General features: G+C 43.1%; 1 protein-coding gene across 5 annotated transcripts; it reads left to right on the top strand.

Moving 5' to 3' along the window:
- The first annotated feature begins 41,624 nt into the window (after positions 1-41,624).
- Positions 41,625-71,382, top strand: CDH5 (cadherin 5). 5 transcript variants are annotated; one of them, XM_051805781.1, is made up of 13 exons: positions 41,625-41,850; positions 55,200-55,269; positions 58,156-58,357; positions 60,551-60,839; positions 60,929-61,045; positions 61,797-61,961; positions 62,352-62,539; positions 64,273-64,526; positions 65,101-65,243; positions 65,676-65,800; positions 67,280-67,388; positions 67,667-67,912; positions 68,706-71,382. In XM_051805781.1, the coding sequence occupies exons 3-13, from the start codon at positions 58,169-58,171 to the stop codon at positions 69,209-69,211; spliced, it is 2,331 nt and encodes a 776-aa protein (XP_051661741.1). In that variant the 5' UTR covers positions 41,625-41,850; positions 55,200-55,269; positions 58,156-58,168; the 3' UTR covers positions 69,212-71,382. The 5 variants fall into 5 exon arrangements, with proteins under 5 accessions (XP_051661741.1, XP_051661739.1, XP_051661743.1 ...); XM_051805780.1 differs by lacking the exon at positions 41,625-41,850 and adding an exon at positions 53,839-53,910; XM_051805779.1 differs by lacking the exon at positions 55,200-55,269.
- The last annotated feature ends 707 nt before the right edge of the window (positions 71,383-72,089 follow it).

Here is a 72,089-nt window from a genome sequence, read left to right as displayed (position 1 = left end):
GAAATAAATTCATTTTCTTTTTTAGAAAATATTCATGAACTTTTAAAAAGGCATCTACTCCCTTGCTTCACCTCCAAAGGCAGAGAAGAGGCCCAGGTAGTTTTCCCTCTCCCCCACTGAGCATTAGTGAGCCGAGCTGATTGCCTGCACACATCATTTGACATCCTGAAAACAGACTGAGTGCTCCTCTGGCAGCCAAGGGAGATAGAAACCTTCCCAACATTTGTCACATTCCCTGATTGGTTCTCACTGAGCTGTTTGGCATGGAAATGTGAGGAGGGATGAAGCAGAACGTGGGGAAAAGCGCCTGCGCCAAAGCGTCATCTCTGTACAGTGACTGTGGAGTGAGGAACCTGAGACAGGGAAAGGCATCACCAGGACACCTCTGATGGTGCCTCTTACACAAATAAGGAGGAGTTAATTATTAAGTCCTAATTTGGAAGTGTTCACTGCTTTGCTAAAATCCATTTATATCCAAGAACATTTCCAAGCACACACAGCTTCAGAGCAGGGGCAGCCTCAGCACATACCTTGAGTTCAGCATCAACCAGAGCACTCTGCCAGACAGGGACAAACACAAAGAGCTGCTTCAACTTCCAGAAACTGCTTATCATAAACATGATAAGCACATAGGCAGGTAGCTTGCTGGCCAAGAATTTTCTATCCAAAAATGATTATGAAACACTTAAAATTCAAAGTAGCAAAGAATTCAAAAGAAAAGCAAATTGAATTACCCTGGGAAGCTCAAAAGAAGGCCATGCTTGACTGGACTCAGATTTGATTGAGATTAACCCTCATTCATTAGAGGGTTTGAAAATGTTCACACACCCAGAAGTTAACTCTCCAGTTGCAGACCAGGGCTCATAGGAGCCATTTCTCACAGGCTGGATTTCCTATACAGCTTTTCTCACAAACCTATCAACTGAACTCATACAGTTACACAGGCACTCAAAACTCACACATTAGAAAACCATGTTCGTTTTCAAAAAGTAATGACACCTAGTGATGTCTGCCCCAGTCAGGTGACATAAAACTGCAATATCTCATGTGTATGGACACGTGTCTCCAATTCTGCAGCCACTCATAAAACTGACACACATCTAACTGGGTTGAACTAACATACATGCAATTATTTAATTAAATAGATTATCAATTGGTTAAAATTAGTATAAAACCACACAGTTTAAGATTGTATGACTTCAGCAGGGCTGGCATTTGTGTTTAAATTAAGTCCTGCGTTTTGTGTCCTATCACTCATGTGAACTAGACAGAAATTATTATTTCTATGCACTTCAAAAATGGGAAACTGAGGCAAAAAACAAGTGACTTGTTCAAGGACACCTGCAAGGTTAGAAATGATGCTGTTATGAGTGATGAATAGGAGAGTGGCTGAATAACCCCTTATCTAAAGCCTATAAGTATGTATATTGAAACGGCTTGTTGGAATTCTTCAGTATTTTCTATTTCTTTTCTATTCCCCTTCACCAGCAGCAAAGTTCACACACATGAAAACAATTTTAACATTAAAACCTTTAAAAGTTATTCTAATGTCAGTGGTGTTGAACTAAATTTAAAGCAAATTCAAGACTAAGTTTTATTACATCATCTCCACATGCCCCCCATACCCTCATGCTCAGGCTCCCCCTTTGAGGGAGGTGGCACCTCCACCATGTGCAGAGTCAGCCCTAAAGAACATCAGCAACCTGCTCAGTCCAAGGAAAGCCCTACCCCCACCATTCCCATCTTCAACACGAGCAAGTCACAGGTGTAAAACTGCCTTTAAAGTTCAAAGGCCTTTGTTTGTACCGAGATGTTTCCTTAGCACATCAACCAAGTTTAAAGCATATACCCATGCAAATCATCCAAAGGCAGTCACATTTGGGCAGACTCAGGATATAGGATATAGGACTCTCTGGTATTGAAAAGACCAAATACATATGCAGCAGAAAAACTGTAATTAAAATTGAAGGCAAGAAACCTCCAGGCATCTCCTATTGTCCAGTATGCACAAAGGGAGTGACTCAAAGAATAACTTGCAGCTTCTTTTTGAGCACAAACAAGAGACACTGCTGAAGAGAAGGAAGCAGGGTCACAGGAGCTACATCACAGCTATAAATATTTCTGATTTTAAGGCTACAGTTAAATGAAAACAGAAAATACAACTGACAGCATCTATGCTTCTTGCCTTTCTCTATCTTCTCTTACAATTGACCTTGGGAATATTTAATATTAGCCTAAGGGTGGAAAGAAATGTTCTCCTTCACTACAATCATTTAATAATAGCTTGTCCTCCTGCTGCTCAATATGCAAGCAGACACTGCTTTTGTAATACCTTCAGAAGGTGCTTTGTTCCTGCTGGGAGCTGGTGCCTAAAGCCCAGGGACTGTTCCTGCCTGGCTGTGCCCCGGTGCTGGGCAGCAGGGACTCACACACAGTCAGTGATGCTGTCACAGCGCGGGGTGATCCCACGGAGCAGCTCATCTGTCACTCAACGGGACTGCTCGGAGAATGCTCCTGGGTGGGGGCTCCTGCCCCTCCACTGGAGGGGAAAACCAACCAAACGCACCATTAAATCGAGCTGCAAAGTGAATTTTGATTCAACAGGCGTTTTGTCAAGAAAAACCGTCTGCGAGCAGTTTGCAGACGGCGTGGAATCAGATTGTTAAACTGTATTTCGTTCCCGTGCCTGACACGCTCAGCCTGGCCGTGCCACGGGCTGGCTGATGGATGGAAGGAGGCCCAGCCTGGCTGATGGATGGAAGGAGGCCCAGCCTGGCTGATGGATGGAAGGAGGCCCAGCCTGGCCCCTCGCCTGGAGCCGCAGTGCCCCCTCCCGAGCCCCGGCAGGCCCGGCAGCCAGAGCAAACCTGCTTCTCGGGAGCGCAGCCCCAAAGCAGCAAAGCGCCTCCCGGGGCAGCTCAGGGGGTCGGCTCAGCGCTGCCGCTGGGCAGGAATCCCGCTCCAGCCCTGGTTCCCAGGGGAGAGGAAAGCACAGGGTGGGATCCTTCCGGAGGGACGGGACACGAGCAGTGATGCTGTCTCAGGTTACCTGTTTTTAAACACTATCAGCACCACCTGAAATGAGCAATCTGCAGGAAAACCCTCCCTCCCAGGAGCTTATCCAGCTACCAGAACAGGGGCTGTGAAGGGAACAGGGAACTCTGCTCTCCTACCCCACATCAAGCAGCACAGGAATTCTCCCACCAAGTCACCACAGGGGCAGTTTTGAAGAAACACTGATGGCAATGGAAAGCTGCTTCAGAATTCCAGGAGGGGGAACCGCATGTGCATTCCCATCTATAATCACTGGGATCTCTGGAACAGCCATAATGAGCACACAGCCCAGCTGCCAGGCAGGAGCCCACTTGTGACTGGAACTAATGCAGCCACACACATCATTCCACCAGCCAGCAGCTCCAATGGCAGGAATTTGGGTACAGTACACTATATCCAAATTGGACATAGTATACTTCCCTTAAAAGCCATTTCAGCCATTTAGTGGGCTAAATATAGGCTTAATTTTCAATAAAGACAGTTAAATACTGCTTATCTTCATCTTGCCTATTATAAAAAAGTCTCTTGAAATAATTTTTTCTTCATTTTCCCCATTCACACATTTTCCCAGCCCTCTCATTTGAGTTCCTTATTTCAGCTCCAGATCTGCTTTACAGGTTTATTCCCATTGAAATGGTTACAATTTCTTTCCCATCTTTCTTCAAGGGATTCATGAGGACACATGTCCACCATGCAGGTTCAGTTTTGGAGGACAGTAAGTTTCAGGGATGTTTAAAAACAGTTTCATTTATTTCTCTTCATGCTTAGCACTGCATTTTCCCTTTGCTGGTACACTGTAGTTGAGTGATACACACTATAGCTGTATTTAGACAGAAATCACCAGTCATGGAGAACAAGATGACAATAAACCAACTTTTGGCCAACAAGTCTTTGCTGAAGCTCTAGAGAACAAGTAGTTCAAGAGCTTTTGAATCACAGAAGGAAAAGACCTTCAAGATCATCCAGTCCAACCTGTGACCAATCCCCACCTTGTCAACCAGACCAGAGCACTGGGTCTGGTCCCTTGAACACCTCCAGGGATGGGGACTCCACCACCTCCTTGGGCAGCTCCTTCCAATGCAGAATTAAAAGGATTTCTGCATGTTTATGTCTCATGTTAGCAGACCACAACTCCTTGTTTATAGTAATTTAATACTTGCTGTTACCAAAGTAACATCTAAATATTTTAACCTCTATGCCCACAGTTGCTCCTTTCTTACAGTCACCCTTATCTGTGATGTTTTGCTCTCATCCAGTTATAAACATCAGTTCTTTCCTTACCTTTTAAACTGAGCTTAAATGAGTGCTGCTGTTCAGTTTAGCAGCAGCAAGATCCTCAACTACCAAAGCACCTTTTCATGCCAAAACATCTGTGTTTGTGCACCAGCAACAATGATTAATGTCAACAGGGCTCTGGGAATTGTGTTTGTTAATTAACTCCTGCTGTAGAGCTCGCAGGCAGAGTACAAAACATGACGTTCCTACGGGGTGTACACAAATACTTATTATTTTCCTTATGCAAAAAATCCCAATGGAAGACTTATTGTTTGGGATGGTTTCACTTAACAGGTGAAACAGTTACACTTTCTGTTGGGTATTTTGGGGTAAGTTCACTGGAGTGGGTGAACAGAAAAGAAGGCTGGGTTTCTGTATTTCCCAGCCCTCTGAGCTGGGTCACCCCTGGAGGAAGGCAGTGTCTGCTCTAAAATGAAGTATGAGAAATTTCTGAAGGGGATTAAATGATGTGGCTTTCTGTGATAGCAACAGACTGAATTCAATGACCCAGAAAGCCCTTTCCTGTCCTCTGTTGCTAAAATGCTTCTTCCCAGACACTTGTTATCACAGCTGTAAGACACTGGCTGTAAGAGAACAGTCTGGAACAACCTGTGCAGCAGGTGATGCTGACAGAAGACAGGCAGCACCCTTTGGGGATCCTCTTAAACCAGCTGCTCCTGACAGAGCTCTGGAGTCCACAGCCTGTTTGGGACATCCAGCTCATGGGAGAGCAGGAGCAGCTCCATGGAACTACAGTCTGTAGCCTTAAACCTTCTGGCTGAGGTCTGCACACCAAAGAAACTCAGTGGAATATTCCCAGCTAGGAACTGATCCCTAACAACCAGCTGTCCCTGTGCTCACTGCACAGCCCTGTTTCCACCCTGGATCCTGGGATGCTGCTGTAATTAACTCCATCCATTACCTTAAAACGCTTCCAGTCTATCCTGCCTTTATCACATCTAGCCATGGTAAAAATCTCTTCTGTTTTACATCTTCCCTGTGCTTTCAGCAATGCTATTATTCCTATAATAAGCTTAATGAGGACACTGAGTGGAAGAGTCTTCACATTAATCATCACCACTGAAAATGCTCTGGAGATACAAACAGCAATGTCACACTGCCCTCTGTTGAAAACTGAGACACTGAAGTCATTTTTAAACTTCTTATTTCTAAGGACTAAAGGTTAATTATTTAATATTTTTTAAATGAAACAGCTCTTTCCAGCCATTAGAGAAGATGATTATTTTTTTCCATGGATTGCAACATACCTATTTAACTGAGTTTAATTAGCTGTCAGAGAGAGAAATCCTTACATCTCTACAGTCAGGGGGGCAGCAGGGAGGGGCTGCAAATTCTGAACCCGAATGTTCCTTCCAAACCTGAAGAATTGCCCCGACACTAATCATAACAGACTGAGCCTTTTTAGCAGCTGGGTCATCAAACCTACCCATGAGACAAGCTCTTGGAAACTCCATCCAACCTCTGGCAGCCACAGCACAACATCCCCTTCACAAACATTACCCCTTCTTCCTCAGCAGTACGGGTTAAGCTGAATGCCACCCTGGGAGGATGTGCTGAGTTGTCTGAAGGTGTCACCAACATTTACCTTCTGCTCTGCAAAGGACTCACCTGCTGCACAGATTGTCCTGTCTCTGCAGAATATTGAAAGCATAAAATATAAGTCATTACTTTTCTGTCCTTATCGGATTGTGCCACATACCACGCTTTAAAAACCCCAGATGACATTCCATGATTACACCACAAAGTTTTTGAGACACACAGACCCATACTTTAATTAGTCACCTTTGCTTTGAACACATTAACCCAGACATGAGTCGGGAACAACGTTCAGCACCAGTGTCATACCCTGCATTCAGCAAGTCTGTTCTTAGGTACGGGAGGAAATTATATCGTGTGACAAACAAGTCAGTAGTTTGACCCTGTTCAGCCCGAAATCACCCTTAGGGGGGTGGAATTTGGGGTAAACCTCTTTTGAAATGCTTGTGCAGCTGCAGCTCCTGCCAGGAGCAGGGCAGGGCTGCAGAGGGCGGAGCTGCCCCGCACAGCCCCTCCCGCACAGCCCCTCCCGCACGGGCTGTCTGTCCTCCTGCACAGCCCCTCCCGCACAGCCCCTCCCGCACGGGCTGTCTGTCCTCCTGCGGCCGGGAGAAAGCTCAGCGAGTTCTGAGGCAATGGGAGCAGCTTTACGTGGGCATTCAGGTCAGGAAGAACTGGCCTCTGTAACTCAGTCCTGTGCTGTGACTGTGCCCTCCCAGAGACATGCAGCTGGCAGTGTGCAGCCTGGGGGCTCACCAGCACAGCCCCCTTATCCTCATGGCTTGAATACATATTTTTATCACATGTGTGACATTCACAGAGGCAAACAAGACTCTTCAAAATGTATTTCTAGGTGAGATAATGTTTTTTACCACAATGACAGCTACAATACCAAATCCAACTTATCAGCATTCTTCTCTGATCTAAAGAGTAATTCATCAGCTATATCATCCTATCTAATAAGAACATGCTGTATAGTCTCAACTTTGAAAATGAGAGTCAGAAGAATTTTTAAGAACCCTATGAAGCTTGTTTCCTTATCTATCATTTGCTGAAGACATGAGATCATTAGCTTTGCTTCATTTAAATTAAAGAATTTTTGGTGAATAAAGATTTTTTTTTTGTTTCAGTGCTAAAAAATTGTATTCTGGGCAGCATGGCCCAAGAGGATTGGACATGGGGCTGGGAGACAGGTAATCCTGACCTGAGTAAACTATTAGATATCTAAAATCAATCAGCTATTTTAATTTCACCACTGCTAAAGCAGGAGTATAAAGCCAGCTCTGATTACAAAACTCTTCCAGGCCTGTCAATGATGATCATTTTGGCTCCCCTGGCAAGCTGGGACAGGTATCCGAGGCCATGTGAGGATCACAGGAGGATGGAGTCTGAGCACACTCTAAGCAACATTAGCTTTAATTACATACACTCTTCCCCCTGGAACAAAGGTGCTCATAAAAAGCACATTGAGCTCCTCCCCTTCTGTTAGGAATTACACCACCAACAGTGATTTGCAGACCAATTACTGCTGTCACACAAGAATAAACTTTATATCAGAACTGAGGTAGAAATAATACTCCCCTGACATATATACAATTTTTTATTACCAGGACAATGCATTATAGAGAATAAAAAATCAGCATTCTGAAGGCTAAACATTCAGATACACTCTTAAATAAAGCACAACTAAAGCCTGTAGGTGATAGCATCAGTTGATAACAGATGGAGGGTCACAGACAGCCCTCCCCAAGAACTTCCAAATGTAGATCTAAAGAAGAAAGAATGCATCATTTTATGCTTGGAGTCCAGTTCTATTAAAACAAAACAAAGCAAAAAAAATCCCACACTGGTCTACCAAGAATTCTGTGTTAAAACTCACGGCCATGCCCACGTCAGTCTGCAGGAAAAAAGGATATTTTCAGTGCTTCAGTTGAATAACACTTCACTGCTGCTGAGTCTGCATGAACAAGTTTTACAACACTCTTTGAGTTAACTTTTTAATATCAGCCCTGAAATATTAAACTTGAATTTAATCTTTAAGATGGGAGATCATTCAAACCAGAGTGAAATTTGAGAGAGAATAAATGATTGGAAAGCAGGAGGAGGCAATTTGTTGTAACCAGACAATTCTATGTAGTCCTGGACTGGTTAATCTACAAAGAACAGAAGGGTGCCCTTTGTAGTGACAGTTCAGTTCCAAATAGTTGTATCCCAAGCTAAATGCAGGAAAAGCCTAAAAAAGAAGTTCACATACCTAGTTGTGCTTGTAATAACCAGTCAATGCTAAAACTCATGTAGGTTTATATCTGCAATATATATTAATATTCTTCGGTTTTTACACCAGAAAATACCTTCAGTATTTTCTGCTGTCTTCTGTTTTCACTTCTACAATCATAATTTTCTCAGGTTCTTTAAAATTTGATTATCCAGTACACCAATATTGCTCTAGAAGTCCAGAAAAACAATATATATTCAGTGTGCTAATTTTCCTTTGCATAAAATAACCCTATCTAATATAATTTGATCCCCATCTTTAGCTTTTGCAACAAAAGGCTGGACCAGATGATCCTTGAGGTCACTTCCAACCTGCTCTTCTGTGATGCTACAATACTTCAAAAAAGTCACGCCACTCTCTCCTTCTCTATTATATATAGTTTTTCAAAAGTTTATACAGCAGCTCTTCCATGAACAGCTCACACTTCCTGTAGTTTATTCCTCTCTTTGAAGATGGAGAGGGGAAGTTGATACCTCTTCAAGCAGCTTTAACTTCCAGAGTTACAGTTCCACCATCTCAGCAGTGCAGAGTCTCAGTAGCCTCGGGATGAGGTGAAATAACCTTTCATAGTGGCTTACATCACATTTTCTTTCATTCTGATTATCTCTGTTATCTTTAACTACATTATATTTTCATTCTCATTATTTTATTTTTCCTTCATGCTCCACGAGTTGCCGCCAGAATATTAAAAATAAATAACTAAATAAATAAAACCAGCAATAGGTGGTTTTCCATTTAGGTTCAAATGCTTTTGCCTCTTCATTAAAAGTGAAGCATAAAGTTCTATTGCACTTTTTGAGGGTCCCACCTATTTAGTTCTGAATAGAACCAAGTAAGACCACAAATTTACAATTAAACTCCTATTTTGAGGAAGAACTTGCTTATCTGTGTTCACTGGAGACAACAGGGGCAGCTCAAGCTGGTGGCCACTGAAGAGAGAGCCCAAAGCTGCTCCCAAAAGTGGAACAGCCAGATCCAAGTGCTCTGGTATGGCCACAGCAGGCTCAGCCCCAGTTTGTTCCCCAGAGATTTATCTCAGGCACCCACAGGACCCAAGAGAAGTGTTGCTGCCTGTCAGGGAGAGCAGAGGCATCGTGTGGTGTTCATGTTTCCCAAGCTATGAATATTTATAAGGTAGGTTTAACATCAATATGGTTTCAAGCAAACCCAAAGAGCACATCAGACAATCTGAGAAGGCACACATTAAATGCTGAGATACTGAGACCTCAAGAGAAATAAGCTGTGGAATTAATTTATAATGCTATTGTGTTTTTCTGAATAGTATGGCTGGGTATATATAAGGCACCTATTTAAGTATTTTCCTTTTTCTCCAGCCTCCAGAAAATAAAGTTTGAAAAGCATTCTTCGCCTTAAAAGCTTTCTTTGGTGTTTTATATTACACATGAAGTCTGAATTTCTTCTCCAATTATTCAGATAATTTATCTACCAAAAGTGTAAAATGGATAATTTCCCAGCTATGAAAATACCAGTATTCCACTTCAATATATGCTGTTATTTCCTTACCCACAAAAAAAAAAAAAAGAAGCTGAAGCCATTATCTACCTGTTACAAAGAGATTTCAACTTCTTAAAAAGCTGAGATAAGTAAAACTGCCATTCTCAAAGGTCTACTTTAAAGCAAGAAAGGTACATTTTCTATTTAAAGGTGAAGTTTCTTCTTTCACCCTAAGGGCTTTACATTCTCATCTTGATGTATTAATTAAAGAACATTTATGGTGAATTTTTAATTATCTCCCTAATAAATGGTATCACAAGGAATAAAATGGTCTCTTCACAAGTCTCTCTAGACTCCCCTGTGTCTTGGAAACAGCACTAATTCCACAGCAAACTAAGAATGCAAATTGCTGGGAGGGCTGTGAATGCTGATGGGCAGGGAGCAGATGGTTGTCTTGCACTGTCTTTGTGAAGCAGAGCTGCAAAATGCTGCAGCCACCATTGGCTACACGGAAAAGATGAGATTTTCCTATATTTCACAGACTCACAGGATGTGCTGAGTTGGAAGGGACCCACAAGGACCATCCAGTCCAACCCTGGCCCTGCACAGGCCCATCCCCAGGAGTCACCCCCCGTGCCCCAGAGGATCATCCAAACCCTCCTGCAGCTCTGGCAGCCTTGGGGCTGTGCCCACTGCCCTGGGGAGCCTGGGCAGTGCCCAACCAGCCTCTGGGGGAAGAACCTTTGGCTGAGATCCAACCTGAGCCTGCCCTGACACAGCTCCAGCCATTCCCTGGCTGCTGTCCCTGGTCCCCCCAGAGCAGAGCTCAGTCCCTGCCCCTCCTCTGCCCCTGCCCAGCAATTGGAACTGCACTGAGGTCTCCCCTCAGTCTCCTCTGCTCCAGCTGAACACACCAAGTGCCCTCAGTGTCCCCACACGGCTTCCAATCAAGTCCCTTCCCCATCTTCATTGCCCCCTTTGGACACTCTCTAATGCCTTCATGTCTTTTATATGTCATGTCACCCAAAACTGCCCCAATATTGCAGGTGAGGTTGCCCCAGGGCAGAGCAGAGTAGGACAGTCCCCTGTTTTGACAAGCTGGCAATGCTGTGGTCAATGCACCCCGAAACACAATTGGCCCTTTTGAAATACATATATTTCCTTCCACTGAAAATCAGAGAGAACTGAGAACGGGTTTTTTGTGAAGCTACTTCCTAATAGCCTGTTCCCTCGGTCAGCTCATGCTCCTCTCTACTCCTGGGCAGAGAGGGAAAGGACAAGCCCTTTGAGGTGTTTGCACCCACCAGTGCTGTCAGCATTTATTTAGAGTGCAAAGTAAGTCCTAGCCCAGTGCAGGAGCAGCTCAGGAGCACAGGACAGCAGCTGGCACAGCCAGTCCCACACTGGGGCAGCACCTCATGAGCCACAACGACTCCACACAGTCACACTGGGGTTGTCATCTACAGAAACAGTGGCTGATGGGGGAAATACCAGCACAGCACTGAGAGGTTCACTAAGCAGGTTCAAAGAAATGGAAGAATGACTATACAAAAACCAGAGAAAAAGAGCAGCTTGCTGTCCCACATAACCCAGGCATCACATGGGGAAGGTACCTGTACCTGTTCCTGTCAGGCAGTGGCAGCACAGAGCAGGGGGAAAGGGGACATGGACTGTTCAAATGGTAGACAGTGTTGCCTTTTTACCCATACTTATGTGCACACATGCACAAAATAAATATGTAGGTTGGCCTCTAATCCCATGGAAAGATTTGATTCTTGGGTTGTTTTCCAGGAGCTTCTTCACAGAAGACACTCCAGGCCCTGCCAGACAAAGTGTACAGACCTGTGTTTATCAAAGGGTAAACCAGGAGTATAAAAAGCCACAGTGAATGACAGTGTCCCCCTCTAAGAAGGGGCTAATAAACACCTCTGGGGGAAGTGACTGTTGCCCACTTTGCTTTTTATCCTCCACCTATCCCTCTTGCAGAATGCTCAGGATCAAATCAAGCCAGCACTTCAAAGCAGCTGGTAGGGTATTCAATGAGTAGAGGTAAGTGTTCCTAATTCCCTCATAGCTGGGGCTATAAATCCATTTCTTTGTAAATGCTGGAAGTCAATTGGTATCATGCAGTTAAAATCCTGTTTGCTATTTTCCAAACAGACTGCACCCCATAGCCTCAGTGCCTTTGGCCTGCTGCCAGTCACTTTAAATACAGAGAAAAATATCAGAATACATTACTGCTCTACAGAATACTTCATTGATTAACAGGGAACTTATGACTAGTTCTTTTAACCACAGTCTAGCTGTCCCAATCAATTTTCTCCACCTTTGGTTAACAAAGCTACTTCAGCTGTGCAGAACAGCAATCAGGAGTAGCAGTTTTTTAAATACATATACAATACCTTAAAGTCTCGTGGCAGAGCATTACACAGGAGAGCATCAGTGCTCCACAAGACCAAGACCACAGTGTTAATGGACAATTGCACGTTTAGTTATTTGTGAAATGGAGCTTCCTGTGTTTATTGTGCAATGTTTAAAGGTCTAACAAGGTGTGGATAATTGGGAAGAACTGGTGTCTCCTAACTTGTACTGAGAGGGTCTTATACACACATTGACCAAATCCATGAGTAGGCACATAAATAACACTTCTGGCATATTTAATGATTAGCATCCCTGTGGTATTTTCCTGTTCAGCTAAAAATTGTTATTAATTATGTTTTAGCAATTATATGTTTTCCAAACTGCTGTCACTCAGCTTCAAAGATGTCAGGAGTTCTACAAGACTTCTCCACTTACCAGTTCAAGCTGCTACTCATTCAAGATCCTAACTAGAAAAAAAATCAATAGGAATTGTATACATTATGTATTGTCATTACATGCTGGCATGATTCCCTTGCAGAACAGATTATGCTACATCTCCAACATGTTGATTTCCTAATAAAGCATATTAATTTGTCTGTGACAGTTATTGCCTTGAACCACCACAAATTAAAGAGGAAATAAAGTATTTTATTTTTAACATTTTCATTTATATGCTCATCTGTTGAAGTACAGACATTATTTTCATGCAAGTTATGATGTGCATGAATCAGATTCACTTGCTTGTAAAGTCTTAGTAGCTTGTAATTAAATATCTTATTTTTTATGCAATGCAGGGCAAAGATTTACTGTGTGTGCACTGCCCTGGCACATGTGCAACTTCCCTTGCAGACCTGCACAGCATAGGCACTACAAACTCTATTTTTATATTTGATTTTCCAAGTCATGCCTGATTAGCATTACCTTACAGAAGGAGAACAGACACAAACTCAGGAGATGAATGACCTGGGTCTGCTGAGGCCATCAGTTCTGAGCACCTCCAACTCACACACACACACAAGGAGGCCACATTCCTGGGTTTGGGTCCTGGCTGGCCCTGGTTAACTCCCAGCTGCTCCCAAAGGCACCAGGAACCACTCGGGGCATCAGTGCAGGGCAGCCACTGGCTGAGCAGTCACACCACAGTAAAACAGGCAGGACATTTCTCATGGCCTTAAACTGCAACCTTCCCACGGGGGAGGAAGGCAGAGCAGAGCCCTCCAGTTACAGCAGCCAGAATTTTCCTCAGCTTTAACATGTGCCTTATTCCCCACAGAGATGGGGACACATCCTCCAGGCTGAACCCTGGGCACAGCTCCTGCCTGCAGGGATTCAGTGTCAGAGCATGGCTCCTCACTGTCATAGTCCCATCTCCTTTGTGTCACAGGGCCAGCTGGAGCAGGGGCATTATTGCAGCAGGTGGAGGGAGGTCACAGATGCACCAACTAGAGCACTCACTGCAGGGGACAACCAGCCACGGAGCAACAACAGGGCACCACAGCCCCCCTGCCATGGGGGCACTGGGGGCTGGCTGGAAACAAAGGATGGATGACTTCATACAGATGAGCACTATGTATTAGTCAGGATACAGTTAAAATAAAATAAAAACCTATGGCACTTAAAGCAAAATGGCACAGACAGCTGGAGCCAAAGTCATAGAGCATCGTTTGGGAAGTTACTCAAGTATTCTGAAGAAAGGTCAATCCTGTCTAAATCATGCTAAGCAGGAATGTCTGTACCCTCTAAAGGCAGAGAAGCCATCAGATCACAGACCTTTCCCCTCCCAGCTACAGACCCCTGTGAGGTACCAGGGGAAGCTCCAGCTTTCCCACAGAACCGCCCCTTCTTCTCCAGAGAAATCCCACGCTGGGTGAGCCCATCTCTCCTTTGAGAGTAGAGCGGGCACATTATGAACCTATGGTCAAACCATGGCCCCTGCTTTCCTTCTGGTCCCTTAGCCAATCTCGGAGCAGCCAACATTCAGCTCTCAAGCAATTGATATTTCCACTCTGACATAAAACACAGCAGAAATTACACTATTAATAATCTCTTGCACTTGTCACCCACTGAAGTGTCAACCCTTTGACAGCTGAATTGTTGAGGTTGTGTCAATAAGTGACGTTAATAAGTTTTTCCATAATACTTAGTGCAGCCACTGGTTGCTAGGCAAGCTTTTTATTATAGAACTGTATTAGACGAAGAGGTGCAAAAAGACTCATTAAAGAATGGCAAAGCAGTTTAACAAAAAGCCATTTATAAAATCAAGATGAAAAAGTGTAGAAATTCCTGAGGAATTTGATGAGGGGGAAATGTGTTGGATTATGCATCGTTTGGCTGAGTTTTACACAGCAAAATATTTATCAGAAACTTTGAAACAGTAGCTTCTTCCTGAAAATTCAACAAAGCAAAACATGGATATCTGCCAGTTTCCATCTGAATTCTTCCAAATCAGTAAGTATCAGCACAGCTGCATTAACACCAGAGGGAATACTTGGGAAGTAAGGCACTATTGACAGGAATCTATCCTGTGGTTCCAACTAATATTTACTCTGGGAGAGGTACTTATTTTATAAACAATTCGCTTTCAGTAATGTCTTCGTTTTCTGCATAGACCTAAACTCACCTGAGTAGTTGCACCACACGAACGGTGCATTTGTCCCAGAATTCCCATTTTTACAGGATATGTGTGTAGCTACAGCTTTATGCCCTTAATGAGGCTCTGTCAAGCAGCAGAATATAAAACAAAGACCTGTAATTAAGCCTCGTTCACCTCAGCCATCCTCTGCTGCAGCAGTTCCAGAGAACAGCCCCTCTCCCTTTTTTGCCTGGCTTTAAGACAGGCCCAGAGCCTGCCCCAATCTCCCCCTTGTCCCTGCAGCACCTCAGGGCTGCTGATAAACCCCCTCAGATGCAGCAGAGAAAACTTATCTCCTTCCCCTCGAAAAGGAGATTAAAGGATCAAAAACCTCTTACCACCTCTCGCCAGGAGGTCTGGCTAACACCCTGAAATATTCCCTTTCTTGCAAGTGTATGGAACATTATTAATCCTTTCCCATTAAGCCTGTGCCACCCAGGAGCTTCCACAGCCCCATCCCCAGACACTGCACGACCAGCCCCACTGCACAGAATTGTCTACTCTCTGCTGTGAAAAGCTTCTGCTCTTCACTTCCAACATGCCTAAAATATTTAATGAATACTTGAAACAGGCACCAACATTTAGTTTGCCTCCTGAAAAACAAGGGGGGAAACATATGGGTAATATGCAGCCTGTTTTGCGAAACAACAACGAAGCATCTGGTAAGTTCTCCAGGAAAAGAAATGGAAGCTGAGGGGATATTTTACAGGACTTGGAAGCGTACATGGGATGGTGTGCTGTTATCCAGCATGTGTCTGAACACAGTCTCCTAGCACAGCTTGAGGAGAGATATTTGGTGTATTCCTTGTAAATCTCTGGCAAGCACAGCATACGGCCACTCTGCTCCCTCCAGCAGGCACAGGAGCCAAGCCTGCTCCTCACAGCCAGCCCAGGCAGGAATGTGCCCAAAAATGCAGAGAAAAAGGCTTGTGACAGAGCCATGGGCAGACTTACACCTTCATTGTGCCATCAGCCAGCAGAGCCAACCCCTCACGTGCCAATGCGTTACTTCCTGCTGGGGTAATACACCTATCCTAAAATTCAGGGTTCCCTAGCATTTAAAGTTTATCCTCAACTCTAATTCTATCCCCTGCTAGGATAAATAAGTCCTCTTGTATGATTGAAATCTGAGGCATTAAAAATATACCTTCCAGATATCACTTTTATTGTACTGCCATAGTACCTATAACCACACACAAAAATGCCAAATTTAACAAGCAGTACATATTATGCACTACATAATGCTCATACACATGTACTAAGCAGTGTATGTGGAGCCACACTATCAGCTGGTGTAACAGACCCAGGATTTGCCTTAGCAGTATAAGAAAAGAATACTAATTAGAGAGCTGTAAGAGAATTTAGACCCAAGTTGTTATAAAATACTATGAAAAGGATCAATGCTGAGAGAGGAAAGGGCATACAACTAGAATACACTCAGCAAGGGCATGATCAAAGGTAGGACAAATAGACTGCAAGCACTGTGTAATGTGCAAACACCTCTGAGGTGTGTAAGGGTCTCTGAGCATCCTCCCTCCCAGCAGGAGGCTGCAAGCACCTTCAGAGGCCTAATCCACCAACACATCACAGCCAACTCACAAAAGCATTTCTCAGACAGGCAAGTTCTGCTGGGCTGGCCCAGTGCCACACAGGCACATGGCAGAGCTGTTCCCCACGCCTGTCCCTGCTCCCCTTCCAGCAGTGCCGGGGACACGCCGGGGGAGGTGCTGGGCTGAGCACTGAGCACCAGGCGGGCCCTGCTCACAGGGATGGTCCAGCAGCACGGCCCAGTTCGGGTCCCTGCTGGCACCAGGCACAGGGCTCACTGCCCTGACCCCTCGGAGGGGACACTCCCCACACCCAGGTCCCTCTCCCAGCGTGGGGTACACAGCCTGCCAGGCCAGGACACTGAGTTCCCACGTCCCATGGATCCCAGCAACCACCTCAGATACCTGAGACAGCCTCCAGCTGAGCTGAGGAAATATTTTCCTTTTAGGTACAGCTTGTTTCCCAGAGCAATCCTCAGAAACACAGTGCCTTGGATGTTCCTCTTCAAAGCAACAACCCAGGCCCAGTTTCCCTTTGCTCAGGAAATTCCACGGGGGAATGGCACAAGAGAACAGCCAAGCACCTTGGAGTCAGGGTAAGCTCCAGCCACATGTGCCAGCCCCAGTGCCAGGCAGGAGCTGCTGCCACCTCAGCTGCTGTACCTGTCCCCTGCACGTCCCGTGTAAGACCAAAACAGCCCCCCCAGCTGAGGAGGGTCCACACCCATTCCCCAGCAATACCTCACCTTACACCCCATCCCTGAGTTTGTCTGAGCTCTCTGCACCCCTCACTGTACACAGACCCCAGGACTCCTGAGTACTTGTGTCCTTTGGGAGTTAGAAGGGGGAAGGTGGCAGTTTGGAAAATTCCAGCCTTAACCCAAACCACTCTACTACCAGTATGTGCAGTGCCTAAGTGTGCAGACTTCCAAGGAAAAATTAATTATTAATAACTCAATGCAGTGAGAGCTGCTGTCTTCATTCTCCTCACAGCTGTCAGGGCGGCACAGATGCAGCACCACCTTCTGTAATTGGAATCTTTATTTTGCAAACAGTGCAATAGACTGTGTTTTATCTCCTTTGATCCCTCTGTAATACAATCAAGGCTCACCAATCAAGGCTCCTTCCCCTTTGTTTGCCCTTCAGATGCTGCAGAGAGCCTCTTCCTGCAGGATATTGTTGCTCTGTGCACTGCATAGTGAGAGTGGTGCGATACAGCAGCTTTTCAGACAGCTTTTGTCCTGACTTTAAGGTATCCCCGTAGTGCCAACTGGCAGCACATTCCAGCCTGGCCAGGTGCTGTTCTTCAAAAGATACCATAGTGTACCAACAATTAACAAATCTATCAACGCATTTCCTCGGTGATTCTTGGTGCTACAGAATTTAAATACCTGCAGAAGAATAACAGTGCCTCGGTGGTGTACAAAGACATGTCTAGCTGGCAGACCTGAAGGATGAACAGAGCAAAGCAGCTCTGCTAAACTCCAGAGGGATGGGAGCACACAGAAATCATAACCCTGTGAAAAGCCTTCAGCCACAGGCAGGGCAGGGGCTGTAATGGGGCTGCCTGACACCTGGAACTGCAGAACAGCAGCTGCAGGTGCAAACTTTGTCAAATCTTTAACAGTTTGGGCATTTCAAAGGGAGACATTTTGTGTGAGTATTTCAACCACAACACTTTTGCCACTTCTGAGAATGCCCCTGAAGCAACAACAAGCTCATTTTGCCCAGGTTAACTACAGACTTTTTTACTTTAAGATCAGGAGTGTGCAAGTGCTTGGAGCAAGCAGACAAAATACAAACACCTTTAGTTTTCACGATAACCTGCCTGACTTTGAGATGACTTCATAAGTAAAGTTCATGCCCATATTTCCTTACAGAAGTTTCCTTGGGAAATTGCCAAGCAAAATGTTTTTCTGTTCCTTTTGCCTGTTTGTGGGTGGCATGAAAGGTAAGAGTTTAATATTAGGGAAGATAGGTGCCAGCTAATCAGGGACAGCAGGATAGATCAGGAGCTGGGACTGGTTAGGAAAAAAAAAAAAAAAAGAAGAAAAGAAAAGGAATGAAATACCAAACTAAAGGTTTTGGCTACAAGCAGTACAAAAATAAACACACAAGAAGAATTGATAGGAAGCAATATACTGGGGGAACAAGCACTCACTTGACAAAGAGCAGTGTCAATGGAAAGCCACAAAGACAGTAAAATAAAGACAGATTGGATGAAGAGCCAGGAAAATAGTGTAGATGATGAGATGAGTGTAGACTGCTAATGATCAGAGCTGGAGACTGTACCAGGCTTTGCAGGTGTGTAACTGCAACAGGAAAATCAGGACTAGTTGAGGAGTGCTTTGGCTTGAGGAAGGTGAGGAGCAAAGATCACCCATGTCCAAAGGGCACATCCTCTCCCTGGCCCTACCATCACCTTCTGGGCACAGAAACATCTTTATTTTAGGAATGATGGGGGGGAAAGCACAATAAGCACAATTAAAATGCTAATTAAAACAGTTGTCAAGTGATGAAGTTAATTTAGCTTGAGCAGCCCCCTGGTAACCCTGCAATCCAGGATCAGGGGGCTTTTGGTCTCTTTTCCCTGGGGGTGTCAGCTGCATCTCAGCAGTTGGGGCCCAAATGTTCATCTCTGCTGCCATGAGCTGTGGCCACTTCAGAACAAGCAGGATTTCTGTTTCCTTATGCCAGGAATCTGTAAAGGTGGGTGAAGCTTTCCTGCCTCCCAGCCCTGTTGCCCTGGGCTGACTGCTCTTCTCTGGGAGCCCACAGGGAAGGGTGAGACCCCTCCAGTGAGGGCAGTCAGGCCCCTCATCTGCCCCAGTCCTGGCTCGGTGCCCTGGAGTCACCTTCCTGACCATCTTTCCTCTCTCTTCTCCAAGAGGCAGAGAGAAATCCAGCAGCAAGGAGATGAGGAGGCTTTGGATCAGTCTGAATTCCCTACCTAAATCCCAAGAGCTCAAAAGCTTTCAGCTGCATCCTATTCACATCTTTTCCTTGTCAGATATCCCTTGATGTGAACAAGGTCTGACAGGAGGGAAGGAAGAAGAAAATTACATAAGCAAAACAAAAGTGTAATTAAATTCCCTCTGCAGATGAGCAGATCAGGTCTCTGCTGTTACTTTTCTTCTTTCTGGCACATTCTGGACTGTTCTTTAAGGAATTCTCTGCTAACTGGAACTCAGAGGGCAGCTAAAGTTTTCCTTTTTCCAAGGACTGCCATATGTTTGGTCTCTTTTTCCACTCCTGCTGTCTTAGGTCATTTATACCAACCTGAGCATTGACTGGGTGAAGCCCAAAGTGTTTATTTTCAAGGTTCTAAAATGAAAGCACCAAAGCCATGCTTGAATTATTCAGGGATAAAACTTCCACCAAGTGTCAGCCTCCCTGGGGTACAGTCCTGAGCTGATTCTGACTGCTCACAGCAGTAACAAAATGCCAGCTGACTGATACTCTTAGTGTTCCTAAGGCACCTCATCAATCACAGCCTCAGCCTTTCCCAGTGACTAACTTAGGAAAACAAGGCCATTCCTCCTGCTCACCCTGCTCTGACAATTTTCAGAGGCTCCATTATTCTGAGTTACTGACAGATGCTTTGTTTCTCCACCTGAACAACTTCTGGGTACAAACTACTTTTGATTGAGCACACAGATTCAGTCCTTACTTTTCTAATTGGAAAAAGGCCTGAGGCAAATTCAAGGAAAACTGTCCATGGTTCCTTCTTGCAACATAAAGTTGTGACATCTTTAAAAAGCACACCAAGGATGTTGGGGGTCAGGTGTCTGAAGAAGACACTGCCTGAAGAAGAAAGAACATGAGGTCCTGATGAGAACACCGGGTTGTGCCACACTGAACTGCTCTGCTCCTGCTCAAGGTTATTGTGCAGAACAACCTGAAGATATTCCTTAGAGTGGGGGAAGTAGATCAACTCCAGATATTTTACCTGCAGGCAGAAGATCATCTTGACATTCTTGGACTGCTTAAAGAGATCAGACAAACTCAAGAGACTAAATCCAACTAAACCAGATTAAATCTTTAAACAAATAAAATGCAAACTACTGAACTACAACAGGCCTCCACATCCCAAGTCCAATAAGAACATTTTTGCTCACTTCCTGACAACTTATTTGCAATACATGCAACTTGAGGCTACTTTGAAAGGTGCTGGAATATTTTGTTCAAATTTATAATCTAATCATTCACATGGAAATGTTACCTTCCCTTTCAGATACTTTTAGCAGCTGGCTATGAAATTCTGGCAATTTATCCAAAGACTCTTCGAGACTCAAACTTAATAAGCATGAGCACAATTTCTTACAAAAAATTCTGTCTCATTTTTTCTCAGTATTCCTTTACCAGCTGAAAACTATGCCTTATTTTGGGGAGGGAGGAAGGTATAAAAAAAGGAACAGCAAATTTTTTAAGTGGGGAACAGAAATTGTGAACTTTCTACAAAGTTGGAGAGAAAAGGAAGGAAGTGAATCTTTCAACTCAAAAGTGCAAAGTAGACAGCAAATTCTCAGCATTTGGATCAGCAAAATCTACATAATGGTGCAATCAAGTTTACTGCACTCACAGCTTTATTTCTCAATTTTTAACTTGATAGCATTTAGCAGGGGATTCAGAAAGTAATTATTTACATGAAGGTTTCACTCACTTTTAGGGTACTTTATTTTGTTGGTTTTGGGGTGGTTTTTTTTAGCTAATAGAGAACGACAGTGATGGTTAAGAAGAATAAATCTTTAGTTATAGCTACAGTAGAGGAAAACTGTCTCTCAATACCATTTCATTTCCATGAGAGAACTATTTCTGAAATCCAGACTCCAAAAACTATCAATTCGATGCACTAGATGGATTTGCATGCATTTAAATTCATGACTTAAAACACTATCAACTGCACACATATAAAATGAACACACACACACACACACACTTGCCTCCATTCATTCATTACAATTTAACTGACCCTTATTAAGGGCTACCAGTGTTTTCCCAGGAAGAGAAGTGACTTAAGTGATCCCTAAGAGGGGGAACTGGGGTCCAAGTTCTGCCTTCCTTGACCTGCTTTAACATCTCACCAGAACTTCTGGAGGCAGCAGTTCCTCGTCCTGGAGGAGCTGGAGCAGCCCCAGGGCTGTGGGGAACAGGGCCCTGCTCAGCCCCAGGAACAGCAGCTTTGGCTCAGCTTGACCCTCCCAGTGATTCCTCAGTGTGTGAGCACAGAGTGAACTGCTCTGATTTAGGAGGACACCGAGTGTGAGATGGGACAGCTCTGCAAATACTGCAGGTTTTGGGAGCTTTGCACCCTACCCCTGTCCATGCAACCAGACAGATGGATGTCTGCAGATCTAAGAAGTTTATTAACTCTGAGAGTTACTAATGATCATATTTCCAGCCACTTTTACCCTCAGCTTCTCACTTTTTTTGCTGAAAACTACACATGCAATTGCTTAATCCCTGCACTCAATGACTCAGCCCTGACCCTGGCACAGCCCAGATCCCTGCATTCCAACAGCATGGAGAAGCTGTTGGGATGGAGTTGGTTCTGGAGAAAACTGCTAAAAAACCCATTTATATCTCCCTCTAAAATCAAGATTACACTTGATCTTTTATGTAAAAAATCATGTTTTGTCTAAGAGTTAAACTAAAAGTAGTATATTTCTTTAAAAAAAAAAATCAGTGACAACCAAACCATGGTACTTTATCCCTCCCACGAAATCCTGACAACATTTTTACTGTAAGTAGGAGCAGTAAATGATTGCCCATCTCAGCTGCAGAGGACACACAGCTTATATGATCCAAACAATTGACGGTAACATGCACAAAAGTAAGGGAAATACATTATCCAAATTACCAAAGCAGAAACCTGATGTAATAGATTTATATACTATAACTTGCAGAAATATTCATTTATCTCTTTGCTTCATGCAATGTCTAGTACATGAAAATTATACTTTGCACCATCTTATTTACCACAGGGAAGAAGGTTAATGTAGGAGAACATATTAAAGGTCATTTTCATTCTTTGAAATAATTAAGTGTAGTACTTGCAGAATCCTTTTGAGGAGACTTGCAACAGAAAATGCTCTTAAATAGCTCCACAGGTAACTGCATTAAAATAAATCTTCAGACAGTGGAGACTGGACAGAGAACTTGGAGTAAAACAGCAGTCCCTGTTTGAGAGAGTCCCAAGGTTTTTTCAGTTTCCAAACCAGCAGTGCCCACAGAACATTGTTTTGTCTTATGGTTCTTGTAGGTCCAAGAGGAAAATTATCATCTACTTATAACTAGACTAACTGAAGATTTTCATATTGGAATAAACCTTTAATGGACTGGAAATATGATACAGTCTGCACTGTCATTTAACCAGATCTCTCGATGTTACCAAAAACACACTGGAAAAGCAGAAAGGGAAGCTCATTAAACAAGAGCAGAAATAAGCTGAAAACACTGTGTTCTTGTGGTGTTGGACCCAGAAACTCCTCTTGCCAGCCCACAGAAAAGGTTTCATTCATTTGGGGCACAAAGAACTGTCAAAGCTCCTAAGCCAGCACAGGGGAATCTGGGTCTGCAACCAGAGTGAGGAGGCAATCCCAGCACCACTGGCATGGATGGAAGAACAGCATTACCTGCCTCCCCTTGGGGCCTGACATTTTTGTTAGGGGAGGTACAAATTGTTTTTAATACCCTTCCTTCAGTGTTGTCTTCTCTTGAGGCAAAATAGCTCAAATATACAATGCTGATGATAAGGACACATATGAATAAAAAAGGGGAGAAGGAAAGGAAGCATCTTGCATTTTAACCAGCAGTTCTAACATACATGGCAGGAATCATTGAGGCCACACCACATGCAGGAAGCACAGGAGTGGCAAGCATATTTTCCCTAAATTAGGTCATACAAGAAGCAGTGGGATATGTCAAAATCATCAGACAGAAGCCCCAGCTCCATAAGGTTTTGGTGGCCTTTTTCAGGCTGACAGCTACAGGGACACTGCTGTGTTTGAATTACACCAGGTGACAGTGAATTACACCAGGTGACAGTGGCAAACTTATAAACACCACAAATCTGGTCCCCAGCTTCACTGAACACTTCAGCAGCCTCGAGCTGCCCACCAGGACAGAGTGAGCCCCAAGCCCTGGTTAGTGCTAACTGGGCACCAGCAAAGAGATGAACTACAAACCAGCCTGTCAAGAGCAGTCACGGACTTGGTTCAGCTTGGCAGATATTTTCATTTTGATACTTTATTGTTCAGACTGAACCATAACCACTTGTTTGTACAATAACAGTCAGGAAACCCTGAATGGAAAAGCCAAAGTGATTGAGTTTCACTGTGTCCTTTAAACACCCTTAAGCTGCTGGCAGTGGGGGGGCAGCAGATCCATGACTGCTGCCCACTCCTTGACCTTCACACCTACATTCCTACCTGGGAGGAGCAGGCAGTGCCTCTCCCAGTGCCCACAGTCCCTCTCAGGTCAGGGGAACCCCCCAGTGAGGGTGACAAGATGCCATAGAAAGGCTTCTCCTCCCAGCACAAACCGCTGGGGCACAACCATCAGAACTATTTTCCTGCTGAACTCTGCTGTCAGCTACAGCCCATAATTTGTACCCTTGGACACATTACAAGCATAATAGAGAATACATAAATGAATGCACAATGATTATAGATATTTATATGCATCCTGCTGCTGAGAGATCATGCCTATAATTCATATGTGGTAAAGCCACAAAATTATGAAGGTCTTCCTAGCACAGCCATTTGTAATCCAATGGGAATCCATTACATTTTTATTTCTCATGTTACAAGAGGCAATTTATGACTGTCTGTATATCACATTATGTTTTAGAGGTGATGATAATGTAAAAGCAGCCTGACCTCAAAATGGAATCACTGATTCAACCCAAAAGCAATTGCACAAAATGTTTACTTGGTTTCTTAGAGAAATAAGCGACCACAGCTTTTTAAACTTTTGTTATGGAATCCATTTTAGAAAACCCTTTCTGTCAGAATAATCTCTTTCTGGGGCCATTTAATTTAATTTTCCTTTTAGGAGCAGAGGTGTGGTTTTATTTAATTCTCTAATCACAACCAAACATACATATCAGAAGCCTTAAAAGAGCCCATTCTCTAGTCTTTCACTCTGGTCATTCCCAAGCCATTTTGTGATCAATACTGAGCTGTTCTCAGCCCAAATGGAAATTTCAAGACTGCTACTATTTATCTGCCTCCTAATTGAGTTTTAACAGGTGAGCTCTTGGTGCACGTACACACATTTAAGAGTTACTGGGGTGACATCACTACCAGAGGCCAGAATTAGTGTCAGCTGGTTGTCACATGTAAGACACACAATTTCATGGGTTTGATTTGTACCTATTGCTACTTAAAAATTAAATAACATTTGTGACAACAACTATCCTATGTCCTCTGCAAAAACTGCCACTCCTGAATGTGAGACACGACCTGAGTGTTCCTTTATCACTGCTGTTATTGTTGGCTTTGTTATCCTTTCTAAGGATAAGTGTTCTATTACATTCATTTGGTTTCTTAACAGCAATATAATTTTGTTCATACCTTTGCAAGCCTACCACGTTTTCATTCTCAGATTCTCAAGTTTCCAGTATTAAGGAGAGCATTGCCATATTCTAGTCGTGGTTTTTTTAAAGCTGTAAATTCTGCTCCACGTTGAAGGGCTCTCTCTCTGGGGGCATAAGTATTTCAGAACAGATACATAAAAATTGACAGCTAGCTAAACTTTATACATCCTGACCTCACTCAGAGTTCTGTTTCACCTGCAGTAGAGCCATTTATATTGGCATAATATGTTACACAAGTCTAGCTGAAATAAAATTACACTTAATAAGCCAGACTATATTTTAAAAGAAGATGAAATAATGACTATAATATTTAATGTGTCACTTAGCTCTCACATTAATAGTAAATCTATCAGTAAAGATGACAGAGCTACAATGATTTAGCAGTTACCAATCCAGACCATTAAAGCTTTATGAGTAACACCAGCAAACAGCATTGTGGGACCAATTCATATAATTTCTCACATGGAAAATTATTTTTTGAAATTCCTGAACAGCCTCAACTGGATGGGACTATTATGAGGCTGCCCAGAGTCAGTCTAATGTCAGACTGTGGCTCTAGCAAGTGTAAAACATGACACCATTTTCCATGTTTTACTGGAATACCTCCTGATGTGAATTCTGTGCCACATCTGAGCAACCTGCTGGCTGTGTCACCCTTAGAGGGCCTAAAGACAGACAACTCTTTCAGCATCAGACAGGAATTCCTTCTCAGATTCACCTGCAGAGGTGAATGCTCCTCAGCCAGAACCAACTCAGACAGTGCCCTGGAGGGATGAGAGATCAGAGAGGGGAGGTGGGAGCAGAGCAGCCCAGGGCTGTATCAGGTGACAGCCTGAGGCTGAATGCCCAGAGTGGACACAGCTGAGGACTGACTGCAGTCTCCACACAAGCCCCAGCAGCTGCAAGTACATCTCTGTAGAAAGGGAGAAAATGTTGCCTTTGTTGGATCTTCAGTGATGCATTTCAGGCCTTCTCCACCTATCTGGAGACTATTTTAATTTTCTTTTAAATATCACTCTGACTACACTTACTGAAACAGTGCTTTCTTCTTTTCATATTAAGTGAGCCTAATGTTAGACCAAGATGCAATTTTTTTCCCACAGTCTAATGCTTGAACTGCAACTGAGCTTCTAAATATTTCAGCAATGTCAACCCCAAGCTCTCTTCGCTCACCAAGGAAAACTGCAACTGCCCAAGTAGCCTTCTTTTTATAGAAAGGCAACAGCTCCAGTTCCACCATGCCCTGTTGTCCCTTAATTCATTGAAAAGGCCACTAATCCAGGTTTAGCAGATGCTACATGGCCCATGTACTGGAAACCCCACTTTTCTTGGGCACTGAACATTGTTCTCCAGCCATATGAGGGAACAAGTTAAAAGCTCCATGTCCCTTACAAGCATCCCAGGCTATTTGATCATTCAGATTAGAAAGACTCTAAAGATTATACAGAAAACACATGGGTTTACAGTTAGCTGCTCTGGGCTGTGTGCTTGGTGTGCTCTGTGAAAAGCTTTCTCAACAGAAGCTGAAGCCCTTGTTTTTATCTTTAGTACCCACCTCCCTCACTGGCACTGTGGTCTGCTCCAAAATTCAGTAGCCTCTGGCTACAGATAACCATCCACTAAGTAACCTTAAATGTTATCCTATCAAGGTTAAAAAAGTGTGTTTAAGATTACTTTGGCTTTCAGGTCACATTCTTGCATCCTTCCTGAACTCCTTCTTCCCAGGAGATTTTGCCCGGTGATGGATTCAGTGTGTTTTTCCTCTTGTTCTTTAAAGCCAATTCATTCATCACACTAGGTGGGGTACATTTTTTAAGCACTGGAATGAGAGCTGGTCAGCACAAAACAGCATGCAGGAAAGATAAAATTGTGGTGAAAACAGATCTGGGGTAGTGCTGAGGAAGAGTCCAGAGAAGTGCACAAAAACCTCTCCTACCGAGACCTTGTACCAAGCAGCTCACTGCACCTCCCTCTCAAAAACTCTGTAACCTCAAGTGATGTTTCAGGTATTATGCTGTATTAAGGTTTATTGATATTAACCTGGAATATAACTAAAAAAATTCAACATTTTCTCTCATCTTTGAAGTCTGCTGAGGGAAGGGACCCAAAAAGAAAACTGCTCAATAGCCAGCCTGGATTAGTATTGTCTATATAATGAACCCAACATCATAGACAGGACTTATGACAAGTATTTTTCAAATAATTTTTAATGAACAGTTACTTTTCTCAATATATATTCTCTGTCTCATGGTACCTACCCTTATCCTCTTAACCCTCCCATATAACTGCCAAAGAAGATCTGTTAGAAAATTCAGCTTTCTCTGTTCCTGAAGTCATTGTAAGATATCTCACCATTTACTTCTCATGTTACAACCAAGAGTAATTAGGATGTAATTAACACACATCAAACAAAAATCTACTCATCAGATTACTAAGATACACGTTCCTATTAGAAAGTCCTTGGTCACTGAAGATTTGGCTATTGGGACTGGGCACAAAATCCAGGACATGGAGTTTTCATCTCTAGGCTTAGTCACTGGTGCAAACTGACTGTTTAGAACTCAGGTTGCTTATACAAGATCACAGAATACATTTTGAATTCAGACCTAAAAGCATCATTGAACTATTGGCATAGAAAAAAATTAAACCCTAGAGATAAAATATTTCTGCTGCTGTTAGTTTTCACGTATCACTAATCTACATGATCTGTTATTTAATCTACTAGTGCTATCACTGATTTTAATGGCCCAATGGTAATGATTTTCTTTTAAGCTGTCATTAAATACAGAGAAAAAAATGTCACAGCCTTAGAAGAGACATGAACTGAGCAGGTGTCTGCCTGCTGAATCACACCAGCACACGAGGGGATTACCATATCTTGGGGTACAATAGCTCTTCCTGAGGGGGTTTCAGGTGAGGCAAGGTGAGACACAAACCTTATCTGTTGGAGGAACTGATATACATGGCAAAAGGTATCTTGGATCTCCTCCAAGATCTCCTACTTCTAAAATTTATTAGTATTAAAATACTACAGAAACACAGAAAAATAATTTTCTCCTTTTCCTTACATTTTGCTTTGTTTCCCCAGTAACCAGTTTCTGAAGTGTGGAAAAAAACCAAAACATTCCCAACAGAGAAAAGCTCACTTTAAAGGTACAGGTTTACCATTTTACAACAGTCTATAGCTTGTTTCAGCAAAAGCCCAAACACAATGTGCTTCCTGTCCCCAGCTTTGTTATACAACGGAAATCCTTTCCACAGGAGCATAGATGGGTCAAAACAAACCAGAACTACTGCATTCAGAAAGAAAAAACTTCCCATTCTCACCTATTATTCTATTCAAAGAGTATTTGAGAGCATTTACTGGCACCCAGATTGAATCTTCCCCTTCACCACGATATGTGATTTTTACTGAATGCCTTCAAAAAGCTGAGAAATCAGTTGGTTATTTTCTCTTCAATGAAAATCTCCTCTCATGACCAAGGAGAGGGGACACAAGTCATTCAGTAGGTAAGAACATGCAGCAAATGTCATGGGAAATCCAAGCCTGGGGTAATTGAGCTCCACAGCACCTCCTGCAATGGCAGCCCAGTGTCACCCTGCCTTGGATGGACAGACAGTGCCAGAGAGGACATGTCCCTACGACAGCCCTTAAACCAGAGAACAAAGCAGCACCTGACAGAGTCCAGCACTTAACACACCTCAGCAGCATCCTCAGCTTGGGCTTTTCCTGCTGATGAAGTGCTTTGTGAGTGTTTGTGTCATTTATAGAACCCAGAGCAGCTCACACTACATGGTGCACAAAACAAAATGCTACCAATCCAATTAAAACCAGAAGTCAGCTTCTGCTTTCCAGAAAATGAAGGTATCATTTGATTTTAAACAGTTATAAAGCCTTTAAAATCACCATTGTAGTTCTTACTACTTTCAAAAGATACACTTCCAAGCTGCATCATCCTCCAGTAGTAAAGCAGAAATTCAGATTACCTTACTTATTCCAGCAGTACTAGAAAAGGAAATGGGCCAATTCTTCCCACCATGGTTGTATTATCATAACATTGTGGGTCATAGATCAGAATCCAGAATGAAAAGATCTAAGCCATCCTTAAAGAGATGTGATAAACAAAAACTAGGAAATCGATAAGAAAATTAATAGGAAATAATATTTGAGCTATTCACAGGCAAATTTGTTTCATAGAATCATAGATTGTTTAGTTTGGAAAAGGTCTCTAAGATCATCAAGTCCAACCATCCCCCAGCACTGCCAAGGCAACCACTGATCCATGTCCACAAGTGTCACATTCACTTGGCTTTTAATCGCTCCGGGGACAGGGACTCCACCACTGCCCTGAGCAGTCTGTGCAGAATCCCAGAGTCACTGAGGTTGGAAAAGCCCTCCCAGCCCATGGATCCCCCCTGTGCCCCATCCCCACCTTGTCCCCCAGCCCAGAGCACTCAGTGCCACGGCCAGGCCTTCCTGGGACACCTCCAGGGATGGGCACTCCAAACCTCCCTGGGCACCCCCTGCCAAGGCCTCACCACCCTTTCCAGCAAGAAATTCCTCCTGACATTCAACCTGAATGTTGAATGCTGCAGTTTGAGGCCGTTTCCTCTTGTCCTGTCCCTTGTTCCCTGGGAGCAGAGCCCAACCCCCACCTTGCTAAAACCTCCTTTCAGGTAGTTGCAGAGAGTGAGAAGGTCTTCCCTGTGCATCCTCTTCTCCAGGCTAAAGTTCCAATTCTTCCTTTCCAGTGCTTAACAACCATTTCAGTGATGTTCAGTCACAGAATTTAACATAAAGTCACTTCTAAAGCTTAATTAAGCTACAGCTGGGTAAACAGATAAAAATGTTACCCTAATGCCTGCAACCCCTTGCAGGAGTGGAGAAAAGAGAGCTCTGTAGGCCAAGAACTGAAGATTTCAAACCAATTAGTCATTTGCACAATGTCCAGCACAACAGGGCCCTATTCCACCCTGGACATCCTCATAACCTTCATCAGCAATGGACCCAGCAGGTCTCACCTGCGTTTGTGGCACTGCATGTGTTTTGTAGATGAGGCACCAGTGAAGCTGGAAAGAGGTGTTTTAGCCCTGAAACACAGAGCCCCAGGACAAGCTTCTACATCACACTGTGGCAGGGTGGCTAATGGCACAATCCCTTTATCCCAGAGAGTATTTTTGGCACTATCTATTGTTGCTGGGAAAAATCAGAAAAGCAGGAAAGCTGGATTCAATCACTCAAGATTCCCTGGTCCCACGGGGGCAACTGCCCCCTTCTGCTCTGCACGGGTTTGAGGGCACAGCTCTGCAGCACAGAACGAGCTGGAGGCACTGCAGAGGGAACCAGGGCAAGAGGAAAAGCAGAGGAGCTGCAGGAAGGAGCAGGAGAAGGACGTTGAGTGTGTGTGGACTGGCAGGGAAAACAAAGGAAATGCCATGTGCTGGCTGAAAAAGGAGGGGGTGAGAAGGGAACCCCTCAAGTGCAACACAAAAAACAAATTCTCTACTTTGTGACAGGAATATGTGCAATCATCCAACCATCACCACCTGTTTGGCCCCAGCAATTCCCTTCAAACCAGCATGACACCTTTCCAGTGCAACTGTGCTGCTCTGCCTGACAGGCACAACGTCTCCTACAGAAGAAAGACAGTCTCTGACCCTCCAGCAATAAGTAGAAGGAAGCAAAAATTATTCTGCCACTAAATTCTTCTGGTTATGCAGCAAACCCTACTTGTGCATCTTTATGAACAAGGGAGACACAGCAGGTTCATTTTATCATATTCTAGTTGGTCTCTTGCTCTGGAAAGCCAAAACAAAACCTGGAATTTCTCATTTCCCTGATTGTGAGGCATTAAGCCCTTACTGAATAGTCCAACCCATGCCTACAATTGCTCTTTATTTCCTCTCTACTTCCAGGCTGCCAAATTAAAATAAAGCACAGCATTTTTTCCCATATAACCCAAGACACCTGAACTGATCAAGCACTGCTAAAGAAGTAAATTCACTCTTTCAACTATTATTATAATTGTAATAAGTTGTTTTAAAATGTAAGTTTTTGGACAACTGTTCTTTACAGCCTTGGTAGAAGCTCTTTATAATCACACTTGTGTAATTATCAGAGATCAAGTCTTCTCCAATAGTGTAAAGTGATTTATCATAAAAAACCTCACTTTGTTACAAGCTTTACTATAATATATTAAATATCTCAGCCTGCCCATAGATGCAGCCACTAGGGTACCCAGCATTTTAGTCTCAAGACTGTGAAAATAAACCTCTTTTTTGTAATTATAGCAATATATTTTTTTTTCCTCCAGGTAAGATGGGATGGAAACTCTTTACCATGACAGTCAGAAAGTGCTTGTGTGAAACAAATACAGACAATGTGCTCTTCTATTTTAGCACGAGGCAAGCTGTCCCCTGTTGGGCTGGGCGAGGCATCTTCCAGCACAGGGACATCCCACACAGTCAGGGCTCACTCCACTTGACTGAAACACTCTGAAGAGCCACACCATGTGCATTTTCTCCCCCCACCCAGTTGGACACCACCAAGGAGCATCTCCCCCAGCCAACAGCACATTCCAGGCTGTTGACTCACTGCAGTCACTGCCATTGGGTAGGTGCCTTTGCCTTTCCAACAGCCTCATTTTTAAAATGTGCTCGTATTTAATGCTCACACTTCAGAACACTTCTGCACTCGTTTGCTACGTGCAGCCCTAGTGTGCTAGGGATCCACAGGGATCCACAGGGATCCACAGGGATCACACAAGGGTCACAGAATCCCAGAATGTGCTGAGTTGGAAGGGACCCGCAAGGACCATCCAGTCCAACTCCTGGCCCTGCACAGGCCCATCCCCAGGAGTCACCCCCTGTGCCCCAGAGGATCATCCAAACCCTCCTGCAGCTCTGGCAGCCTTGGGGCTGTGCCCACTGCCCTGGGGAGCCTGGGCAGTGCCCAACCAGCCTCTGGGGGAAGAACCTTTGGCTGAGATCCAACCTGAGCCTGCCCTGACACAGCTCCAGCCATTCCCTGGCTGCTGTCCCTGGTCCCCCCAGAGCAGAGCTCAGTCCCTGCCCCTCCTCTGCCCCTGCCCAGGAAGGTGATGATTAGAAATGGCTCATGTTTCACCCCAGCTCCCTCAAACCAACCTCTCTGACGGTGGAAGGGCAGCACGTAGAAGGATTTCTCATTGTGCTGCCTCACACCTGCAGCTGCCGGCCAAGGTCAGGGAAGGAAACAACAAAATTCTTCACAAAAGCCAGCTCCTTTGTCATCTCAGTGCAACAGGAAACACTGGAAGTGTCTTAAGAAAGTTCTTCTAATGAGATCTGAGCCCAGCCTTTCAGAAGCCAAATACAGATGATCATTGCAGGTCCCTTCCAACTGAATTGGTCCATTTTACCCCACACAGCTTTGAGGAACAAACCCCCTGACATGTGGCTGTTTCAGACCAAGACCCAGGCAGGCCAGGTCCTCACGTTCACAGAGGTTTCTGTGGTGCTTTACAGCACAGGAACAGCCACAGAACTTGGGTTTAAGGGGAGGGAAGGGTCAAGGGTTGGGTCAGACCTGCTCTGGCTGAACTACTCCATCCACCAAAAAATGGCCTGATTCAGGTTCTGTTGCTCTGGTTTAACCTGAGGCAGATTTCAGAGGAGGCTGAGAGTTACTCTGCAACACAAATAATATCAATTACCAGCCATTTTATTTCATAGATACTCAAAGCCCACTTAAAAATACTGCACTCAGTGTGAAAAAAAGGCAAATCCAGTGTTGTAAAATTATGCTTTCTCTCCAAAACAGATTTTTAAAGTTAAATCAGCATAATTTTCTGCTGCATTAAACTGGTGACAAGCCAAAATGGTTGCAAGTCTACTTGAAGTAATTAATGAACATTTATCTTTCTTCTTGTTTATTGTAAATATATCTTTAGAGAATAAATTAATTTTGCAGCACACTTTTTCAGGAGCACTCAGGAAGACAGATCCTAATAGAAGTGTTCATGCACAACCCTTACTAACTAGCAAGATCAATCATTTTTCTATTTCTCTGAGTTTCCAAAATTAATGTAAATCCTGAAAAGTCAAAGCAAAGATTTAACTGTCTTAAATTTCCCATTGTGCTTTTAAATACACATATTCTCTCCTTTGAGATTCTGTTTGAATGTTAGGGAGCAACTCTTACTCTTTTTAATCTCTGTTAAAGTGCACAGGGATGGGCACAGCATAACAATTTGTACGTTCATGAGGAAATATCAGCGAAAGAAATCTGTCCAGCGTGAATTATGAATTCCTAAAGCCCGAGTTTCTTCATTATTCATTACCCATTTTTCATCGAGCAGTACTCCCTCAGTTAGCAGAGCTGCACTGAGATCCTCACAGCTCAGAAGTGTTAGTGTGGGAGACCAGCCCCACACCTCAGCACTGTCAAAGTGACCAATTCACAGGTAACCACAAGATTAAAATTATTTTTCCACTGCATTGCAAAGATCAGTCAGTGAAATATGGCACTTTGTAGACCAAGCCCTTCAGCCTCTGTGACTAGTTTCCCTGATTATTTGCAGGGTATTTCTTTATGCCAGAATTACAAATGGGAATATCCAAACCCAAATCTTCAGATTCCCATCTGATCTGCACCATCCCCATGCTTGAGAGCTAAGAAGCTGTGCAATTATAAACATATTTATTCCATTAAGAATTAAATTCTATTTTATCAGTTCTAGGGAAAGACTGAGACTTATATTCCACATTCCACTGCAATGGCTTAATTCAAACTAGTGCTAATCAGAGCAGCTTCACTGCAGAGGAGACAGCACAGCAGAGAACAGCCTCCAGTGTTTGAGTAAAGGCAAACACTGGCTGCTGTAGCCTCCACACAGATGTCTGAGTTTCAACAGGCTGGGGGGAAAAAATCCATACTGACTGATTTCCAAGCCATTAGGAGTTCTTACACATGCACTCATTGGCTAAGAGGCACAATGCCCACTGCAGCACGGGAGCAATACATGGGGATGGCAGGGATGCACTCAAACCATCTGCATTTGCACAGCACTTGGCAGCAACACCAGCAGTGAGGCAGCCCGGGTCTGGGGGTGCAATAAAGGGACTGGAGAGAAATGAGTAAAAGTCACTGAACCAATTTACGAGGCATTAGTGCTCTGGCTTTCACACTTCAGCCCCTCAGCAAGAATTCTTTGAGAGCAGCTCCCTCTACCCTGCTCTTGGCAAGCACTCAGGCAGGCTCAGCTCAAGCAGGCTCAGCTCAGGCAGGCTCAGCTCAAGCAGGCTCAGCTCAGGCAGGCTCAGCTCCAGCAGGCTCAGCTCAGGCAGGCTCAGCCCAGGCAGGCTCAGCCCAGCCATACGTCCACCAGAAGTTGTAGAGAAGGCACAGGCACCTCCTTCCCTTCTCCCATGTGCATTCTGACAACACAAACCAGCCTGGAGTGCCATGCCCCTGGGAGAAGGGTGGCAGTGAGTTGGCAGTGGGGTCCATCTGACACATGGGGTGGGAGCTGTGGAGTCTCACAGCCCATCTGTGGTGTTGCACAGCCTGGACCCCACGTCTGGCACTCCCCCAGCCCATCACAGCACTCACACACGGATGGCAAGGTGTCCCAGCCTCTCTCACATGGATGGCAGGGTGTCCCAGCCTCTCATATGGATGGCAGGGTGTCCCAGCCTCTCATATGGATGGCAGGGTGTCCCAGCCTCTCATATGGATGGCAGGGTGTCCCAGCCTCTCATATGGATGGCAGGGTGTCCCAGCTTCTCTCACATGGATGGCAGGGTGTCCCAGCCTCTCATATGGATGGCAGGGTGTCCCAGCCTCTCATATGGATGGCAGGGTGTCCCAGTCTCTCACATGGATGGCAGGGTGTCCCAGTCTCTCCCCACCATGGAACCATATTCCAGGGAGCTCTGGCCGGCCCTAAATGCAATGTGCCACCCAGCTGGGGTGACACTGCCTGCTCCAAGCAGGACCACAGCTGTGCAGCAGGAGACAGCACGTGTGTGTTTGTATGTGTGTATGTTCATGTGTGTGTGTGTCTGTGTTCATGTGCATGATCATGTGTGTCTGTGTTCATGTGTGTGTGCTGTGCATGTTGTATTTGTGTGTGTTTGTATGTGAGAGTATTTGTGTGTGTTTGGGGTGGAGTTTGTGTGTGTTTGTGTGTGTCCATGCATTTGTGTGTGTATGTGTGTCTGTGTGTGTATCTGTGTCTGTGTGTCTGTGTATGTGGTTTTGTCTGTGTATGTCTGTGTGTTTGTGTGTTTGTGTATCTGTGTGTGTGCTGTGTCTACCTGTGTGTATCCACGTGTGTGCATTTGTGTCTGTGTGTGTCTGTGTGTCTGTGTGTGTGTGTTTGTGTTTGTGTCCATGTGTGTCTGTGTCTGTGTTTGTGTGTATGTCCATGTGAGCATATCTGTGTGTGCGTGTCCATGTCTGTGTGTGTGTGTGTGTGTCTGTGTGTGTGTCTGTGTATGTGTGTGTGTGTTTGTGTGTGTGTCCATGTCTGTGTCTGTGTGTGTGTCTGTGTATGTGTGTGTGTTTGTGTGTGTGTCCATGTCTGTGTCTGTGTGTGTGTGTCTGTGTATGTGTGTTTGTGTGTGTCCATGTCTGTGTCTGTGTGTGTGTGTCTGTGTATGTGTGTTTGTGTGTGTCCCTGTGTGTCTATCTGTGTCTGTGTGTCTGTGTATCTATATGTCTGTGTGTCTGTGTCTGTGTGTCTGTGTGTGTGTATCTGTGTGTGGGGGTGTGTCTGTGTGTGTCTGTGTATGTGTGTGTATCTATGTGTCTGTGTGTGTGTGTTTCCATGTGTGTCTGTGTGTCTGTGTGTGTGTTTCCATGTGTGTCTGTGTGTCTGTGTGTGTGTTTCCACGTGTCTGTGTGTGTGTCTGCATGTGTGTCTGTGTGTTTTACCCTCTATGGTAAAGCCAGGAGAAGGGAGGGGTGACTGGTTTTGTGGGACACCCACGTCACTGGCATGACTTCACACACGGAGATTAAACCACTGTAGCACTGGCAGCTCAGTGGAACAGATGAAAGGAAAATCCAGACACTTCAAGGGGCATCAAGGAAAGCATTTGAGATATGGGTCATCTCATGTCCTGTAAACACCCAGTGCAGCTTCCCTTCAGGAACTTAAACGTTTATTTGCAGACTCTGCCAGGGAACAAAGCACGAGTGAGACACGTCCCTTCTCTCGCCAGTTTATGAGGGGATGTGGTGGGTGGGGAAAGACCCTGAGATGAACAAAACCCCAGCACAGCCCTGAGAGCAACCCAAAGTGACCTGCTCTTTGTAGCACCCTGCTCTTTTCACCCCAACACTGTAAAATCTTACTCTCGAGATAAAACTCCCTCTGTACTTGACTGGCCACATGAATCCCAGTACAGCAGAGGTATCTGTGTGCTGCAGCTTTTGGGATGATGGCTCTCCTGTGTCTAGAATGGTTATTTGGTATATAGGTTGCAGTTCAAGCAATAATCTGACTTTTCATCTCCCCTGAAGCTCTCACAGAACAGTAAGATGCATAAAAAATTAGATTTCAGCTTTTTTTGAAAGAAAAATCAACATTATTTTGACCTTTTTGAAAATCATCTTCTGTTTCAGAGCTTCCTGGCAGACATTTAACTGTCAACGAAGTCAAGCAGCCAGTGCTGCTGAGTGCAGGGACCGAGATCCACTGCCCTTGGTCATCCCACCACTGGAGTCAGGAGCTTGTAGGCTGAGGGGAAAATGGGGAGAAAGCCATATGAAAGCCAGGATCAGGATGGGCACACAGCTATGTAAACAGTGTAGGAAGGAAAGGGTTTGGGGAGCACAGGCAGGGCTCACACAGAGGGAAATCTCCACAGTCCCTCCTGCCTCAGCAGCCCCAGAGCATCACCTTTCCACTGCCTGCTGCATACTCTGCTTCTGGTTATTTTCTGAATTAACCCCACAGTCATAAAGAGTGTTTGCACTGCAGACTCTACCAAAAATTAAGATGGATATTATCCCTCTCATTTCATCTCTTCTACACCAAAACATGACCTTCCTATTTACACTACCAGTCAGAGGTGGAAGCTGGGCTGCTTCGACAAACAACCAGCAGAGTTACTGAATGAAAGGTGATGATTTTCATCATTTTTGTTTCAGTGGGAGAAGAGATTGTGTTGGTTTGGGGTTCTATTTTAAGAGACATGCCAATTAAAGCAGATATGTTCTTTGTGTGAAAAAGATTTCACTGAAATCAAGATTGTTTGTCAGAAACCTTTGTGGAAATTTTTCCTGCTCTTCAAACTGAAATCACAGATGAAGGTCAGGGTGCCTGAGTTAGCCTGCAGGCTTGCTTGTTGCAAATTCCTGTGGATTGTGTGTCTTCACTGCACAAATCAAAGGGATTCATGATTCCTTCCTTTCAGCTCACTGGTGACGCAGTTCCATTTTACAGCTCCTGCTCAGAGTGTCACTGAGCTTTTGTACAAAGCGGGTGCATTTTCTGCCATCTGTTTTTTCCTGTCATTTCCAAACAAGGAAACAAGATCATTTGGGATCATTCCCTGCTGAACATTTTAGAAAAAAACCCTGCAGTCGTTAGTCTTTATGCAGCCAGAGGTCTCATACTTGATGAGAGATTTACCTGATTAAGGAGTACAGAGTTGACCCTTCCACAAGAGATCTAATTTAATGAAATGCATATGGTACAGCCATAACAGTGCTCTGGAAACATCCCAGAAAATGCTATTGCATATCCCCAGCAAACATCCAGTTCCACCAGCTTTAACTAAAATTCCTCAGCAGTTTTTTAAGTACAACTTCTACTTAAAAAAAAAATAAAAAAAAAAAGTAGTCAGAGCTACATTCTTTTGTTTAACAAACCTGACAAAAGGAAGCTGAGTCAGACTCCCTCCAGGATACACACCTCAAGCTGTGACAAAAAGGAAACCAGTTACCAGGTGGAAATGACTAAGAGCACTGCACTGCCCTGATTAAAAGGCCCAGAAATAACAACACAACCTGCTGCAGAGATTATGCTTTCCACATGGAGCAGTAATTGTTATTTTTTAAACTTTAAGTAATATTTCTTCCAGAGAGCCTTCAGACAACAGTCAGATGCAGTTGCACATTTCAAATGGGAGGGATTTTACCACGATTGTCTGAGCTGTTCAAAATGAGCATTTGGGGTTTATTTTCATAACTGAAGGAAAGCTTATGCTCTCCTATAATTCCTGACTGGTCAGAAAAACACTGACACAGGGTTACTGCTGTGACTGAATTTCAAACCTTGGCAGACCTTCACTTGCACAGTGTCTGTAATGGTCTGAGTTTAACAAGACAGACTGCTAGGTCTAACCTTTATAAACTGTTACAAAAGCATTCCTGGGCTCTATTGCCAAGGGTAAAGCCCTTCCCCAGTGAGAGTCAGATAGTAGGACATTGCTTTTGAGAATCAAAATCCTTAGTTGCAGCTGTGTCAATAGCTGTCTTTGGTTTCAATGACTGTGCTTATTAAGAAGGGCTTATTTATCATGTGGAATTTCACCACAAATGGAATTACTTGCAAAAAGAGAAATCGCCATGGGCTGCTTTACCAACTTTACTGGGATTTGTGGTGGTTAGGGAAGCAATGAATGTGTTCCTGCAGCTGTGGTTTCCATGAATTCTTTGAGGAGACCTCCACAGGCCCTGATCAGAGGGGGCAGAGAACAAGCACTACAGTGAAAACCTGAAACCAGCTGTAACCAAGAGCTGTCACCACTGCAGTCAGCCTGCCTGGCTGCAAGGGAGGAACTGGAGCTTCAGCTCACCTGACCAGCCTCTTCAGCAGCAGACAAAATATAATTCTGAAGGAAGATGCAAGTTTTGATGTCACATTTATTCCGTGCAGGTACCAATCCTATTAACTTGCACTGACCCACTCACAGGTGTCTGTGCAAGGGAGAGCAGGCAGGTTCCACAGACAGCACAGTGCATGAGGGCTCTGTTTCTGCCCAATATAACACATTATTCCCCTCAGCAGGAGCAAGATGACAGTTATTACTTTAGATTCCCAGAAAAGTCAAATTTAAACTATGCACAAGCACCTTCAAAGCAGAGTTGAGTTTTATCCCCTTATTCAAAAAGGGAAGACTGTTTTAAAATTTACTAGCATAAGTAGTCTGGCAGATTGCTCAGACACCTGCATTTAAGTAGCACAGGCTAACATCATAAAGTTTCATAGAAAGAGATGCTGCTCTGAACCAGACAGAGCTAAGCCATGTGCCACAAAGTCCCAAAACAGCAGCTAATCAACATCTGTGGGAAAAGCTCATGGAAAGAAGCAAATGATCCAGTAGGGGCAGCTGGATATAACATGGAAAGCTCATACAGTAGCACTGAACTGACCAATGAAAAAGGCCTGGTTGCATTTGGGAAAGAGAGCAGGAGGAAAATACTGTGAAATTCCAAGGAGATAACTATCACTCCTTTTATTTGTGCCACCATCTCCATCTAGGAGTCACAAAGACAGTGGAAAGTTGTTAGATGTTATTGTTCCTATTCACTTTCACAAGTCAAGAGTTCATACACAAAATGAGGCACCTAAACAGTAAGTGTACCTGCCAATATTGTCTGATCATGCACAGGATTTTTCCCATTAGCAGACCTTGGTGTGAATTAATAATATGTTGTTTAAAACACTACCCCCATGCTTGCAAAAGGCACCAGTCATCAAGGAGTTTTTCCAAAGTCTATTGCTTTGGCCCTAATGATAAAGAGAAATAAATCTGGAAGTCTCAACCCTACAAGCAAACCTGCTTGCCAACATTTTCAGTCAGCAGCTCTGAAATGTGGTGACATTCACTGCCTAGGAGGGACAGCAGGGCAAATGCCAAAGGACACGGGGTGCTCTGAGCCATCAGGAGCTTTGCTGCCCGTTGGAATGGGCTGCAAGGATGGATTCTTCATTCCATAAAATCTCAGTGGACATTTGCTCACAGCCAGAAAGAGGACTTAAAGAATCAGTTCAGCAGAGATGTAATCTCTAAAGCATACTGGGGAAGGGTCTAGATCATAAATCAGGTTTCTAAAATTTCAGTGGAAGTGTCTTCCTCAAAGCTCATAAATGGTTTTCAGTTATTCTACTGAGCTCTGAAAAAGAGCATGTGAAAAGGCCTTTAGAAACTTTCTCATTTGTTTCCTTGAACTTTTCAGTAGAGATTAAACAAATCAGGTAATACAGAGCTCATGTAGCAGGTATAAAACAGACCTGGATAACCTTGGCCTATGAGATGAGCTCAGTGATTAGAGCAGGGTGCTAATGGCACCAGGATGTGGGTCCAACACCCTACAGGCCATTCCCTTAGGAGCTGGACTAATCCTTGTGGGTCCTTTCCAGTCAGAATATTCTGTGAAATACAATTCTGTGAAACACTGGGGTTTCCTTCTTTCCTTTCTGAGCAGTGGAGATGATGAGCTCCCTTCCCTTGCCCTTTGTTTAGAGCAGCTGAGCAGCTCCCAGGCCCACAGACAGGGACATCAAAGGCTTTGGGACGGTTGTGAATACATTTGCAAGGGTAAATCATCTCTGGGCCTGCTGTCTGCTGCAGGCACCAGATTATCAGGGAGCTGCATCCTGATCAGATAGCTGAGCTTCCCTGGAAAACTCCTATCAGCATCCTCCCTGCCCCTCGCTCAGCAGTGACACAGCAAGGGCTGGTTTTTGTGTGAGGAAACTGGACTCTGCTTGGGCTCCTTGCATAAGACTTTGAAAAATGTCATCTCATTATTTGCTTAATTTTTTTTTTTAATAATTAATGTAACTTTTTTTTTAAAGCCATTCACTTTTGCTGCTGTACATCCTAGAAATGTGAAAAAATCTGACCAACCTCAGCCTTCTGGCAAGCCAAGGGAAATCAATGCCAGCACCTGTGCTGGACTGTGATGACAAATAGGAGCAAGAGAATATATAACTGTGGAACATTATTAAAAATTTAATTTAATAATTAAAATTATTAAATCCCACTTAAGATACATTGAACATTTGCCTACATTTACTGTAAGTCGTTCAAAAAAGAAAGTTTTGAGTTAAGTCCCACACTTCTCAGTTTTCTTCTGCATTATTTAGTAAAAAAATTCCTCCTCCATTTGTACTGCACAATGCCAGAGCTACACCTTTGTGTTCAGTTCAACGGGCAGAGGGGATCAGGAACAGGCAGGGGGCTCTGAAGAATCCATCACAGTCCCACAGAAGGGTCTGGGCACTCAGCACAGGCTGGAGAAAAGCCCACTGGTCCATCAGGAGACCCCCACACCTGTATTTTAGTGAAATTCCCCCACTGCCACTGCCCCACGGTCACCCTCAGAAATGTAACCCAAACGCTGCAGCTTTCCCTTCTGTCTGCTCTGAGTGCTCTCCAGGCTTAAAACTCACCATAATCAAGATGTTACAAATATTTTCTCCTTCTAGAAGGCCCACCTACACTGTCTTGTTTCCAGGGTTTTCACTTTACATGTGAAAAATCCTGTTAAATTTCATTTTTACGTTCAGGGTTGATAGGGCTTTAGAGGAACTCAGTCTCATTCGTATGAGGGCTCTACCTTTTTGGCTTCCAGGTATAAAAATCCTCCAAACTTCTTTGAAAATCCTGTTTGTGCAAAACAGACATAATTTGTGCTGATCAAATATCAGACCCTGAAAGTACCATTCAGATTTGCAACTCCTAAAGCTCTTTCTGAAACAATACTAAATAACACACCAACTTTGGTCTTTCTCTCAGAGCCAGTTTCCTTTTATTCAGCTCCCTCATTAGAGTCACTCACAAATAAGTAGATATAGCAATAATAAGGCTAAGTTTATCTTGTTTCCTTTTCCTCCACTCCCTTTTCTCACTGTATTGCTAAAACTTGGAACAATAACAGGATGCCGGGATGCAGGGTGGGAAAAGGCTGACTCCCAGCTGGAAAACCTTGGAGACTGGAGAGCTGAACACTCCCAGTATTGCTTAACGAAAAGAGAAGTGGATTTTGCTATTTGATCTTCATTTTTTGTGTACTGCTTAACATTTTGGGATACTGTTGATTCGAGTTTGCCTGATCTGGGGACAAACCGAAGCTTCGCCAGCTCTGACTCAGGTAAGAGATAAATGTTATTTGCTGTCCTTCAGCTGTGAAGTTCATTGCAAAGGTTTTTTACCTCCACCAAAATTATTTTCTAATGTGTAAAATAGTTTAAGAAATACCAGCAAACAGGCTCTGAATTTTATATACAACCACAGATCCCTTTGGGCCTCACATCAAGGGCACTCACACCAAGTGCAGACAACAGTAGAGCTGTTTACAACTGACACTGTAAGAGGAAAATCTCTGACTAACTTGGGCTATAATACAATACTCCCAGGTTGTTTAAAAGAAGAGACATTTCATGATTTTTTGGAGGAACATTTAGATTATGTTGTTGATGCGCATTCATAATGGAAAAGGGACAGAAATGATCCTGCAAATTGCACCTGTAAACCCTTTAGGAAAGGATTTCCCTTGTGGTGTGGACAGTTACAGGTCCAGAACTGTTTGGAGGGAGCAGGTGTGTGTTGGGTTATGATTTGGTGTAACAGGTTTTATTATCAGGTGGCTGTTTGGGCACTGCCCAGGCTCCCCAGGGCAGTGGGCACAGCCCCAAGGCTGCCAGAGCTGCAGGAGGGTTTGGATGATCCTCTGGGGCACAGGGGGTGACTCTGGGGCTGGGCCTGTGCAGGGCCAGGAGCTGGACTGGATGATCCTTGGGGGTCCCTTCCAACTCAGCACATTCTGTGATCCTGTGATTAAAGTGGGGGTGTCTTGGTATCTGTCTTTGAGGTGCCACGGCTTTACTGTGCCCAGTGCCAAGAGGTGACAGCCACCATGTACCAGCTTTGGCACATCGCTCCTGCCAAGAGATTTATTTAAGGCTTAGAGGGGAGTTTACATAAACAGGTCAGTGATTTTGTCTCCTAAACTCAAGTTTAAAGTGGCCCAGGTGCTTTAGCACCCTAATCCTGGGCTGCCAGGTTTTACAGACCCTGTTCTAAAAGACCAGCAATTCTTATTTCAGAGGTTTCTTGATCTCAGTGGTCCAAAATGACCTACTTTTTCTGATGAGGTATTTTATGAGCAGTGGCTTGATACAAAAAGTTGGTTGAAAAGGCTTTTATCTTATCCTAAAGCTATTGTAACAGGTCCCTGAACTAACAAGCTCCCTGTACAGCCTGCAGAGATGAAGCATTTATGCATAAGAGATGAACTGATTGTGTTTTTTTCTGTAAGAACTCTATGCTGTAATAGTGTCAGTGTGCACAGTACCTCACTGTGCTGGTTGTCACACTGTAATAAAGATAAAAGTAGGAAAGAAATGCAAGGAAAAAAATGTGGAAGATGAATCTCTGCAAGAAAATCTCTTGCATTCTTAGCTACCAAAGACCTTCCAAGTTGGCTGCTACTGCAGTTAACAAAGGCATAGTTAATCAATGTGTCCCTGCCTCCACTGATTATAAATCAATAGATCAGCATTTGTAAAAGCACACAGTATTACAGATGTTCATGTAGGATAAAATATTAGACAAAAGCAAGGATGCTCCAGTGATTTACAAAAGCTTCTCATCTTAGGTTAATTTGTGCCTTGTAAGAACAGTTCACAGAAATGCTGACTTGCAATTTATCTGCAGTATCTCCAGGAGGTACTTTTTATCCTTAAATAAAGGGTGACCCACAAGAGAAAAGGACACTGGATTAATTTAGCATATGAAAGCCTTAGAATAGTAAAGTATACCATAGAGAAGAATGTGAAATTACAAACAATAAAACAAATTAATTTGAAAGCAAAATATAAACTCCATTAACAAATCATTCCTGCTTTGCCCACAAACCTGGCTTTGTTTTTCAGGCTGCTACAGCAGAAGTATTTCCCAAAGCTTTGCTTTAGCATAGGACCATAGAACTCTTTTTCAAACATTTTAAAACTAATGCTAATGCTGAAATTGTGCCATGAAAGGGATACCTGTCCCTCAGCAATGTGCAGCTTGCAGGGTGGGAGGTGTGAGGCAGCTGGGGCAGAGCAGAGTTAACAGGTCTGATGCCAGGTTTGCTTCACATCCTGCCTCTGCTGAGGGAAACTGCACTGAAAACAGGATACAGGCAAAAATCCTGGGGCATGGTTTAGAAGCTGCTCTGATTTACAGCACTTGTGGAACAAAGGCCTTCAGTGCACAGCTGTAAATCAATTACTTCAATTAATATTTCAAATGAAAAACTTTTTTTTAATTATTTTTTCTTATCAGGGTATGTGTCTACACACCTACAGGTTTAAATCAGGCCAGGCAATATTTTATATTTTCTAAAAGAACAGAGGTTCACAGAGTCCAGATAAAGGATTAATTCTAACACCTGAGCTTTCTATAAGGCAACTCATGATATTTCTGGGTTTTGCTTAGGTTCCAGAAGTTTAATTCAGAGTTTCAAATGTTAGTACCAAGAACAAAATAAGAAGTTCCTTGTTTTTGTGAGAAAATTTGTTGGACATGAAATTATTTTGGTGTAATTTTTTTTAAAATAAATGTCTTTCCCCCTGTTATCCTTGTGAGTTTACAAACCAAAAACCCCTCCAAGTCTAGCCCTGATGTGTCTGGTTTCCATTCTATCCAGGAACAGCAGACAGTGATTATTGTGTAAACTGGAGGTTTGCTAGGGCAGAGATGCCCAGCTCACAATGACTAGAACAATTCCCCACACGTGCTTGTGAAGAGCTGAGCAGAGTCTGAGCTTGGAGAAGAGACCTTGGCAAGCCCAGAGCTGGATCCTTGTTTGATCTGTGATAAGAGTTTGTTGATCCCCCCATGGATCCCAGTTCAGCCCCCACTCCATCCCAAGGGCCTGTGCAGGTGGATCAGCACTGCAGACACACAGAGCAGAGAACACTCTCCTGTCAGGTCATGGCCAGGAGCCCCCACTTTGGCTGCCAAGGAACTTGCAGGCATCCTTTTCCAGAGCCTGTCCAAGCACAGAGCCCACTGCAGACCCAGGGATCCCACCAACTGATGCAGGGAACAAGGATGGGCAAAATCAATGTACATCTGTCAAGGAAACTTGCCTGCCCACCACCCCGGAGCCACTCTGGCAGCCACACTGCCACCCCCAGACTGGCACTGCTGGGACAGGACCCCTTCACAGCAGGGGCTCCAGGGGCCAACAGGTCCTGCTGGACTCCCCACACCCCCCCCCCCACTGTCAGACCAGTTTCCTCACCAGTTCCACCCCAGTTTTCCCATGGCAGAGCCTCAGTTGTCTCATTCCATAAAGCTATTTGTGCCCAGTGCAGTACCACAGAAACAGCCCAAGCTGTCACCTCCCAAACAAAGCAATTCCTGGGCTGTTCTCCCCTCCCAGTCCAAGCACACCAGAGTCTGGAGCCCTCAGTTGGCTGGGGCACATGTACCTGTGCCCTTTGTTATGCACAGGCCTCTTGCCTGGGGCTCCACTCATCTCCCACCCCCAGAGCCCACCCTGAGCTGCCCCTGAGCCCCCTGCCCTGAGCCCCTTGACACACCCTCATTGCATGTGCTGCCCACCTCCCAAACTGAACCAGAATCCCTCAGAATCACATTCTGAGTTGGAAGGGAATGGCCCATACAGGGGTCAAACCCACGACCTAGGTGTCATTAGCACCCTGAGCTCGTCTCAGGGTCACTGCAGTGAGCCTGACCATGAAATATGGGAAAATTAATACAAAATTTGGAAGAACCTGTTTGCAATTCTTCAGTGCAGGAATACAAATTTGCCCTTCCATTTGATTTCCACACACCTTCATATGAATTTCAGATTTGCCAACAAGAATGGAACTAGCCATATATTGAATGGAAGGTTTTGCTGAATATTTTAAGTTTTCTCATACTTCTGAAGTGGATGTTGTTTGTGCCATGAGTCTGTTTAATACACATGCTGCTACACACATCTCTTGGGCAGGCAGTGAGATTTGGGGCCCAGCCCTTCTGGGTGCTAAATAAACCCCATGGAGGTTCACAGGGCCTGGAGCAGTTCAAGAGCTGTGATTTTCAGGGCTGGCAAAGACAGGAGAAGGGCACAGGGACAACTAATCCATCCATTGCACTGTCTACACTTCAGTTTTGCTACCCTGAGACTATGCCAGTAAATATTTACAACCAGTAAACCAGAGGCAAGCAGGTGCAGGGACACCAGTAAGTATTTTTGTGTCAGACAGACAGCAAAACTCTTAGAAAAGATTAGCAGCTGAAAGTGTTTTCAAGTATTTTCTATGAAGGCCCAGAACTTACAGTGAAAAATGACTGGTATTTTAGAGGTTACCTGGGACACACTGCAGAAATGGCACATGTACCTTCCCAAAGAGCAGCAGAGAGCAAAGAGTGTTCTTGTGTCCTGACACTGCTGTCTGAATGCGAGGGGGTACAGAGCACTGTCACAGGCAGAGGTAGAGCAAAACCAAAATTGTTTTAAATCTTCATTTTCAAAACCCAAAGAGGTCAGTTCTATTGTCCCAGTCTAGTTGTCATCAAGATCCTTCTGCTCCTGTCCAACTTCACCAGCCAAAACTTGAGGAGAAAGAGCCCCCATTTCTATTATACATTCCTTTAAAAAGCCTCCTGTCAGTCTCCACAAACTCACAGGAGCCCACCTGGCTTTGTCCCCACTAAAGTCACCATTTCTCTGCATCCTCTGCATCCTCCTCTCTCCCCAAACCCAACATCTGGAATGGTTCTCCTGACACCTGGCAAAGCTCAGGGGGCACAAGGTGGGTTATCTGCAGCACACAGGGGCCCTGGGCCTTATTGTTTATGACAGTGCAAAGGGAAATTCCACTTCCACACTGTGTCTGGAAGATACAGTTGAATTCCTTCTCCTGCCTTTGTCCACATTTTTAAGCAATCCTTTGGTAGGACCAGTCTTCCTTTTCCCCTTCCTTTTATGATGCTATCTGGTATGAATTTGTGCTCTGGAAATCCTCTAGGAGGCCCAAGTCTGCCTTACAGCACATTGCTTGAGCAGACCAAGGGCCTGCTCCTGCTCTCATGCAAATGAGAGGAAATCCTGCCATTGATGGGAATGGTTCCTGTGAGATGTTCAACTTCATTGGCAGAATCTCCACTGGCACAGTTTTAGGTCACCATCTCCATTCGTTTTGTGGAATACTCCCTCCCCCTACCTCCAGTCCTGGACCTGAATTCAGAAGAGATTTGCATTGTCTTAGTGGCTTTTACTGTCATTATCTTTCAGATATACATGATCTATCTGCAAGACAACCAGTTACTCATGACTTGATGATCTTAAAGGTCTTTTCCAGCCTCAAAGATTCTATGATTCTATGTTAGAATTAGGCCAAGCAATCAATACTACTAATAATCAGACTTTTCAGCACCTGATCTAGAAACCTACAATGAAATAGTATACATTATATATAATCTACTAGTAGTATAATTGATAGCATATATTGTCTATTTGCTCAGTACTGTTAATTTAGGTGTTTAGGCTCTCATTAAACATAAACAAATATTGCTACACCATGCACATTTTAATATTGTTCAGACCACCAATGCACTCTGCCAAAGACACTTACCCAGCACAGAAATTAAGAAGTGAGGGCAGAAAGCAGAGAGCACAAAGAGCTGAAATGCTTTTTGTAATGGGTTCGTTTTGCAAAGAAAATAATGTCAATGTGACAGTGAGAGAGCTCTCACAGATCTCTGTAGCACCATTTAACAAACACATCTGCTTTGTACCCTAGATCTGCCAGCAGCAGCCTTGGTAAAAGTTCAGGATTGGAATGGGTACTGAATTACTGAATAGTAATTGCACTTGGAGATGACTTCTGTTTCAAACAGGAAGAAAGGGGCACATTTCTCTGTGGAATATATTGTCTCATTTTCCTGCTGTGAAATCGTGAGCTGTATCACTTGCCTTGTATGGATTAATCTTGGGCTTCTTTACGTGATGAGAAAGGGTTCATTCACACAGGAAAGGGGTTTTCAGTGGCCTTGATTAAAATGTGAGCTGTGGGAGAAATAAATGTTCCACCTACACAGCCACTAAAGAGACAAAAAATCCCACCTCAGCCCAGAAAATATCTCCAGCTGTGTTTGGGGTTCGGGCAGCAAAGCCACACATGCAGCACTGCTGGGAACAAGAACTGCCCAAACATCAGGGGACTCAGAGCATCACTCCCAGGGCAGGCAGCAGCTCGAGCCTGGGGGGGACAGGTTCCTCCTGGCCTCTGCTCTGGGGGGGTAAAACTCATCAGCCTGATGATCTCCTTAAGGCAGAGCACAGGCAACAGAGCTAAACACAATTACTCCACATGGAAACAAATCCACACTGACAAAAAAAAGTCATACAACTTACAACAGCTTTCCTCATCTTTATAAGCTTCCCTGAATTTTCAAATTTTCAGGCTCTTAGCTTCCCTTTATCAGCACATCAAACTGGCAATTTGCTTCCCTAGTTTTAGTTTGATTTCCAGATGAGATTTTCCTGACAAGAGCTAAGCTGTAAGTAGAACTATTGAAAGGCTCATTGTAAATTCACTAGGGCAGTAATAATATCATTTGCATCATCTCACAACACATGGAGATTATAACAATGGAAATGTTCCAGGAAAGGACCGTAACTATAGAGGTGGGCTGAAAAGGTCTAAAGTTAATTAAGCCTGGTCTAGAAGTCTAGTTGAATAAGGGCAGGAAACAGAGAAGAATGAACTGACATTTGAATTAGACATTTTAAAAAGGGAGAAAAATACTGAACACTAAACAAAATCTATCCAGACACACCCTGTTTTTTTAGCCTCTTGCCCAGACAGAAAACAAGAGATTTATGTATATGTACATGCTTTCTTTATCTGCCAGAAAAATAATTTTCAGAGGAAATACTAATGCATTCAGTTCCCCAGGAGAATACCCTGGACAAAGGAATGAGCACACAGAGCCAGCTGAACATGGTTTCTCTGTTTCAGATTACTGTTAGTGCAGTAAATACCAATTACTGTGACCTGGGCATGATGCTTGTGTTCCAGACAGATACTTTTGCTCTTGAGCTTTTGTTAAAGGAAAATGTCAAAAAAATCTTATCTGCTGTAAACACAGCTACATTGCACCTTTAAAAAATCCTTTTTATTGCATGTGGTTCCTCAAAGGATTGGTACTTCTCCTTAATGAGAGTGACTCAGCTGGAGCTCTGTGCTAGGAGGCCTCTCTGATAGTAAGGTTTTATCTGGAAACAAAGGGGAAGTGGAGAAAGCTCTTCATTACATTATTCTTACAGTGTACCTTATTTTGTTTCAGCTTGTCCTAACTCTCAAACACCCAGTGACAGCTTCAGCTGATCTCTGTGCAGAGCAGAGCTAAGCAAGGGCAGTACCAAAACAGATCCATTCTGAAAGGTGCACACAGTTTATTGTAGGGAACAAAGCTCCTGGTCAGAGATGCTTGAGAAGTCTTTTAAATGACAACAAACAACTCCACTATGCCCAAACTATTCCACTTCTGCACTGGAAGGAGCAAATAATTTTTGAAGGATTCCCTTGTCCCCCCACTCCCCAAAAACCAAACATCACCTGGGTGTGGGGGGTGCTGGGGATGAGGGAAGCTCAGTGCTGAGACACCTGCACCTCTGTCTCTCCCACTGGAGCCACCACAGTTTGGGATAAAGAAAAGGAAATTGGCTCAGAGCAAGAGAGAAAAAAGCTGGATGTACAACCATGTAAATATGTCCCTGAGACTGATCATTGTCAAAGTCAGCGAGGCCCTTCTGAGCAGTGAGTGCCCCTGACTGCGGGATCATCCCTGAAAATGGCTTTAGGAATCCAGGGAGGGAACAAGCTCTTTGCCTGTTTGCAACACTGGCACTTCATCACTGTTTGCAGCATCTGTCTTTATCAATAATTAATCTGGACAGGAGATATTTTCCTCAGGGATCTTTAGTTTGGACAAAGAATTCATGGGGGAAATGTCTGCAGTTCCAGACTGTGATGCAGGGTTATCCCACCCACTTTATCAGCTCACTTCAGAACAGGGCTGTATCTAATGCAAAGTTAAGCCCCCAGAATAGCTCAGATTTCAACAGCATTTGGCAACTGTTATCAAAAGATGTGGCCAAGAACAAATTTTCTGTCACCTGACTGTGAGCTTCACCCCTGCAACATCTGCAAAGCAAATAAGCCATCCCAGTCACAGGGACTACGGGCTTCCTGATAGTGAAAAACACTCCAAACCAACAGAGCACAGAATCTTTACGATACATGGATGATGAGCTAATAATGTTCTGTACCAATACCTAAACTCTGCTTGTGGGTTTGAGCACATTCACTAAACACCAGAACACTCCTGCTCCTCAGGAGTCCTTCAGCCCTCGTAAACCTGCTCCCAGAGAGCAGAAGCTGTAAACAGCTATAGCAGAGTAGTTTGTGACCTTAAAACTCCATGCTGTCCATGCTGGCAACAACTCAGAGAATGCCAAAACCTTCTGTTTATGATAATATATTTATTTGTTATGAAACAGCATCAAAAATTAGTTTAATAATTTAATCACAATTGAGCTTCAACATATTTAACAGCTGGGTTCATCCTGGGCATTGTGCTTAGGCACATTTTATTCTTCCCTGTATTTTGTACTGACAGATTTGTATGTGAAGTAAAATGACACATATGTATGTGAAGTAAAAGGCTTTATGCATGGAAAGACTGGACAATGCCATTTGCTTCTTCTTTAAAGGACTCTAATCCACTTTGGGGACACTTCAGGGAAAGTGTTTATAGTAAAGCATTATATGACTGTAGTAGAAGAGTAAGAACCCTTCAGCAGCACTAGGACACACAGATTTTAGTGCTTCATATCCTGTATCTGCTCCATTTCAAATTGGTTTTCACCAGCACTCAAGCATCTCTACAGTCTCTGTGATGACAATTAACTTTATCATGAAAAATGAGCAAAGACAGGGATTCTGCACCTGCCACGAGACATGATCTGCATGTGAGAGTGGGAAATGAGGAACATTCTCGAGTCACCCAAGGATTGATAGACCTCTGGCTTATAGACCTTCATCCTTGTTTCTCTCCTGGGTACTTGCTAGACAAACCAGGACGCTCATAGGAAAGGAAAATAGCCATCCTTTAAAACAACAATTTTGCACAACCAATCTCATGAGAAGACCACAAAGTGTGTGCTCTCACCACTCATTTTGATGACTTCAAAGTATTGTTTTACCTCCATCGTGTGTCATCCTCACCACAGCAAACAACCACCACTTACACAGTGCAGTCATTTCAACAACAAAAGTCATTCAAGAATTAATTATTTAGCTAGTCCAAAACTAGTGCTTCCTTAAAGTCCATGGAAAGACCAACCCAATAACTAAAACATAAACATATATTTAATTTGTTTCTCAAATATTAGATTCACAAGGAAGAAACTCAGATAAAAACCAGGTTACTGTAGATTGACAGAAAAGTTATTTGATTAGAAATGAGAATAGGAATCAAAGCTTGTGCACATGAACCAGAGAAATAGTCCCTCCTGGCTGACTGACTTCACTGTGTAGGAGTTTTGACATGACATGAAAATTTGACATGAAAATTAGCCCTGGTTTCTCTTGACCTATGTGGAAGTTGTTTACTTTTGTACAGACCCTACAGGTACATAGAAGTAGAGCCACACGTTTTATTAGAGCAGGTATGGGATTAATTTCCACAAACAGAAATGTTTCAGACCCCAAACAGATTTAAACAAACACTATCCACAAAAAGCTACAGGTAAAGACCACAGAACAACCAGGCACAATCTATCAGCCCATCTCCTCCAAATTTTTTAAGGAAAAGATACTGTTTGAGGTTTTCTTGAATTCCAGCAGTAGTCCAATTGGGAGCTGATTCCGAGCTCTACAGGTGTTATGTACAGGTAAACCAAGATCTAAGCCAAATAAAGGGTTATTTGAGAACAAGAAATTGAACCTGAACCACCACCAGCAAGACACACTAAAAAAAAAAAAAATAGTTTTATAACTAATCCATTCCTTATCAGACACAAGTCATGTAGGAGCACAGACAGCACCCTCCAAACTGCAAATCTATTTTTGAAAGTTTTTGGAAAATGCACATTAAGAGGAGGTTAACTAGAAATTGAGAGAAATCAGTTAATCCTTCAAGCTCTGAGATTTTTGGCCTTGGTGCTTGACTGTCCAACAGACTTGCCTCAGAATTCCCTCAGCCAGCATTTCCCAGCAGAGGATTTTTGTGAGCCAGAGTGGGGCTGTGACCTGTCCTGCCCACACAGAGCTCTCCTGTGCACAGATGAGAATAAGCCAAGCCTGCTACAGGCTGGGCTTTCCCTGCTCATGCCAACAGCTTTGCCTCAGTGGATCTACCCAGCTAAAACATTATGAGGCACATCACTGGTGTAAAACCAACTGCAGCAAAGTCAGGAGAATTTACTGATGCCAAAGCTGATCCTGCACCTGACTCATCCCCCTTCTCTTCCAGACCCAGACCTTCCAGGTCTAGGTGCTCTCTAGCAAACAAACTGCCAGTCTATACATCCCTTTTCCATGAACGTGTCTTGCCAAGGAACAAACAGGATCTTTCTTCCTCACTCATTTCTCTAAAATCCTTCTGTTTACAAGAAATGTCTTCTCAGGCCATACATTTCTTATTTTCAGTCTGCACTCTGCCTTTTCATGTGCCCTTCTCTCAGGATTCACTGAAGCCCTTTGAACCTGGACCCAGAAGATCACTCACCAAATGCACGCAGGGGTGTCAGGAAGCTCTGGGAGGACCTTTGGGTGGATTCATTCTTGCTGCTCACCCATCTTCAGTGCACAAGCTGCCACTCACGAGCTTGGAGAGTGGCTTTGTTTCTTAAAAAAAAAAAAAAAAAAAAGAAAAAACTCAGGTCTTGCCTCCCCCATTTTTAGCAAGTTCTGTATCTGAGATAAGAGAAAGATTGGGAGCCCAGTTTGACTGCCTGCTTTCCACCAAGGTAATAAACCTTTAATGTACACACAGCAAGTATTTGTAGGCCTTTTATAGCCAAATGTCTTCATTTCCAAAAGAAGAATCTGTCCTTGCTGAGGACTCCATCCACCCATGAGCTGGAGTTGTATTTTGTATCATCTAGGAGGGGATTTTCTGGGGAGCTGAACAGACAGGGGAAAAAATCATTAATAATATTAAATATAATATATAATATTATACATAAATGTATATATTTATATAGTGTATAATATTATATGTTATATAAATCTATATACTTTTATATTATATATTATATAAATATATAATTAAAATAAGCATTTTCCCCAGACCTACCAGAAACCTGGAGCTGGAATCACAAAACAATTTCAGACTAGAATTAATTCTCTTTTTCCCTAGGAAAAAAAATATAAGGAGCCAAAACCAGAATGAAAATCAGAAGTGCTGAATTGTGTCCTCACCATCAACACTGAGGACTGAACAGCACCAAATGCAGCAAAAGAGCTCTCACAGCACTGAGTGATGTGTGGGGTTATTTTTAAAGTAGCAAGTTTGCTTAAGACATTGCTGAAGTGGCTATTCATTCAAAGGCACTATCACAAGATGTATAAAATGTCATTTTACAATGAGTTTTCAGGCAGGCATTTGCACTCTAGATTGTTTAGTTATCAAAGTGGCTATTTACCTAAAGGCACCATCATGCATATAAAATGTCGTTTTAGAATCAGTTTGCAGGTAGGCATTTGAACTCCAGACTCTTTAGTCATCAGTGGAAACCACTTCTCAGATGCATAAAATTGCCATAAAGGCAATCAAAAATATAACACCAGGTAGTCAGGCCCATTTAAATTAGCTCAATAAAGCAGAAAGGAAAAAGCAGCAGTGTTCTCAGGAAAGGCCTATTTTGGTCATTGTGTTGAGGACAAGTGACAAAACAGAGAAAACCACCAAGTGACCACCCTGAAAAAAATCATACCTGAAAATGCAAAAAAAAAAAAAAAATGATTGCTTCATATCAAAGGTTGCAGAATTTCCTCAGACAGCTTTTTTCAGTGGTGTCACTAGAGTGTGAAGCCCTGCCCTGCTTCCCATTGTCACTGTGAGCCCTCAGCTCCTCTCACTGAGCTCCAGGAGAGAAGGAGGGTCACGTAGATGCTGAGGAGAACCCGGAGTGAAGGTAACAAACATATCCATGTGGTCACTTGGGGGGTTTCTCTGGGGTGTTGGAAGTTGGTTGGAGCAATATTGTCTAATTATGGAACAAAGAGCAAAATCTGAGACTAATTATGAGGTGGAGAATACAATCTGAGACTCTTGGTACTCCTGACCCTGGTCCCCTGTCAGGAGATCACTGTGCTTCAAATGCATCTTTAAAAGGGATAATGCTTTTTAAGTGGCTCTAGGACTTTTCACAGACACGAGGAGCTTTATTGTGTGTTTGCACAGCCCTTTACAGCCCCTGAAAGGCAGATTAGGCACTGTGAGGGCTATTTTCTTTTTGTCTCCTTAGCAAAACTACAGGCACTGCAAAGAAAAAAAGATCATTTGTCCCCCTTCCATGTGTGGTGTTCTAACTTTCTGTTTCTTGAGGCTCATGGCCTTCACACATTTACTTTTGGTTTTATACATCATAGATATGAGAAATTAATGTTCAAATGGGTGTTGTATGACCAGGCTCCTCAGAGTCATTGTGTTACTGCTCTCTGTGTCCCTCATCCTCACTGAGCACAGCAATTTGGGAGTGTTTAGACAGTGTATCAATGTATATTTTTTACATCTGAAAAAAAAATTTGCAGTGTTGTCCACTCTGTGAAACCCTGGTTTTTTGTATGGTTTTTTTTTTTCATTTGCATCATTCAGATCCCAACCAAGATAGTGTAAGCAAAAATAATCTTTCATTGCCAGCCTTCCTCACAACCAGGTATGAAAATTATCTCAACAACAGGGACACAAAACTTTGACAATGTATTTCTTTTCTGGTGTATGATAGAAATTTGTTCAAAGTGGCTCAGGATGTTCATTATGACTCCTCTACCACTATTTGGGTTTTTTGGGTGCTGAAAAATTCTCAAAGATGAGCATGAGTTTTAGTCTGACCAACCAGAAAAATACATAATTTCAGATGTAACTGTCTCATTTCCCCAAGTCTCTGTACAGAAACCTGGTTTAACTTCTATTTAACGTGCAAGCATAGAACTAATTTCTTTGAAAACTAAACTAACCTTACATAAGCGTTAATATACACTTTTAGAGTGAGAAGTGAACCAAGTGAGAGGTAAATACCATAAAAAAACCCCATAAGAATATTTCTTCCAGTGTTTTCATTATATGGAGACCTTATTTATATTAGCTGTTCATCACCCTTGCAGCTGATTGCTTACCAAAACAACTCGTAAAAGGCAAACTTTTAATTAATACAGTATTTTCTGTATCTCCACCTGACTTTTTTTTAATAATTACTTCCAGTCTGCAAGAAGAAACTTCACTGTATGAGCCACATCTCCATTAAATCACTTTGAATACCAGAATTTCTCAGGTAACTGTCTATAGTACCCTGCAGACCAAGAGTTATTTGCTAAAATAATTCAACATATAAAATGAATAGTACGGATGGAAAAACCCATCATTTGCCAAAAGAAAATTTAAGAGCAATGCAAGAAACTCAGCTGCTTGAATAAACCATTCCTCTGCTAACTTTCAGGAGCATTTATGGTCCCTGCTTAAATTGGAAGGAGTTTGAATTATTGGGCTAATCGGTCAAGGGCAGAGGGATAACAGGGGACTGTACATTAGGGGAGAGCAGGGAAGGACCTCCTGGCAGCATCCAGGGAAGGACCTCCTGGCAGCATCCAGGGAAGGGACCTCCTGGCAGCATCCAGGGAAGGACCTCCTGGCAGCATCCAGGGAAGGGACCTCCTGGCAGCATCCAGGGAAGGACCTCCTCGCAGAATCCAGGGAAGGACCTCCTGGCAGCATCCAGGGAAGGACCTCCTGGCAGCATCCAGGGAAGGGACCTCCTGGCAGAACCAGGGAGAGCCACGTGGCAGAGACTGGGCAGAGCCCAGGCTGTGCTTGCCCTTCTCCAGAAGCCTGTGGCCACAGGGGTCATTATTTGCAGGGGTGCATGTGATTTCCTCTCCTCAGTCCTGGCTGCCACAGCAGGCATGGGAAGGGATGAAATGTCATTCCCTGGCACCCCCCAGGAACTTTCTCTCTTGTGACTCCATGGGAACTCGTTCTCCTGCCCAGGCATGGGAATGTCTGCCTTCTGCTACTGCCTCTGGCATTTCCAGTGAGATCTGCTGGGAAGGAAAACTATCAAGGCCAGAAAAGAGAGCATTTAGCACAACCTGTCAAGGGCTGCCATCCACAGAGCGTGGCCTTCACACCAGGACAGTGCCCTCGTCCCCTCACTGCTCCGGGAGTGCCCGTGTGTGCTGCCAACGAAGGGCACTCTGAGATGCTGGGGTGAATTCAGTGACAGACTCCACAGTGGCCAAATGCCAAACCTGCATGGTATCCCAGAAGAAGTGTCCTCAGAGCCAGCCTGTCCCATGGAGCAGAACACACACTGTGTGAGTGGGCACTGCCACTGCTGCCAACGGGAGCAGTTCTGAAAGGTGACAAAGGCCAGGCAGGAGCCATTTTTTGCAGGAGGTTCTGCTATCCCAGCCTGTGGGAACCAGAGGGCAGGCCAAGCTCCACCAAATTACCCACAAAGGAATATTAACTTACCAAGGAGCAAGTATTAACAAGGAAACCATTAATGAAGAGTTAAAGGAAGTGAAGCCACCTTAAAATCTAAGAACACAAATGGATCTGCTGAGTTAAAGGGCTTGCTTAAGTTTCAGCTGAAATGCAAACATATTTAAAAAGATTCAGTCAGCACTTTCTGTATTAGTGGGCAAGTTCCCAACAGCAGTACAGGAGAGCTCCACTTACCAGAGCAACAAGAGAAAGGGACTTTTTAAACACTACACTCCGGTTTTTGCAAAACCACAGCCTGTACTACTTGACATCAGCCAACTGGCTTCCTTTGGTTACCATGTTTTGTAATCAAATCACTGCCTTCCAGTTTCCAGTTGTAAAGTGTCCATATACACAAATAAAACATACAAAACCAACTAAATCTTACTAATTTTTCTAAAAATATTCAAAGTGCATAGAATACAAAAAACTAGCTAAATCAAAAGGTTTTGTTTGAATCCAGAAAACTGTATTAAGCACAGTTTAGCTATTCAAAAGCAACTTCAAAGCCACCTTATTCAGTCACTTCCTCCAGAGCCACAGAGGAGGAATGTTCCTCAACTTATGTATAACAATGCAGGAGAGAGAAAAGTACAGAAAAGCAAAATTTCATGGTAAATAAAATCTTTTTCCTGACAGTGATGCTGCACCACAGGATAACACTGATTGCCTGGTTACCAAAGAGTACTTTTGGAAATGTCTCAGCACCTTCCTGATGAAAATATTAATTTAATCTCACATCCAGCAACCTGTGTGATGTCAACTTCTCATCACAATTAACGGGTTTATTTTTGATGTGCACCTGACAGCTCCTAAAAGCTAATGGAAAGTCATTTATGTGCAATTTAAAATCTGATTACTTGAGTGTTAAAGTTCCCTGACAGTCCTTTATATTGGGAAAGGGAAATTTAGTAATTTACATTAAAATAATTCCTCAAATCTGATATGAAAGTCAGACCTGAAGTTTGCTAATATTAACACATGATGCAAAAATATGGTTTCAGCTGAGAATCATTTCACAAATTATCATTTTGTAGATGGTAAAGCCTGAGAAGAGGGCATAAGGAAACTTCATGTGTGTCTTCAAAAGTTTCAAAACACAATTAACTGAGTCAATAAATGAGCTCTTTGAGGAAGATCATTTGCTGTATTGTACTTGGAATTGATTGGAAATCTCACACCAATCACTTTTTCCACCAAAAAAAACCAGTTTTTATTTTAAGTCAATATTTTCCATATGAAGACATTGACTACAGCATATTTTGTGTCAGGGATTGTCAAAACATTGCACTGGGGTTTGTCAAGATGGAACATTTCATTTCAAGTGGAGTTAACACAAACTTTGACCTCTGCCATGGGCAGCACTGTCCATAGGGATCTTTCTGCTCAGTCTGCTCCTCAGACTAACAATGGTCACTCAAGTCACCTCTTCCCCAGCTTTCAAAACATATTTTTTTATTTCATTGAAATATTTTTTTTGTTTTTACAGTTAAAACTCTTTCATGGAAGGAAGAAGCCTGACATTTCAAATGTTGGTGCTAAGGCAAATGCAAAGAAATAAAGTAATTAAACTCCCCTACAGAAGGAATGTCCATTTGCACTTCTACATGTGCTCTCTCTGCTTAATCTCATTCTGTCGTTAGTTATATATTTTCATTTTTATATTACTTTCTAGGCTGCAGAAGAAGATGGACTACATCATTCTACTCCATTCATTGTTCTTTACTCTAGCATTTGCTGACAAAGAAAGTCAGAAAAAAACCCAAAACCTTTCTGCAAACAAGGCCAGTCACAAACGGCTGAAGAGAGACTGGATATGGAACCAAATGCACATCAAAGAGGAGATTGATGCACCATTGCCACACCATGTGGGCAAGGTAAGCAGCAATCTGTCAGCAAGAATGAGCAGAAAGCAGCAAATGAGGATCTTGGAAAGCATTGCTTGTTTGCAGTCTGGGCAGCAGAGAAAAAAAGAAATAGAATGGGATTTATTACTTAGGTATTAAAGTGTTAAAATCTTGGGCAAAGAGTAAATCAATAACAATGTCAAAGGGACTCTAATTCTTCTGGAGAATACAAATAAATTCTAGGGAATGGCAGGTATGGAGCATCCTCAGTGCAAGAACACTGTGTGCAGGGCACACTCAGGAAGGAGTCTGGTGCTTGATGTTTGTCAGTATTTTTCTGGTAGCACAAGATTCTTTCAGAAACCTCAGAGATCAGCAAATAAAAACATATGCATTAAAAAACACACAGTTCACATCTCAGCCTGGATACTAAACAGAGGTGTTATGTTTAGCAGTACAGTTACACAATCAAAAAAACTGTTTCACAAAGGGAAAGAAAACAATTTTTAAAAATAATAATGAGCATTGACCTGCTTGCAAACTCATTTTCTTCAGGGCAGTGCTCATAAAATCCTGTGGTTAACTGCGTATCACCCAGACAAAGTTCTTCCAATCTAGTCTTTCAAGCTGAGCCACTGTGACACTTTGCAGACAGATGCAGTTGTAGGTTTTCCTCCCAGGTGAACAATCCCATCAGTCAGGGCTGTGTCACAGGGGAACAGACTCCTCTGCATCACTGCTGTTCCCTGCACAAAGCACGAGGGACAAAGCAAAGGCCAGAGGGTCCTCTCAGCTCACACAGGGCATCTGGGGCCCATTTCAGCCCAGTTCAGCCCAGACTGAGGAGAACACTTCCACTGCTGAGCTGCTCTAAAGCAGAGGATTCCCTTTGTGCAGCAGCATCTGATTGCTCTGCCAGGGCTGTGTGGGCACATCTGCAGCTCTGAACACTTGATAAACCCTTTAGAGAAAGGCCACGGGAGCACAACTGAGTGACAGCTGCAGGAATATGCTGATACATCCTGATTTTATCTTTCCCAGCCTTGGGTGCTTTCCTTTGTGTGTTCATCCTCAGCATTAGAAAAGGCATTCTCAGAAGTCTCTACTTTTATACCGAATAAGAAGGCACAGACTTTGAGACAAGGGGGTGGTTATTTCTCCTGTTACATCTCCAGAGTTGTAACCTGTTCTCCAGCAGCCAGAAACCTGATGAAATATGTGGAATAAGGGAAGGAAATATTAGCGACACATTTCAAAATAGAAAACTGAAATTAAAAAAACATTCGACAGTAAATGACAATTACGGGATAAATCAAATCCTGAATGCTCAGCAGATGAAATTTATGATAACATCAGTAACAAAAGACCAGAAACTCTTGGCCAAACCCAGAAATCCCTGACAAATAGCTTGGTGAAATAAGAATGCTTACATAGTGCATGGAAAATTATGGTTTAAATGTTCTATCAGTGTCCTTATATGGGTGAAGGTATAGAAAGGGAAGAATCACCAGATTATCTGCAGATTAAATAATGCACAAAAGCATTTGGAATTGGATTAAATTACATTTTAAAACTGATTAATGTTCATTCCTTTCGCTCCATCCCTTTTTCATTGCATGTGATCTTCAATTTTCAAATCTATGGGGTGACATTTAACCTTACTGTCGTAGCATGAGCCTGAAGGCTGACCAGTAAAAAATTGCATGTGACTAAACACAAGCAAGTTGTCAGCTGTGGCAGGAATCCTGCTAAATACTAAGGAAAAGAGACTGATGCTAAACAATGTCAGCAGCTGTGAATGCAGATTTGCCCCTGTAACCCTGTGTAACCTGAGCAAAAGCCCCGGTAGGGTCAGAAAGGCACTTGCAAACCAGACTGGCTCAAACTGAACCTGATGGTGTGTGTTATTGCAGGCACTTAATGATTCGTATGTGTTAACAGCATGAACCATTTATATCTTCAAGAAATACAAGATATGTTTTTTAAAATGCTTCTTGATATATAACCAAGTTTCAGTCTGGAGGCAAGTTTCATCCTGTAACCCCACTGTAGCTGCTCTGGGGCTTTAGCTCAGTAACTCTCCAGCTGACAGCAGAAGTCCTGCTGGCCATTCTGGTTTCCAGCTGAACTGAAGGAATCCTGGTTGTGTATCTGCTGGGAGAAACTGCTGCATCCAGGTGCCAAAGCCCACTTTTATCTCTTTGAATTATCCTTTCCTTCCAGATCACATCCAGTGTGAGGAACAACAACGCCAAGTACATCATCGAAGGGGAATATGCCAACACTATCTTCAAAGTGGAAGAGACCAGTGGGGATGTCTATGCCTTCGAGAGGCTTGACAGGGAAAAGAAAGCAGAGTATGAGCTGACAGCTCTCATTATTGACAGAAGAAACAACCAGTCACTGGAACCCCCATCTAAATTCATCATCAAGGTTTATGATATCAATGACAATGTCCCTGTGTTTGTACAAAAGGTGTTCAATGGATCTGTCCCAGAAATGTCACCAGTGGGTATGTTCTTCTGTCAGTCATCTCCCTTCATGTCTCTGGTTAAAATGCAGAATTCATACTAAATATGCTGTTTGAAAATCCTTTTTTAGGAACATCAGTCACCAAAGTGACAGCTGTAGATGCTGATGACCCAACAGTGTCAGGTCATGCCACGGTGAGTTACCAAGTCATTAAAGGAGATGAATATTTCACCATTGATGACTCTGGTAAGTGAGATACATGAATATCCTTACACTTTGTCCTTACCCTACCCTGTGAAGAAAACACAGGGTTTTAAGCCTTCTTCATTCTGGAAAAAAAAGGAATAATAATAAAGCAATATAATTTTAACCATGATTTAGAAAGATTTTTTCATTCACACCCACGCAGTGTCACCACCTGCATCTGGAAATGAGCTAAAAAAGTCAAGATACCAGGTGCCATTAATGAACTGAGAAGATAAAAGGTCATGTTTTTCCCACTGATGAAAAGACTGACCAGGAGCTGAGTTCATGTTTTCAGTTCACCAGAGATATCATTCCTTTGACCAAATAGGAAAAGGAAATACATAAATTTTGAAGCAGCATTCAATAATCAATAATCATTCAATCTCCTAAACTTTCCTGCTTAAATTTTACCCAGTTTTAGAATTCCTGTCAGTATCTCTTGTAACCACACTAGTCTTATAGAGCAAATAATGCAGGTAAAGAGGTGCTCAGACAGTTTCTAGAGGCTGTAGTGACCAAGTTTAGACATTGTCAGACTGCTCTAAGCAGAAAAAATCAGTTTAAATATTACACAGAATCTCCTAATATTCCATCATGCAGAAAGATTTTTAACATTTCTAACCTCAGAAAAACACCCCTGTTAAAATTCTACTTAGAGCTGAATGTGTGGCATAAGATAAAAACTTGTTATCAAAGTTAAGAGATGATGGACATGCAAAATCTAAACATATTCAATGTTATTTTTTCACAGGTGTGATTTTTACAACAAGGCCTGATTTAGACAGAGAGACTCAATCAACATATGAAATTATTGTCAAAGCAAAAGATGCTCCAGGGACTTCAGGGGATTCCAGCACAGCCACAGTCGTCATCACTTTATCTGACATCAATGACAACTTCCCAGTGTTCAAACACTGTGAGTGGAATGCAAGTTCTGGAGCACTTGGAATCCAGGCGTTGACACAACTAAACCGAATTTAGGTCCTGGTTCAACACAGTGCAACTTATCTTAAAAATGGCCAAAAGAATCTTACATATTCTGAAGGTCTTCTGTATTTCGTCCCAACTTGCACCCCTAGAACAGAAAACAAAAATCTCTATTAATTTCATCACTTTGGACAAGATCTTGACAATTTGGGGTATTACTTATACTTTTAGAAAAAATATATCGAAGTACTGTCTTAGAGATATAAATGCTGAATTCTCAGTGAAATATTTTTCTGTACATTTATAAGCTAAGCACGAATTTAACTAAGTTTTCCATAAACACACTCTTCATGTCTTTCTTTTTTCTTTTTTTTAACAGCATCATTTCACTTTAAAGTGCCTGAAAACATTTCGGTAGGAGGAGAAGTTGGCAGAGTCAAAGTAGAAGATGTCGATGAACCACAACATAGAAACACAAAATACAGTTTTGTCCGAGGAGATTACAGGGACACTTTTGAAATTGTAGCAAATCCATACACAAATGAAGGAATCATTAGGCCAAAGAAGGTAATTTTCCCAGTAACAAAGATGATTATTGTGGGTTTTTTCACAGGACTGTTTGATTTGGTTTAGCATTAGCAGCAGGAAAAGTGGAAGTGTGTGGAAGTCAGTATGAAATATGTTAATCCTGAACACCTGCTCTGTAAGCTCTGTGAGAAAAAGAGCTGGTGATTTCTAGTCCATTTCAATCTCCAGTCCTGAAAAAATGTAGACTTGCTGCAGAGTGCAATGGGGACTAACTCAGATATTCAGGTTACACACCTTGGGCTCCTCTCAAACTTCAGGTAGTTGGCTGCTTCAAAGAATCAGTGACTTTAAGAGTTGAACCAACTGACCAAGTCAAAGAATCCTTCCCTTCTGCAGCCCAAGTGAAACCAAAGCAGAAAATGTGAACAAGTCCACCTGACCACTTCTAAAAGTGCTCTTTACAGTTTGCCATTTGCTCCAGTCTGAGCCACAGCTCCCTTACCTTCCTCAGAGTGTTTTCAGAGCTTCCCCACTAATTTCTTACAACTCATTAAGAAGGCCCAGACTCTCCAAAGCCTTTATTATCATTTGTTCTTTGGGTTTTTTAAATTCTCAAACCTACTTGATTTGTATCAAGGGACCTTCCTACATCATGCAGAGCTCTGCCAAACCAGCCTTCATTGATTGCATTGACTTGTCATTAAAAAAAGGAGTAGGGAGGACTATAAATCACCTCTTGTAATCCTCAGGTTGACAGGAATGTGTTTTTTACTTTCAAATATCTCTCTGTAACTGTTAAGACTAGAAATGTCGTTAAGAAGGAGGAAAAACTACCAAGTACTTCAAGACTGGCAGTGAAGTCCTCGGCTCACATCGGGAGGAAGCAGCTTTCCCTCACCTAATGCAGCCCTTCCTCTGGTCTTCCCATGACCTGAGGAATGCAGGGCTTGCAACTGCTGCCCAGAGGAGGAGCAGCAGGAGACCCCACACAAACACTCCCCACTACAGAGGGATTTGGAATCAGCTCTTCTTTTAATACATAGCAGGCAGAGTTCACCCCTCTGTTTCATAATGTGATGTTGGCCATGCACGTCATAATGTTAAATATGCAGCCATGTGAGATAAAATTTCAGCTGCTAGATAAGTACTATCACTTCCATCTGCAATGTCTGCTCAAAGAGGAAAACAAGAGTCACCACAGTTAATTCCTGTGTATCTCAGAGTGCTTTTAGAATCTCAGGCAATATCATAAAAGGCCCTGGACTGAAACGAGCCATAGCTGCCTGAGCTCCAAGCCTTCCTCCCATTGTGTGACTCCTTTTACAATCTTGGGCAATGGGAAGAACAGGGAAGAGGATGTCATTTATCACTAAATGCCCCAGCTATCAGTCAGTGCAGCTATGCAGTCTGCCTGGAATGCCTTCAGAACAGAAAGCTTTGCCAAGAGACAACCTGGTCCCCAGCCCTTGGGGAAAAGGAGCTTAACCAGGTTTGGTTGTTACAGGATTATGAAAAGAAAAGTGTTGAAACCAAGAAATACTTACTGAACTTAGAATGCTGGATGAGTCCATTCCAAACCAGGGGTTGTTAAAGCCACGCTGTGACACAGAAGTTCAGTTGGGAAATGCTCTCCATCAGTCCAGCCAAGATGCAGTTTGGTAATGTTTCCAAACACGAGTTAGAGCTTGGAGCTTAAATTTGCACAGCTAGCTAATGCAACATTTGCTTGGACATTTCCAATGGAAGAATTTCTGTATTTGTCTTTTTTTTAGCCCCTGGACTTTGAAAAAGTAGCAGAATACAGGTTTGACATTGAAGCAACAGATCCCACCGTTGATCTCCGGTATTTTAAATCTGGTGGCTCGAGGAGCATTTCAACAGTCACCATTGAAGTCACTGATGTGGATGAGCCTCCTGTCTTCACTAAACTACCATATGAATTTAAAGTCATGGAAAATGATGCAGAAGTAAGAACACTTGGTTCAGTTTGGGCACACGACCCCGACGCAGCTAAACGGAAAATCAGGTAAGACAACACCAGTTTTAGTAATTCTACTTTGAAGTGAAGAATTCTGTAGGATGCCAAGAATTTGACAAAGAACTGAGGCTTGGGCCCCGTTTCTCAAAATGTGAATGCCAAACAAAAACCAGAAAGAATACAATTTAATTTTTCCAGCACTGCAGCCATGGATATATATGGTAACCAAAAACTGAACATAAATTACACTTACCCCTGTAATTACCACATGAACTTACTGATGAAACATTTGCACATTTAGGGCAAAATGTATAATCCTGGATATCTTCCCATGGCTACAGTTTACTGCTATACTTTTTATTGTAAGAAGTCTCCCAAGCATGTGCTTGGAGAAGAAAATAGACTTCTGAAACAGCAAAGTACAATAATCTGGAAATTCTTTCAAGAGATGTATTTCACTCTCACAGCTTGCATAGTTTTAGGGAAATATTCTCAGCCTGCCTGGTCAAGATATTAATGTAATTTGTCACACCAGAACTCTCTGACCTTCCACTAAAAGAAATGAAGTGAAACATAGTTTTAGCCCCTGGAATTGACATATCTTGTTTTAAACAAAAAACAGATTTATTCGACGAAAAGCAAGTCCTAATGGAGACTATATCAGGGTGTCTGATACTGGAATTATTCAACTTCCCAAGCCCCTGGACAGAGAATTCAGCTCCTCATACAACATCACTGTAGCAGCTCAGGAAGTCCTTGAAGATGGTAAGTGCCACCCACTTCCCTGTTTGAAAGAAATCAGGGAACACCTTTCCAGCAGGGCTGTAGCTTATCAAAAAGGAAAGCCACAACCTGCCAGCCTGTTCCCCCTAAGCTACAAATTACATGGATGCTTCAGGGTTTGCATAATAATCTTCCAAATCTTCCCACAGCCACACAGTGTGAAGAATCAGGAAGCCATGAACTTCAAAAGGGTCATTTTACTCCTCAAAGATCCTTGATGATTTAGCCCATTAGGAAAGTTTTGTAGGGAAATATCTAAATGTCAAGGGAAAAGTTTAAATTAAAGATGGAGCTACAAATTCTCCATATTTTTCATACAGGAGGCACAAAGGGGGGCACAAAGGTTAGAAAGGGGGATCTAGCCAGCCCTGGGATTCCAGACATCTGAGACCTGCTCTGTTGTTGTCATTTTAGGTCGTCTTTCTGACAGAGAATCACATGCCCATGTTCATGTAATAGTTGGTGATGAAAATGATAATGCTCCAGAACTTGTTTATCCTGAGGAACCCAGAGTGTGTGAAAATGCTGCACCAGGAAAGGTGAGACCGGGAGAGTTTTTCCCCAAAACCTGAATTACTACTTGTAAGCTCAAGTGAAAGTTGTCTGTTAATAAAAGTTAGTTTTTGCACCAAAACACCTGCTCTTTTCACTGATTCCCAAAGCATCAGTGGACAGGAAAATCTCTTCAGGACATCACATGCTGGAATATTGACTTTTATCTGCTCACACACATGGGCTGTGCTGCTCCTCTCCCTCCAGGCTCTCAAGTCTGTAGGTGCATTAGCAGCATTAGCAGCTGAGCCATGAAGGACAGTCAAGTTTGCAGAGCAAAAATCAGCAATTCGGTTCTATCACATAAATATTCATATGTGATACTGAGAAGGAAACCACTTTAAAATAGCAAGAGAAACATTGCTGCATGTGACATCATTGTAGTGGTCAGCAGAGTGCACATATCTGCAGGTACAACAGTGTTAGTGTTTGGCAAAAATGGTGTTGTGTTAGTATTTTGGATTTACATGTTCAGCCTCAGACACAAGTATTCAGCCCATACATGTTGTAACATTTGTTTAATTAAGACATTTTGTGTCATGGTTTAGAAATGGTACTCCCCAGTTTAGTGCTCCCACTGGTACTCCCTTCCCTCCAGCTGGAAGCCCAAAAGGCAAAGATTGAGATCAGAACAAGTCACTGGAAACAGCAATGAGATAAGAAAACAGACAGTACCATCAGCAATACTGACTGCAAGTGTACAGAGAGAGGGTGATGCACAGGCAAAATGCTCAGCAAGCCTGGGACAATGAAAAGCAGTGGTGGACAGACCCTCTGCACCCCACACTTCCCTCAGCCCAAAAGGAATGCCCTTTCTTCTCAGGAGAGACACAGAGAGAGGCCCTTTCCCCTGCCCCCAGCAGTGAAGTAAGATGGTAGAATAACATCAGTGTCTGGGCCAGAACCAGGACATCAGCCCATACATTTAATATTTGTTTCATTAAGAGCCTTTGTCACAGTCTGGACTCTTTGAGGGGATCTGATATAACACAGAAGGTATTCATTTCACCCTTAGTTTAATTTTTAAAATATCTCGGGGACATAATCACACACTTTTTTTTTTATTCTATACATCTAATCTATGCTAGGTTGAGGTTTTCAAACCCAACATGTCATTCAGGTGTGGCAGCCTCAGTGACATTCCAAGGATGACAGTCACACCCCCAGGTAGGTTGAACACTTGAGAAGACAGCCACCTTAGGCATTTAAAGAAGCCACATATCTTTCAGCATAAAGCTTTTTTTATGCTTTCATTACAATCTGAAGAGGCAAAACTGATCTTTTAGAAGACCTACAAAGGAATTGCTTGCCTTGAAAGAACTTGAAGAGGAGCATCATGAGATATCTGTGTCCTGCCCGTTACTGAAGGGTTACCCAGGACACAGCCCAGCTCCATAAATACTTTACATGATTTTATCACTGGAGAAAATGCATAATGAAAGCTGTGACCTCTTCCATCTTTGTAGGTGATCGTCAGGATTTCAGCTACTGACAAGGATGAACTGTCACCCAGAGGGTTCTTCAAATTCTCCCTGGCCACAGAAGACAGCAACTTCTCCCTGATTGAGAACTACGGTACAGTATCCCTGCAATGCCTTTCTCAGCTGCTCCAAGTGGGACACTGGGGCTCAGGGGAGAAAAACTGCAGCAATGACCTGTGACTGGTCTGGCTGAGCTAAGTAATATTTATTTTTAAAGGCTTAACATACTGGAAAAAAAAAATCTGTTTGTTGCCAGCCGAGTTTCTCTAAAGGCTGGCTCTGTCTAAGGGGAAGATGTAGCACCAGACTGGGAAACTTTAAGGAAAATCTGGCAGAGATTATCACTTAATTAGATGTCATTACTTCTTGCAGATAACACAGCAAATATCACTGTCAAATACGGACAGTTTAATCGTGAACTTGCCAAAATCCACTACCTGCCTGTCATCATCTCAGACAACGGTGTTCCTGAGCTCAGCAGCACAAACACTCTTGTCATCAGTGTCTGCAAGTGCAACGAAAAAGGCAACTTCACTTTCTGTGAGGAAAGAGCCAAACAAGTGGGAGTCAGCATACAAGCACTGGTGGCCATTTTTATCTGCATCTTCACCATCATTGGTAAGGATCTGACCTGGGTAACATTCTCTGCATTAAAGGGTTTTGTTCTTTCTGAACTGAGATCTACAAAAGCTTTGTGCCTATAAAATGGCCACAGAGCCAGAAATTCTGTAACTATTTGATTCATCTCACGTGTTCTTCCTCTTTGGTGTGTTACAGAGCTCAGCTACAAAGCTGTTCCCTCCACTGGGCAGGCTGAGTCACTGGAAAGGTTACTGCACATATGCATAATAGACTTGATTTACTGCTGCCAGGCTCACATGTAGCTAGAGAATAGGAAATTTTTGCTGGGCAATAACAATAGGATTCCTGTTTCCAAAGGCTGAACTTGTCTGGAAGCCCTTTAAACAGTACAGTGAACATACATACATAAATATATCTGTAACAAGCCAGCAGAGCAGTGCTTATCTGCTGCATTTGAAATCTATCAGAGAAGGCACAGTGCTTTTTCTTGCTTGAAGTACTTTTCAAGTACCACATAAGTAGCATTTGATGCTTGGTATTAAAAGATTTACCAGCTGCAGGCAGTAGGTGATTCAATGAACTTGTGGCACCATGTATGTATGTATGTACTTGTGATTACAGCTCGAGAGTCAGGGGTGCAATTCCTGTCCAGACTGAACTTCTTCAAACATAGTAATCCTACAGCTAAGCAGTATTTTTAACTATTCCTTTAAAAAATAGGTGTTAAAAAAATCACTTCAGGAAAAAAAAACACTTCAGACTGTGTTACATATCTTAAATGCAATTTGTTTCACTGCCTTGCCTCTCTATTTTCACGTGCTCATTTAAGTTCTCTTTGCAGTACTTGCAATGCTGCTTCTCCTCAGGAAGAGACACAAGAAGGATCTGAGCGGGCTGGGGAGGAGCGTGGCAGAGATCCACGAGCAGCTGGTCAGGTATGACGAGGAAGGCGGGGGGGAAATGGACACCACCAGCTACGACGTGTCCGTGCTCAACTCCGTGCGCAGGAACGGCGGGAAGGCAGAGGCTGCTCCCTCTCCGTATGCACAAGTCCAAAAGCCTCCTGGAACTATGACTTCTGGTGCTGGAGAAATGGAAAGCATGATCGAGGAGAAGAAGAGCGAAGCTGACAACGACAGGGATTTGCTGCCCTACGACACCCTGCACATCTACGGCTACGAGGGGGCCGAGTCCATCGCCGAGTCCCTCAGCTCCCTGCAGTCGGGCTCCTCGGACTCAGACGTCGACTACGACTTCCTCAATGACTGGGGACCCAGGTTTAAAATGTTGGCTGAGCTCTATGGATCAGAACCTAGTGAAGATTTTGTGTATTAAGTTCAAATTAGCCATGAGTTTTCTCCCTCCCACCACACATAGACATCAGGAGACTGTCAGTGGCCACAGGAGAACTCACGGCTCTTCCCTCAAGCCATACTAGGATTTCAAACAGACGTGAGAGAAAAACCTGACAACAGTAGGGTTAAAAAGACACACAGACCATGTGTATTAACTTCCCCCAGCACTGCTGTCCTTGCTAACATTCAGTTCTGTCCCCAAAATTGCTTCTCATGGACCTGCTCAAGTCTCCTAGGATTCCCATCGAGGTAGACAATTCTTAAAAAGTGGGCTTTTTCCCCCCTGTTTCTCTTTCATTCCTCTCCTCCTGTACTGTTTCCATCAACATGGAAACATCCATGTATCCAAGGTCACCATCCACTGGGAGAGAGAGGTTCAGTGGCCTTGCTAAGGGATGTTTTAAGCCCCCTGTATCTCCAGCTGGCTGCTTTGCCTGCCCCTTCTGGAACATCTTTATTGATGTTCCACACTTATGCTTACTCAGTAGAGGAGAGGAAGAACATATGGTCCATCACTTAATATTAGAAATTATTCCATCATTTTCAAAAAGAGGCATGTTTTCTCCTTCTTTCCATTCTATTAATTATTTTTGTTTTATAGTCTTTGATTACATATTCGAGTTATTCAAGATAAAATTAGACAGGATTTTTAGACACACAATCTGGTTCCATCTGTCATTTTTAACAGCCTGATGATGATTTCAGGCACCTTTCTGGCATGACAGAATCTGCTCTAGCTAACAGCAAAATTGTTTTTTCTCTCTGTAAATAGGATTTTAGTGTTACTCCATGGAATATATCCTGCAGGGCAGGAAATGGGGACATCAGGGGAATGTTAAGACTCCAATACTGTACTTTTCCATCTCTAGATGGAAGCATAGGTCTCTCTATATTTCCAAAGAGGCTGAATAGGGTTTTTATTCAGTGTTATTAATGCAGTTGTATTTTTTCAGGGACAAACAAATGAAGGGCCTCATTACTGTGAATCTGTTGTGACTTTTTCTAAGCGGGTACTGTAAAACCAGTATTTTCCTCCTAGGAAAGTACTGCAGACTTCTAAACCTGAATGCTACACACCCACACTCTCATCTGCATAAGGAACCACCAGTGGAAGGAAGGTTTTGGAGCTGCAGCTTCTCCATCCCTGTGTGTTTAGTGTCTCACCTGAGGAAGAGCCACAGAATGGCCAGAATGAAACTTCCCGGGGGGGAAGTTCCCCAGCCAAATACACTTCTTGGAAAAAACGGGTCTCTTAGGACAATGGCCTGTCCCTGGCTTGCAGCAACACAGGTTCCTGTTGCCTTCAGCAGGAACAGAGCCCTGAACCCAGATACTGCCCCGGGCAGCATCTGTGCTGGAGCTGTAGGTATTAGTTTAGTTGATTTAATTATTTAAATCTGCTAGCTAACCAAATAACACTAGATTTTATTTTTTTTCCTAAACCAGTATAGTGGAACCTCACAACTTTGCTTTTCCCTTTTTCATGTCATCTCTAATTTACACTCCATAATTCTTTCTTGGTAGGAAACAGGAATGCACTATAATATGGTCTCACATTACTCCTAAACTGGATAACTACTGGAAAAAAGTTATCCAATAAAATACTTGCCTGGACACTAATGCACAGTCACATCAATTATGCAATCACTCAAATTTTCAAATATGAGATAAAAGAAAACTGAGTAGAATTCTGTCCATCAGTCAAATCAGTTTTGGATCCCATCCTTCACTAAAAAAAAGAAGCACATTTTGGGATGACAGCCTTGGCTTTATTTTTCATGTGTTCATTCTCTCTTGCTTAATCCAGCCAACAGTGTATGCTATTGGGGTTCCACATGTTGGTACATTATAAAGAATGCTAACTACTAATACAGTTTAATTTTTTTGTCTGTAATTAAGGTATTGAGTATCAACAGGTAAAGTTAGTTGTTAAATTATGTAGTGCAGTAACTGAAGTACTTTGGTAGGCATCATCCAGATAGTGTTACCTGTAATCCTTGTTTTTAAGTATTACCTGTACTCGGTTTTTTTAAAGTTGTTTTTTTTGGAAGCCTGTATGCAGTTCCCTTGTATAAAGATGTAAAGTTCCTTTTTATATTCCTGTACCGGTTTTGTTTTTTTTTTACTACATAAAAGTGAATCTCAAATTTGTATTTTCTGTGCATTAATAAGTTTCACACAGAGGACAATATCAGGCTTTGTGCCACATTGACCTCAACCATAAAAACACTGGTGTCTGTGCTCTAAGAGAACCCAGACTAGCCATAATTACCCCAAAGGACTTTCTGTAAAAGCAGCTTTCTCCCACTCCCTGTACAGCAGGCAGGATTACTCTGGGGGACAAAAAAGTCCCAGCTTTCTCACAGCCCAGGATTGTCACACATCAGCAACAGGAAATAAATTATCCCTAAATCTGCAGCTCCACATAGCACAATTTCTTACCGTTCCTTCTTACTGCAACTAAAGACTGCCCCAACAATTCCCAGGATTATTCTAGCACTTAAAAAAAAAAAATTATATCAATTTTCCCCAGATACAGCACTTATAATTTACAAAGCCTGGAATAAAGCAAAAAAGTTCAATTCCTTCACTGCTAATTGCCGTAAGCAAACTCCAGATCCAACACACTTTAGCACAAGTTATATTAAAAACACAATAGATGTGCTAATTATGTTATAATGAAATGCATTTTTCCATAGAAAGAATTTGATTAAACAGCTACTCGCAACTTGTAGCAGAGTCTCATAAAGGTTTTCATTAATCATTTCATTAATATGCATTTTAATCTCATATCCTTAAAAATATATCATAAATTATTATTTTATTACATTCAGATGCCAAAGTTCATGCCATTTAAT

The sequence above is a fragment of the Manacus candei genome, unplaced genomic scaffold, assembly GCF_025592945.1.
Source record: "Manacus candei isolate 608988 ecotype Guabito, Panama unplaced genomic scaffold, ASM2559294v1 h1tg000065l, whole genome shotgun sequence".
Classification (NCBI taxonomy): Eukaryota; Metazoa; Chordata; class Aves; order Passeriformes; family Pipridae; genus Manacus; species Manacus candei.
This window is presented reverse-complemented; position numbering and strand designations above follow the sequence as displayed.

Bases quoted from the DNA above. Each gene is read 5' to 3' on its own strand.
- CDH5 (XM_051805779.1), top strand. From the start codon at position 58,169: ATGGACTACATCATTCTACTCCATTCATTGTTCTTTACTCTAGCATTT. The intron at 60,840-60,928 runs GTATGTTCTTCT...ATCCTTTTTTAG, and splicing joins CCCAGAAATGTCACCAGTGG to GAACATCAGTCACCAAAGTG. The intron at 62,540-64,272 runs GTAATTTTCCCA...TCTTTTTTTTAG, and splicing joins GAATCATTAGGCCAAAGAAG to CCCCTGGACTTTGAAAAAGT.